The sequence below is a fragment of the Plasmodium inui genome, assembly GCF_000524495.1.
Source record: "Plasmodium inui San Antonio 1 unplaced genomic scaffold supercont1.36, whole genome shotgun sequence".
Classification (NCBI taxonomy): Eukaryota; Apicomplexa; class Aconoidasida; order Haemosporida; family Plasmodiidae; genus Plasmodium; species Plasmodium inui.
Window position 1 is genome coordinate 9,682 of NW_008481870.1, and position 71,037 is coordinate 80,718.

Here is a 71,037-nt window from a genome sequence, read left to right on the forward strand (position 1 = left end):
GAGAATGAATAAAAGCAATAAGCCGCCCTTTTACTCATGTAATGTGTGGATAAGTTGCACCAGAGTGTTATATATAAATCCACGGTTCATGACATAAGAATCCCGCGTAAACCATCCTGTTAGAGAAAAATATGCCCCGAGGAGGAAATTATATATGGATTTAAGAAGCACGGGTTTAACTCAAAATGGAAAAAGGGGAAAGTAACGGTTATTCGTAAATAGAATGAAACCTAGGGAAGAATATAAGGAACAAGAAACGGGCAGAATGTAGAGGAAAAATATAAAGGTGGGGAGCCTACCCATAAGCCTTGAGCGCCCCCATACACGAATACCCGAAGAAACAAGTGCATCTTCAGACGTGAGACTACATTTAGAAGAGGTGCGAAGATTGGAATGTGAGCTGAACATATGTTTTTTTAAGGAATTATTCAAAACTGAAATTCGTATTTCACTAAATTTAATCAAGAATCCAAACTATCATACTTTAAATTGAGAGTTTTCATCAAAGGCAACTAAGCGTACTCTACAGTATATGTTGACAGCCTCCAAGCTGCGTATCAACCCGAATGTATTGTTCCCTTCCGGCAAAGTAGAATTATTCTGAAGCCACAGAATATGGAATTAGTCAGATCCGCGAAAAGTTCGAAAGTTAAGGATCATAGGTGAGTTGACAAGACTTTAATATTCGCGGGCTTTATTAAGAGCAATACTGAACACCTTCTCTGGTACCATTTATGACTTGTAACAAGTCTTATTCCCGAACAATCCTGTAAGAAATATTTAAAACTCCCGCCCATAGCATAGCAAGAGCTAGGTTGGAATAGTATGAACTGCTATACTCTATATATCTAATAGCCTACACCGGCAGACTGATTTAGTTGTGAACTGGAAGATGTGGAAAATTATCCCCACCTCACTTTATCAAAATTACTATAAACAACAAACTTGATCACTACAAATCCTTACGATTCCGTCACTGTCTCCCAAGAATAATCCCTCCAGAGTGTAATTAATGTGATAGGAATATTCTTCTCTATCACTAAAGTAATAGTCCTAAGAAATATATCATCTCCTTAAGGAATAACATATCTATGGATTAAGCTAAAAGATAACTCTGGGCATGTTACGAGGGTATGGAATTTTTTTATTTATTTTTTACACGTATTAAAAGAGGGTTCATTTCCTATTTAATCTCAGCTTCCCATCTTGTTCTTTCATTTTAACTTTAAAAAATCAGCAAAAGAGTATATTACCTACAAGATCCCTTATTCTTTAGGATTGATTAACAGGAAAAAACTAATATAACAGAAATCCAGGAAGATTTTATCGGAATAGTGAATGATTGGATTTATTCCGATTATTTTTTTATTCCTTTCTCTCGTTCGGCTAATATTTAAGCACGAAGAATAAGGAGAAGGAAGATCTACAATTATACGTCCTTTTCTAGTCCAGGAAATAAGAATCTCGTGATATATTTCCTATGATGCCCACCGTATTAAATAATGAAATCATTATAAGAGGTATAATTAGTTCTTTATCAGAGGATATAATGGTATATCCCTCATATTATGAAATCACCAATCTATAATAACGAGATTAAAAATATTAAAGTAAAAGAAAAAAGACTGGTATAACCAGAGCCCCAGCAAATTCATGTCTCTACGACCCCATAAGTATTATATGATATAAATGTACATTAATAATTAGTAAGATTCTAAACTTAATAGATAGACCAGAAAAATTGCCTAAAGTTCTATCCTAATCTGGATTAGCTTTCCAATAGTGCCTAGAGGCCGGCCCGAAATCACAGCGGCCAAAACCATGTAATTAGGTTACTAAAATAATAAATGTGGAATGATTGTCAAGATCAACCGAGAACTGGGCATGATTAGTTCCTACCCAAGCAATTATAGATTATAGAAAAAAATATAGAAGGAATATTTAGTCATTAACCCTCTTTTTCCCCTCGTAAACACCTCCACTATATAAGGAGTCGTCTATATGAGTTCCTCAAGTAAATCTGATAATCACCTGCCCTTAGCAAATTACTTAAAATCTCTTTTGAAGGAAGAACAACAGGCAAGCCAAACGTCGGACCGCCTTATGTGGTACCCCACCCCATCCTGAAAAGATATTAATCTGTCCTATACCCTATATGAAGAGATGAAAAAACTGTTTAGTTTATATAGGAAGAGGCGAAGTAATAAGGGAATAAATATATAAGCTAAATGAAAGGTAAAAAGAAGACTCAAAAGAACCAACAATTTGAGTGGTTTCGCCAACAACAAGCCAACCACAGCCAAATCAATATAAACAGCTTAAAGCAGTTCAGCAACAACAGACCTAATAAGCAGGAGCCATAATAGATAAGAATATAATGTAAGTATTACAGACGCCCTCAAAGACAAAATTATACCGCTATTTCAGCCGGGGGAAACTAAAGGTCCATTGCAATATATAGAGACAGAAGATGACCACTAGGAAAATAGGGAAAACTCCCTTCAGAAGATACAAAAATAGAGCAGACACTTTATCCCCAGATCCTGTGAATCAGATTAGCCCTTATGTTACTTCCTGCCCCCCCCCCCCCCAAATCCTACTATTATAATCATAGAAGAGCAGAATCCGATAAACACAGACCAAGAATTCACTTCCCGATGAGGCCGAGCAAGAGAAACCTAAGGAACAAATCTAATTCATAAAAGCCAAGAAGTCAAAACGAAAGTTACAGATCCTATCCTATTAACTGAACTCTCATGAATGATGTGAACAAAATATCTCCCCTAATAATTTCGTCTTAATTGTCCAAACTCACATGAGGCATATGAAAAACCACCAACAACAAAGCAAGTTAAAGGACTAACCTCCGGCAAGCCAAGTACGAACAACCAAGAAAAGTACAGCTCCCTATCTTCAAATCAAAAACAACAATTAAGCCCCGATGACTATCTTCCTATAAGCTCCAGACAAATCAAGAATAACAGGTTGAGATTCATTGAAGTTCCACTAACCCACAAGCCTCTAACTAAGGGACATCAGGATAAGGAACAGGAAACCCCCGATCCGGAGAAGCTGGAGTATCAAAAAACACTCTGAAAAGGAGAAATATCCACAAAACAGCGAAGGAACAGTCAGACCAACAAGAAACAGAACCGCTGTCTCAAGTCCAAAAACAGCTACCATCCAACTTATTCCAAAACAGGTGAGAAATATAGGTTTAACAAAAGAGTACATCCAAAAGGAAAAAAAGAAAAGTAGCCATATGTGGAATGCAATACTTCATATACCTCAAAAGTCATTAACAAGACAAGATTGACCCTGGACGCAAGACAACAACAGCTGATGAAAGGAAGTAGGGTTACCCCAAACAACATGGAAAGTCGGCTAATCCAAATAAGGCTTCACAGCCCGGACGTCCCACCGAGGCAAATTCCGTTCCTGTAGATTCGTAGGATCCCAAAGAACGTCATACTTCTCCCTACGCCTACCGGACCCAAACTGCATTTAAACAACAAATCAACCCCAAGGAAGTGACGCAACAGCATCAAACAGCAGAAGAATGATCTCGCCCCCAAAGAGACAGAAAGCCAGAAAGTAATAGTCACTAAGGGTCTGCAAAAGGAGACACCCCCTGAACCTCAGGACAACAGGAACAACCGCGACTTAGGAATGAGGGTACGTCAACCACCCCGTCACCCGTAACCCATGATCATCCAAAACGGCTCGTATCCAAAACGCGTCAGGAGAAGACGATAACGGGGCGCGGACAACTAGAAGGACGACCACCATTGAAAAGTTCTTCACTTAAGGACCATTCGCAGAGCAAAATATCTCCATAGGGAAACGAGCGGCTCAGATCCGTCGAGACCTCCCTCATGTCATATAAATGATCGAAAAGAGAACGAAGTTCTAAGTTCTGAGAAAAGCACGAAGAAGTCTACCACTGGGCCCAAAGGAAAATGAAGACAAAATGCTTCCAAGCACAAGCATAAAATTAGAAGGAATGTTCAAACCTCAAGCCCCCAGAGAAGGATCCAGCAGATTAAGCCCACCCTCTCCAAGTTATCTAAAAGTCCCCTCCTTACATCCAACGGACCTCGCCCCCAAGGACAACTTATATAGGTTCCTAGGTAAAAGAAGCATCCGCTAGCGATATAATCCTCCGTAGGTTAATTCCCCAATAACCCATAGCTCCCCAGAGGAGCCGAGGCTCATGCAGTAGTGTCTGGACTAGCTGAAAGAGGGAGTAACCACAGGAAACTCAACAGGGCTGCCCAACGAAGTTAAGGATAAGGATTTGAAAGGAACAGGCATCAGCCGAGATCCAGGAGCTCAGGAACTCATTATGAAGAACCAATCAGTCAAACTGGATCTGAGCCCCCCCGTCTAAGCTTCGCCTCCAACAAAGTAGAAGTGCGAGTTACCATACGAGAATTATAGCCTGGATGGATAGGAGCAATTTAACCAGAAAAAGAATCCAATCCCCAACAGGTAGGGACCTCAGTGACAGCAACCGACAGCAGGAGATATCGTAAGAATCCGGATGCTTAAGTCAAGGAATCACAGGATGTTCCCGGGGAGCATAGAGTATATATACGAGAGCCTTAAACTAAGAGAAAGAAACAAGCAAATAATAATTGATTCCTTTAGCAGATGGGGAAAGCCCAAATAAGTTTCGAGATACAACGGATATCGAAAAAACAGCATCGGGGCCAGCCGAAAGGAAGATTAGATCCCAGCGAGCAATCTAAGCATGACTCAAGCACGCCAAGCTACCAGGAGGGTATATCTAGGACTACATAAGTCTCTGAGATAGGGATCAGTTACCTTGTGCGTAAGGGCAGTAACAAGTCCAGGCCGCCAACGAGAAAGAAGGTGACTGGGGATCCCCTCAAACAGAACACCGAGGGGGATATCTGATGAGAGGGGGCAATGGCGGATTCTAATCTCTTAATGCAAATGAGGAGCCAGACAAATCGTAAAATGGGCTGAAGATCTGATTGGAACCTAAGGCGCGACCTTACGGACAGCTGAGCATCCTCTGAAGGGTCTTCGAAGGATTAATCGACGGAGGGACTGGTTAAGGAGGAACCTGAGAGATATCAGATCCAACAACTCGGGCCAAACTACCGTGGGACAGGTTTGGAGAAGGAGAGGAGTGCACTCCAGAGTAAAATGGCGTCGAAATATGAACACCAGAGCCACAGCTGAAAAAAAGCTATCAAGGAGAGGAAAAGATTAAAGGAATCTGGTGAGAAGGGAAGTGAAGAGGAGGCTCAGTATGGAGCAAGGGCGCTAAGGGGCAGAAGAGAGGGAGTCAAGAAGGAGGGCAACTTCCTGGAGTAGTAGATACTGGAAGAGTCATGAGCTGTCTTTTAGTATGGAGTGGAGGAGCATCAAGAATATTACAAGATGTATCCAGGCCGGACGAAGGCGAAATGACTCCGGAGGACAAGAGAAGGGAGCAGTAACTGCCAAAACGTTCGGTCCCAAAGATATTTAACCTCAGACAAGAGGACTGCAACACTCCAGGGAAGCAACCGCAGATATAGACAACAGAAGGGGGAATCAGTCCAGCAGGAATCGGCTACCATCACTCCAGTGAAGGGGGCTAGGAAGAAGGAACAGAATCACGAAGATAACAAAGAGATCCCATAAATCATGATTTATGAAGCCCCGAATAAAAGACTGACGATGAAATAGTAGCCCTCAGGACTATCTCCCCGCAGTAGTACTCTAGAGAGTCCTAAAGATACCTAGGGCAAGGGAAAAGCGGCACAGCTCAGAAGAGTTGTCCCATCACAGCAGCTTCGTCAGAGGAAGGATAAACTGCCTTCTTAAGGAGAAGGAGTCTCGAGTCAGAGAACAAATAGAGCGTCCGGAGTATATCAGCGGAGAAGCCCAAGTAAACGATCGACGAGCTGAGAAATATGGGAGCCAGGATGAGAAAGAAGTTATGATAAGGAGGAGGGGCAGGACAGTAGGTAAGCGGGTGCGAAGAGGAGGAGAGACGGGACTGAAGGCGAAGAAGTGACAGATGAGGCATCGAATTGATGTAGCAGATAGGGGGCACTCCCACACGGAGGCACAAGTATGGGGGATATTTCGCAGGACGAATAGAGCCTTCAGGCGGCTCTTCAGGATATCGTCAGGCAGGAATCCAGGGGGGTTTAGAGGGCTCGGAGAGGAAGGATAAGGACAAGGTTGAGCTCAGCTTGGTGGGATCAGGACTTGGATCCTCAAAGGGGGGGGAGAACGGACGGTCAACCTGGCCCAGCAAAAGGTAGCTGCGGGGAGGGGACCCATTATCGCGATAGGGGGAGGAGACAAATCTATTCACACTGAAGCGGCCGCGCCAAGTAGAGTTGGGGGGCAGGGGGAGAGTCACTAGAAATAGAAAATCTGACTTCAGGCAAGGAGAGACCTGAGTAATCTGATAACATGTAGGCGCTGGTTAAGGAGAGATAAGATTCGGGTATTGCATCTCTTGCAGAGGAAAGTAAATCCCTAAGCGTCCACTCCCTCAAAAGAGATGACGCCGTGAAGGTATATGAGGGGAAGGGAGTCTCATTGACCCATGTGCTGTTCATAAGTCGGAGACAAGAAGGGACCAATAAAGTATCAGACAAAGAGGACCACCTGATTGTACAACACCAGTAATCAGAGGAGGCGACCCAGTGGTTTTTAACCACATGGGCAAGCGGCCGCTAGCAGCGGGCGAAATCATAGAGATTAGGAATTGGAAGGGGCTAAAATCCAGAGCCAGGAACCTAGGACATCTCGTCCAGAGGTATCTAGGCCAGCCCCCCACTAGTTCGGAGGCGTACTCACTCGAAGTATCGAAGGGACTCACTAACCCCCAGACAGTGCAGGTCGAGGTTCCGGTAGTGGCCAGAAACTACACGAAGAGGTGGGAGTCAAGCAACAGTTAAGCCACCCGTGAAAACTATGGGAAAAATAAACCTGAAGCAGGAGAAACAATTCTGGGAAGGAACCGGAGGAGGAGGTACCGGAAATAATTGCTCAGTAGGACACAGTAGATATTGTATAGGTTCGTACGGGGGAGAGGAGGAAGCTTATGAAGGATTCATAGGAAAATGGAAGAAGGGGATAGGCTCCGCAACACGAGAAATGGATTGGAACCGCCAGACGGGGAGGCAGAGCCTCCTGGCAAGGGAGATTCTGGGGGGACAAGTGGATGAATATAAATGGAAGGGCATTTTATCATGTGTAATGTATGAAGCCCTGAACGGGAGGAGTCTAAAAGTCATGATTAACCAGAAACAACATATCCTCTGGGACAACAGACATTGGAACAGGATTTTATCTCGAGGAGTCAACAATTATTGGGCCGATAACAGTCATGGGCAAGCGATGTTGCTAGGATTAGCGTGTCTAATAAGGGCATTACTAGGATGGGACATAGACCAAATGGCAACCCGTCAGGCAACAAGGGCTCTATGTGGACCTGTCTGGGATCTCGTAGGGATAAGATTAGAAAATCCAGTGACTGGGGAAGGATCCTTAAGCGTCAAGTCACAGGATCAATTTCTGACTCTCCTAAAGGGCGAGACTGGGGGGACGGATGACCAGCTAACCAAGCTAGGCTTTCTGTCAAGTATATATTATGGGTTGACGAGCTGTTGTGATACTGCACGTCATTATGACTTGACCCCACTGATAAGAGTGAGTGGATATCAAATGCAACAGATGGGTCCGTGCACAATAGAGGGAGATTCACTACAGTGCGGAATCCACAGCAAAAGCGGGGGCTCCGGGTCGCTGAACATTTGGCGAACAGGTATCGGCACCGTCCTTCCCGAAAAATCCCTCGACACTAGTATTGGGGAAGGACCTAAGCTGAAAGTAGATCCCTCCGAAGAAGACGAAGTCAAGAGAATCCAGAGGGATTCTCTTCAAGGATCGCAACTCGTCCAAGCCTGGGTAGCTGCACAGGCACAATGCCAAGGGGGGAAAAGGGGGGGTGAAGATCGGTGTTCCAGGCAGGTCCAGGAAGCCGTAGAACAAGCGAAGAAGAAGAAGGACATGCCTACTGGGGAGCTAGAGCGTGACCGAATCAAAGCGGATAAACCCCCCAAGCCGGAGCAGGGCGCCCGCGCCCTAAGGCTCCCTGAGCAACAAGGAGGGGAAACAGCCCAGGAACTTAACAGCCAGGAACACCAAGATCTCAAAGGTCCAGCAGCCCCCAACAGGGTAGTAGCGGAGGGTTCCATACAGAAGTCTGAACCAGAGGGAAAAATCCAGGGACGAGATCTTGGCGATGATGTAGGTGACTCTAGGGAAGATGACGGAAACTCACAAATGAAGAAAGTGCAAACGACAGCATCGTCCTCCGTAGGATCAGGCCCGATAATAGGGGGGATAATGGGATTAATTTTGGCCGTAGCCAGTGTTTATGGTCTATATAGAATCTTCAGGAGGCGGGGGCGGAGCCGTGTAGAACCACCGATGCAGCTAAGTGCAGGTATCACACGAAGAGTAGCATATAGGTAGAACAGGAGACTCATGGGATCTGGAAAACACTTCCATGAAAAATGCAAGTAGGCTTCCACAGGGGGGGGGCTAGGGTCAACCCAACAACTATGTCTTTAGCTCAGGTTCAGGTGAGCGAGTGGACGATCTCTCTAGGGGGGGTCTGACCAGACGGCGGGGAATGGACGGATTACTTCAACAATCAAACCGTTGGTGCCGACGCCACTTCATTAGAAGGGAATATTAGGGGGTAGTTGGGGAGGAGACGTGACGTTCTGGGAGGAGGGGTTGGACCAATCAGGGATTAAGCCAACATTTGGAGCCCTAAGGGAAGGATAGCGGTGTGATGAGTCTGTTGAGGGGCACTGGGGTTAAACGGCGCAGCTGGCGTTTGGGCTTTAACCACTAAGTCCCCGAAGATGAGCGTCAGGTATTGGGTTCGGAGTTAAAAATCTGGGATTCCTGACTCCCCATGCGGAGTTAGGGGTTTTTGGGTTCGTGATTCGAGGGTGAGGTTCAGTTTCAGGCCTCGCGGTTCGGGGGTTAGGTTTCGGGGTTTAGGGGTTTAGGGTTAGGTTTAAGGTTCACCGTTCGGGTTTAGGGTTCAGGGTTCGGGGTTCAGCGTTAAAGCTTCAGGGTTCAAGCTTCAGGGTTCAAGCTTCAAGGGTTCAGGGTTTAGGGTTCAGGGTCTAGGGTTTAGGGTTCAGGGTTTAGGTTTAGGGTTGGGGGTTCAGGGTTTAGGGTTAGGGTTGAGGGTTCAGGCTTTAGGATTCGGGGTTCAGGGTCTGGGTTCAGGGTTCATTCCCTAATCTTCATCTCAGTTTTTTTTGTTGCGTGATCTTCGCCTTTTAGGCTTAGGTTGTCCTTGATTTCCGCTTAGGACTTATATGGGGTTTCTCACTTATCCTTTCCATTTTCTCTCTTGGCAAAAGCTTCTTTTGGTTGAGCTCAACGTCGAAGGCCGGGGTCGCCTGGGGGTTTCCCTGTCTAATCTTTATCTTTGTGAGCTCAAGCATCTAGGTCTAGGGACTACATGCAGGGGGGGACTTCCAGTTGTCAGAGTTCTGTTGTCAGGGATCTAGATTTTATAGACCCTCGGTTAAGGTGTTGTTGTTCCCTGCTATTGATTATTTTTTCCTCCTTATCGGTCATTCGTTTCGATTTGCAGGTTTGGTGTTTATTTGCTGCTGCTCAGAGGGGCGTTTGGTCGGATTGAGGGTGTAGGAGGGGGGTTGTCGCTTCAGTTGTCTGAGTTAGGTTTTATTTCCTATTTGTCCGCTTCAGGTTGAGGTCTCTTATGATTCCTATGTATTGATCAGGGAGCTGCGGCTTGGGGGTTAGATCTTGTTTTGGCGTTATTTCTTAGGTCCTATTTCTTAGTCATCTCCTTAACGGCTCCACTCTTTAGGGATGACTCTTTTGCATTTAGTGTCCAGTGTTCAGGGAGGAGGTTGTAGTCTCCGGCAGTTAGTGTTCAGGGACTTGGTTTCTGTCTTTATTCTTTCAGAGTTGTCTTTGGTGATGAGATTTCATAGGCCGCTTGGCTTTCCTTCTATTGGGGATTGTTTAAAGCTTGTGACCTGCAGTTTAGAGCTGTCCCTCTATTATTTACCTGTTAGGGTTCAGCTCCTGGATCTATTTTGTAGTTGTTACGCTCATTTTCTTTTATTGGTTCTTTCATGTTGCGAATGTACTTTTCTTTCCTTAATATTTACGCGTCACCATTTAGTATACACGTGGTAATCCTTAGTGTCCATACTTTGCTTCCCAGGGTCCCTTTCGTTGGTCGATTTCTTCTGCTCTCGCCTCCTATTAGTCGTTGTCATACCTCTTCGGCTTAAGGCTTCGGTGCTCACTCGGATCTTCTACCTCTAGGCTTGAGCCCCTACGGTTTCATTATTTGCCTTAAGGCCTTAATTTGCTTCTTCTTGTTGTCTTATAACCTGTTTGGTGTAGTTTTGTTTAGCTTCCTCATCTGACTCACTCTTTTGGGTAGCGTGTATATGTAACCCCTCTTATTTCTCAGTCTTTAGCCGTCAGACCCTATCCCTTAGTGGTTATGGCTCTGTTTCATATTTAGCCTGTCTTAGGTCATTTTTTGTTGGTTCTCATCCAAGACGGACTCCTGGGGGTGGTTCTTAATTTTATTATTGCCGAGATATGCTCGCTGGCTCTGATCCGTAATTTTCCTGTTTCAATGGCTACTCCTCCGTTTTTACTTCTTGAATGTGATCCTGACGACTGAATTGATCCTGGATAATGCCTCTGGTTTTGTCTCCGACAGATTTCTTCAAGCCTTTTTTTTCTGTACGCCCCATGAGGATGGATCCTCGGGTTACTGTTTATTGGTTGGGGAGGATCCTTTAGGGAGGTGTCAGAACCGTTCTTACGTATCAAAATTAATCTGCCTGTATAATTCCCTGATTTTAGTTTCTACTAAAAAATAACTATCAATACAGTAAGTGAGGTAGCCTGTATATCTACATATGTATGCATTTCTGGAGGAATTAGAAATAATTTCTCTATTTTTTAATGAGATTACAGCTACTGATTCCTAATAAGCCACATAATATCTCTAATATCTTAAAAAAACAAAATAAAATAAAAGGAGCACATAAGCTAATTCGAATTCGTCAATAGTAGCCCTTGAAATAATCATGGAGGATTGTTGTCATCACTGGAAAACAATCATATATATGTCGTTCCCGTAAAGGGTTTTGTATCATGTACTGAATCCTACTAGACATTTCCTTTATCATGTTTTCGATTGGATTTTGATTTGGAGCTGTTCTTGTATTTAACATGACTATTGTTTGAATGCTTTCGTGCTATTAAGACTGGGTCACTTTTAATTAAATATTATCTACAAATATAATAATATGTCTTCTGTAGTCATCGATTTAGTGGTCCCTTCCTCCCCCTTGATTTGTGTATGGCCTGTTTATGAAATTAAACCCATTTCTCCCTATCAATCGAGGTCATATGATAATGTATACATAATGGGAAAAGGAATATGCATCAAGATTATTTCATATATACAGGAAGGTTAAAGTTGTTTCCGGGTAAAGAGGGTAAAAACGCATCTGGGGTGCAGAGAAATGAATAATGGAATTCTTCTGTCTCTATCTATTTCGCCCTTAGACCCCTATAGATATTATATATATTTATATATATACGGATCGTCCACTGTTCTTAAGGCTGCTTCTTGGAGAGGAAGTCATCTGTGTCATGTCTTGTCCTTAGAAGGCTGTCATCACATGGCTGTCTGTCGAACCTCTCCGCACTGATTTCGCCGATAGCTAGGTGGACTCCTCTTGCTTATATTGGTCAGTTACTGAATTAACCTATTAAATCCTCCATATAAGATAAAGGCGAGATGGGTGATATCACGAAACTTTTATTCACATCATAATATTAAGTGTCTCCAACAGAACAAATCCAGAAGCGAAAGAGAAATAATTCGTTTAGATAAAAATACACTATGACTTGATATGTCTGATCTCCGCCGTCCTGCAAAGGAAAGAAAAAAACATATACGGCTTAGATATGCGTCATTAACATATAAATAGTTATTTACTGCAGTAATTAATGTATAATTAAGGAAGACACAAAAGGAACAAGTTTTCGGTGGTCAAGATTTTCTCATACAATGAACGGGCAAGGAATGATGCGCCTGAAGGGATTATATAGTGAGAAGTACAGTTGAATACACGATATGCATAGTGGCACATTGGCAGTACAGTATGTGACACTCAACTTCGGAATATCTAGAAACAGGTATCCGCAAATTGTCGGCCTTTTGTGTTCTATTATCCTTTGGCGCGCCCTATTCAGAAATAGGAGTTCCCCTTCAGCTCAGAGAATTTCCCCTGTTTTCTTCTTCAACCTAAGTTGAGGACCGTTCTCATAAATTATTCACCTAATTTCATTTCATCAAACCCAGATAAAACGCCATCATTAGATTCAGAATGGGTGGAACTTACATTCTTATTTGAGTCTTCTCCTCTCAGACATCCATCTTCAGTTAACTCCGAGAAGATGCTGTCCTTTATTAGGGGCATTATCTTCTTCTCCAGGGGGTTATTTCCTGCGACAAATTTTTTAAAAAAGTCTGGAAGGACAGATGGTGTACACATTAGTCATATGTATCTTATTTATATTTCATATGTATAGACTGCTTTCTCCATATAAACATCCAAAAAAAAGGTACATTTGATCCAGGGTAAGAACAAAATAAGAAATTTGGAGAGGCTTCGTATTATTTCTTCAAGAAATCTCTACTCCATATAGCTTCCTATTAGCAACATATAAGTGTCGACAACGAGAAGTTAAACTGAGCAGGAGCTAAAAAAGGATCTTCGGAAGTTAAGGCCATGTGGGGTCCCCTCCCCGGCTTCTGGGGTGGGAGAACGTGTTCCGGTCCTCCTTTTATTCCTAGGGGAGCATTCATCAGCCAAAGCGGAAGTGGATTCGCTGAGAAAAGCCATAGTAGTTTAATTTAATTCCTGTGGTTCATATAAGTATACATAAAAAAGTGTTATTACGTGCGCGAATATTGTCTTAAATATATAACTGAGTTGGGTCTTGTTATTTTATCATAAACTGCGTTAAAATACGTTGAAAGATTTTAACCTACCTTCAAATACGGTGTAGTAGGTTCTAAACTGTTAAAATATGTAGTAAAGAGTACTTCTTAAATAAGGTTGACAAATCCGAAATTTTTAACAAAAGCAGAAGCTTTTACATAAATAAATTAAGACATTATAGAATATATCTTTACCCAATAATAAAAAAAAAAAAAAAGAAACGACATCATAGAAAATGTATAAAATTTATTTCTTCGATCACAGTGCACACCGTTCGAGATATTTATGAGACAAAACAGTGTGTATGTCTTGTTTTTAAGCAAAATGACATGTTCACCAATTATATAAAGGCGCCTTCCTTCCTACAATATATTTCTGCGGCCAATTCTGTTTGCTAAAATCTGCAAAATAGGGCATATAAACGAGTCAGCAAATATTCTTTCGTACATTTGAGGCTAGAAGCCTCTGAAAAATAACGTCTTTACAAAGGCGGCATCTATATTATAGCACCACCTATTCCTTTGGTCAGGCTTACATTTGATACCTATACAAATGGAAGTACTATTTATGCATTCCAATTAAGAAAGAATGAGACCCTTCTTGTATTAGGCATGGTAAAATACCAAAGAAGCGAAGCTATCTTCTTATGTGATCCTCCTGCTGTTGAACGATAGTGAACAGGATGCAGATGACCTCTAATTTAAATCTGGAAGATTTAAAAGAAGGTATTAAATATATGTATTATTCAGAGGTGTTACTGCAGAGCAGGACCAGCGACCGTTTAGATCGAACTTTACTATCATGGACAGTCTTCATTTTTTTTTTCCTTCTTTTTTGGGAAAATCCTATCACGTTTGGCTCGTCTAATCTCAGCCCTCTACAAGCATTAAGGTGAAGTGAAGATTGAAAGCCTTGTTGCAGTGCTTCGGTAATTGAAACTGCCAAGTGTGCAAGACGGAAGCGGAAACACACGTAGCGCCATCGGGGGGATTTTGTTTACAAGGAGCCCTTTGTGACTGAATGGAGAAGTCATGAGAAACCTGTCGGAGGCTTCTTTCTGCCTCACGCGTGTGTTATCACTCGCAGAAATAGACAGCTATGAGCATAAATAATTATTATTGCTGCAGGAGAGTGCGGCATTCAGTGAAATAAGCGACATAATGCGAACTAATGTGGGCCTTAATGATTACCACACCTGTATCTCCAGTGGCGAAGTGTCCGCTGATGTAGAGAGAAATTCCAGGGGGGATTCATTCTCACACACCAGGAGAAGAGGAGACTACCATAAGTACCAACACCACTAGGACGATCACTCTAAAAAAAACACAAGAACACTTGTCCATGTCGTTAAAATAGTAATTGGTTCCTAAATTACACAAACTGCTGTTCTTGTTGTGACTTCTCCCATAAAACAAATTATGAAATCTTGTTCTTCATGAAACTACTTCTCTGTAAATAGGTAGCTAAAACGAAAACAGTGGAAAACTAAAATGGAGCCCCCCGGGGAACCATTGTTTAGGTAAGGATGGCCAAAATTCTACGCAGACAGGCAGGAAAAAAAAGAGAAAAAAATCATGAGTCTGGAGCTATTATCGCAAGGTGATCCATTAAAGCGAGAGAGTGCAGCTTATGGTTATAATATATATATAGAAAAAGATACAAAAAAGGAAGCTACATCCATGCGTGCCTTTATTTATTTATTTTCCAATTTCTTCATGACAAGAGAATATCGATAATACGATTAAGTCATGGGAAACACTATGCTTCCGGGGTTTATTAACCATTTATGACCAAAAAATGTGGCAGTCCTATGGCGTGAGAGGGAAAATATTTTAACGCAAAAAAGGAAGCAAAACGTGAAGCACAAAGAAATTTTTCTGATAGCCCAAGTGCGATGAAAACGCTCTGGAATTGTAATTATGTCAAAAAGCAGAGTAGTATACTAATGCACAGGTAGGGAATGTGTTAAAGTGTTTTAATTAGTACTAACAGGAAAGCGTCATTAAGTGGATTACCGGTTAAGCACTTGGGCCACCTAACCCCCACAAGAAGCCGATGTGGAATCAACAGTCTCTGAGCGTGAACGACATAAGCGGTCACTTTTACATTCTTAGTGGTTCCGTCCTGTTTTTCCATGCGGTGGAGGTTCCGATGGGTAAAAAATTCCGCGCAGTAGCATCGGTCCTTTGTATTGTTTTCCTATCTCTGTGTACTCCCTCGAAGTTTGCTCACCCCTCCTCTAGCTCTCGGCGTATGCCTGTCAACTTGGAGGTGTCTACTTCACGAAATTATTCCCATTCTGCTAATAAATAGAGATGATAAATTTTTTTCTCATTTAGAAATCTTTTGCTTCCGTCCAGTTCTTCAGAAGAAAAAGAGGAAGAATCATCTATATAAGTTGAGTGATCATCTCTGTGCATATTGTCCATTATTTGGAGTGACCACATGCAAATAATCCCTGGGAAATTTTGCATAACCCCATTGTCGTTATAAAATTCGGACCTTCCTCTAGTCTGCATCTATCTGTCTATGTATCGACTGCTCTCACCTGTTCCTAATCTTCTAGTTATAAATTTGATCAATCTATCTGTCGGGTATTTTCTAAAATTGGGTTTACCAAAATTGAGGACATAGTATTGAATTATCCCATTAAATCTGTGCAGCACCCAAATGTTATTTACACATATGTACACGATATTATGAAGAAAGAGCATATAGATTCTCATAAAGTGAAGAAGGAATCCAGTTCCTAGGATTCCAATAACCACTGTTGTGAAAGTCTCCTTCACAATTCATTTCACTTTTTGGTTCTTTTCTTAAATGAAGGGACATATCCCTTTGGGCATATGATCTCCTCTTTATTTTGTTCCTAATTTTTTTTTAAGAAACTCTCAAGGAATATACATCTCTAGTTTTAACCGACAGGTTGGAAGTTATGGAAGCGGCTAGGAGTCTCATGGGTTTTCCGACTTATGCGCAGTGTAGCTTATCTTAAATAAATTGAAACTCATTTGGCTTCCTAATGACAGGGACAAATCTTCTGGAGGAATAGGTCAAATTGATGCCTATGTATTTTCTGTTAAGGTGCGTAATCTCTCTGACAGCTGATTAATAGTTAGAGATCGTTCTCGCTTTTATCGCTTTTACCGCTTTATCGTTTTTATCCTTCGATGCTCATATATCATATATAAATTGTTTAGCTTCAATAAAGAAGAAATTTCGAAACATAACAGGATCATATTTTCGAAGATGAACCTTTTTCTATATTCCATCTGTGTTATCGTCCTCTCTTTGGTATAGGGGGGTATGAAGCTATTCTTTATGGGGTGTAGAATAATGTCATAATAGGCATATGCTGCGTTGCAAAATTCCCTTTGTTGCATTACTAAGCTAATCATTTCTACAGAGCCATATTCTTCTTTTATCCAGGACATCCGAATCGTTTCTGATCTGCACGGTAAACATCGTCTTGTCCAAATTTTTCGAAGAGAAGGAGTTCTTTATTGCTTCCTCCCGTTGCATTTTGCTTATTTTGGAGTAATTGTCTTGTACGTTGAAGAGGAAGATGTTTTCCTGACCATGCACATGGGGGAGAAGGGGAAAGACACCAAAAGGAAAATGGTGAAGTATTGAGGTGTGTCTATAATTTCACGTAGCAGACTGCAGAAGTGGCCAGATTTGACAAAGGGTAAATACACTGATCCGGTGAGACCGATCATTTTTCTATATTTTTTCCTCTAGGCTCATGGTCTAAATGATCCCCTCCCCCTTCCCAAAAACAAGTGAACATATAAGCATATATGTGTACACCTGTGCACCCCTACGGAAAGGCCTCCTTAACCATTACGTAGTTCTTCTTCTTGGTGTTAGAGCTTCTTTCAATTTTCTTGAAGAGGAGATACAATGACTGCAAAAAAGTGATGTTTGTGAAGACGTTTTTGTTGACCTCATATTTGGGGAAGAGCCCGTCCGCAATCTCCTTAAAATATCTGTCATTCATCATGGATCCATAGATAACGCCATTCCTGTAAAAGTTCAAAGCATTCTTCGCAAAAAGGAGTGCACATAGTTCGGGCGTCCCATCAGGGATGGATTTCATATTTAGAGTAAACGCGAGGTATTTCTTAATGTTGAAAATGTTTTCAAGAAATATGATGCTCCTGTAATTCTTGGAGTGCATTCCGTAGTAGTCTCTTATTAGCACTATTCTTCTATTTACGTTATAGAGACAAAAATTGTTAAATAAAATTTTTACTTATTTATTCTCAAAATACGATCTGTCTGATTTCATAATGTATCTCTTTTTGAAGCACATTTAATTTTTCATACTTCTGGAGTGAGGACTTCCCCTTTTGATATTTTTCCTCATTCGATCTCTTGCAAATTCGTCGTTGTGATTTAAAAAATACGGAATCTTGTAGTTGAACTTCTTTCGGGGGGGGGGGCTTCTCAGGTAATTGAAAAAGTCTAGCTGCAGGTAGGTGAATTCAGATGGATCCACGGATAATGAGCTCCTTTTCACATTCTCGACATTCTTTCTCCTGAGTAAGTTTTCGAACTTTGAAGGGGAAGAGAAACGAGATAAGGCAGTTTTCTTTGCGCAAGGGGTAAAATCAAGCCGTTCTGATTTTTGCGTTGCCGTCATCATCACCACAACGCGACAAACGAACATAAGGAATAGACGAATGGTTTCGCACCCTACTTTTTATTAATCTGATGGGGAACTCCCTCCTGACATATAATGCGTACTCGATTTTCAAGGAAGAGGGGAAACGAATAACTGGTGGTGATTGTGCTGTAGAAGATGTTTTCCTTCTTCTGGCTCCACTACATGGTTTTCGCTATGTTCTTCTTGGCAATGCTTATACGATAAGCTGGTGCAGGCAAAAACAGGATGATTCGCGGATGAGTTCGTTGCCCTCTATTTTGGTGAAGAAACAAGGTGGCTTCACATTCTGGTGAGAGGGGGGTAGGATCGTGACTCAAGCGTCGACATGTGGAAAAAGGAGAAAAATAAAGGATAGTGTGCCGTGTTAAATATGCACCACTGCAGAAGTGGAATGCTACACCTTCACAACCTAGACGTACAAAAACATAATCACCCAATTTACAGACGCCAGAATCCTAACATCTATCATATGGAAGCCAACCTAATTCTACATTAAAATTCCGTAGCTCCTGGATATTTTATCGAATTTGTCCATAAAGCAAATCTCATCGTTGCGGGGGAAAGGAAAGATAAATCATTGTGAATGGTGTACATCAGAGGTGAAGTAACATAATATGCCAGATGTGTACTACGTGGCCTATGGATCCACTCCTTCTAAATTCATTAATGCGCTGTATGATTTGCTCAATATGTTTCTCATTATATTTGCTTGAAAGGTGTCCTTAAAATTTGTCCTCATTGTGAAATATTGCATTTATTTGCATGAGGGATTTTTTTAAATCTTATATTTATTTATGCAAAATGATTGTGGTTAAAATAATTATTATTATTCTTAGCGCCTGTAGGATTATAATTACGATTATGATTTTTTCTTTTACTAATTCTGAATTTTCCAGAGTGCCAAATTTGATAAGTAGCTCCTTTGCGATATGCTGATATTTAATTAAGTCGTCCACATTGACGTTGGAGTTCGACATGAAGTATTTATCTTTACTCTTGTTCGCTCCTTCTCATGTGTCACTACTCTTTGAGTGTACCTTCACAATTTTGAAATTACAAATAGATTCCAAGTGGGACATATTTTCTTGTGTTAAAATGGACACTTTTAATTGGTCAACATGGAAGGAGGATATATTATTTTTATCTTCAACACCTTTAAATTGAGATATAATTCTTTGTGATCAGGCATGTATATTAATCATTCTATGTTTATTCTTTTGTTGCGAAAACAGATTAAATGTTCTATAAGAATTAATATCACTCATTTGACGTGCAGTTACATACTCAGTTGTGATACCTTTTTTTTTTTTCTTCTTTTTCTTCATAATGCCGTGACGAACACTTGCACATTTCGCCGACATCAAAAAATGTGTATTTAATACACTTTCGATAAACACACAGGAAAGCATTTTTCATAATAGTTAATTTTTTTCCTTTTAAATTCAGTTTTTAAATTTTTGATAACAAAAAAGAATGAGCACATACATGTGTAAGTATGTATATACACCAAGTACAATTTGCATGTTCATCTTTGCATCCACATCCTGATGCAAACTAGGGGGACATTGAACTAAGTTAATTCTATGATTGACAATTTTGAGGGGAATTAAGTAAAAACCATACGCATACAAAATACGATAAATGAAGCTAACGCAGATATATCTACAGTGGAGGGGAAATATATTTTATAATCTCCAAATATATGGAATTTCGAAAGATTTCCTTTTTTTTATTTTCAATGCGTTCGGAATAGGGATGTGGATATGGGGGTTTACCTTCCATCGAGAGTATACACGCACACGGTGTGTATAACCCCTATACGCATACATATGTGAACATGTTACATTTTCATATAAGCTTATATTGGAAACATTATTAACATTATCACTAGTAAGTTCTGGTACTTCAGATTTCACAGTGGCTGTTTTTGCTGACAGCAGGAACTACCTTTATTGGGGGATGCACACATTTTTTTACACTTATTGGGGCGAAATCGATAGGAAAAAATTATGTACATAAAGAGGCGCCTGTTATGTATGCGTGGGTTACAAGTGGTTCCCTGGAGTCCAAGCCGCTTGTGCGTGTTTCAAGTGATGTCGCAGGGTACCGAGGCGTCCGTGAAGAAGCTGCTCGAAATCGATGAATTCTTAGGGAGTAACAAGATCTAGGGGGGTTGGCTGCGAGTTCGCCTAAACGTGCCCCTAAAAGGAGAACGACCCCGAAGACTTTGACTACCATTTCGCAAGAGGTAACCTGGGAAGTACACGTAACAGGATGAATACTTACCAAGGGTTAGGAATAGTTATTTACAAAACGGCATACACCGCTGGACGTTAATGGAGTGATAGGAAAATCTTGGGAAAAAATAATAAGGGGAGGAGAATCACAACAATGGTTACTACGGTGCTTAGCAGTAAGGCATCCTTAGTTTGCTCCAGCATCTGCCACAATAATGGGTAAGGAATATTTATCGCTTTCCTGGAAAATACACATTGAACAAATTGTACACTGCACATATTGCACACTGTAGATTGTCCGTGAACCTGGCTATCCCTTCTTTAGGAAAAGGCACAGAACGGCTTCTTGTTGATGACTTTGCAATTTATTTCATTGCCCCCGTCCTCCTCCTGGCTATGAGAAAGAACCTGAATTTCATTATTTCGCCCATGTACGGGTGCGTCGCGTCTCAATAGTTGTTTCTCGTCTTGGTCCGTCATGGCAAATTTGCCCTCATCTTGGCCCGTGCTATTATAATTCATCACGACACTGCTTAATATCTTGGACGAAGTGCTATTCTCCTCTATTTGGGTTGATTTGCTTCTTTCATTTTCATCAAAACTGGGGATACTCGAGGTCGCAAGTTGGTGTCTTAATTTTGCCTTTTCATTAGGTATAGCAACTTTAAGGAAGTTTCTCGGTTTTACGGGGATTAATACTTCTTTTCGTCTTGTCTGTTCTTCAATTTCCATTTTTCCTGATTGTTTTTTCCCGGTAAAGAGGGAAGAGAAGTCCTTCCCCTCTTCATAATATACTTGGCTTTCTTGACAGAAATTATGTTCATCGCTGTAGTTTTCGTAGTTACTATTGTCAACACTTCTGTCATGGTTATTGCGACTTTTGTTTGGCTTCTGATTCTGGGGGTGATATACGGCTTCACGGTGTTCTCCTTCCCTTTCGTATTTTTCCTCGTTTGTTAGGTCATCCTGCTCCTGCTCCTGATTTTGGTTGTCCTCGTCTTCCTCATCTTCCATTTGGTCCTGTTCCACTTCTTCCCTCTCGTCGTATTTATACTTCCCTGGGTGCTCACAGTACTGATGATAATCTCCATTCTCTTCTGAGTTCACGACTTCGTCGTTGAATCCATGGCTACACATTTTGTCATAATTTTTCATTTCGAGCATTTGGTACTGTGGCGCATTTTTCATGAAGTTCTTACTATTTGCATTATTGTATGTAATGTGGGGAATGTTCTCATTGTGGAGGATATAACGCTCGGTGTTGGTGGACGAATCAGGGATGTTCCCCGGGTTTATCTTCTTAGATTTCGATTTTCCCTGTAACGAATTTCTTCCTTGATACAGATTGGCGTATTTGAGTTTGGTTGCCTCTCGCTCCATTCCGTTATGGGTTTGATTATTTTTGTAGGTAGAACCATACTCAGGTTCGCTATTGTAGTGTCCTTCTTCGTCGTCCCCCTCTTGTTCATCCTCATCTTCTTCGTCCTCTTCGTCTTCGTCTTCCCACTCTTCTTCATCCTCCCCCTCTTCGTCGTCCTCTGCGTCTTCGTCTTCTTCATTGTATTGGTGTTCCTCCTCCTCGTCTTCTTCCGCCTCGCTTTTGCATAACTCTTCGTCGAATTGCCCCATTAGCGCATCGTTGTGCTGGCTTTTTAAATTGTCCTGCGCGCTGTTGTGCTTGCTGGACGAATTTATGGTTCTCTCTGTGTGCTGATTCGCGCCGCTATAATTTTCGTTGTGATAATTAGCCTTACTGTACTCATGGCCCTCATGATTGGCGTTGTCTCTGAACCTGATGCTGTTGAAGGAGTAGGATCTATCCTTGACGTGCATTTCTTCCTCTTCTAGTCCTACCATATTGAGCCAAGGGTGCTGAAGCATAGTGTAGGCCGAGGGTCTCTTCTGAGGATCCAGGGCAAGCATAGGCAGTAAAAAGCTACACAACGGATTAATTTCCTTCTCTGGTATGTTGTACTTGTATTTAAATATTCTGTACAATCCGTACCTCTTAATATTTTTTATATTCCTCAGTTTATACGTATTTTTATTAAAATATTTATGAGAATTGAACCCTGTGTCGATCATATATTTTGGAATGTTCCCCAACACTTCGATCATAAAACTTAAGTGTTCCTCATTTTTATCATATCTATCTGATTTTTGCGGATTAAATAGGAAGTCTCCAGTTACTAGTTCGAATATCATACATGCAAACGACCATATGTCGGCAGTTTCATTAAAACCGCTTTTTAGGATAACCTCTGGGGATCTATATTGCCTTGTTTGTATTTCTGCATACCTTGATTCATCAACCCAGAGACTATTTCCTAAATCACAGATTTTGTAACATGACTTTTCATGGTAGTAAACAGTTGGATCGTAGGGTCTAATACGATAGTCCCCCTCCTGTGTTTTGATGTAAACAACTTTATGGCCGCTTCTGTTATTCTCCTGGGTGTCATCCTTACATGCTTTTCCATATTTTCCTTTTTTTTTCTCCTTATACTTGTCGTGTATTTTCATGGCTTCTGGATGCATTAGCTGACTGAACATCTCGCAGTAGATGGGGATTCTGTTAAAATCCTTTGCTAGGAATGCTACGGATTTCCCGCCGTCACTCCCATCGCTTTTTTGCGTCTGTTTTTCCTGGTGGTTTTCATCATGTTGGCTGTCTCGCTCGTCCTCAAAGTCCTTATCCCGGTCACTATCCTCCAAAGGGTTTTTCCTCAAATAGTCGCTGGGCAAGCGATGAAAAAATAGGGAACACTTGTCATCTCCGTACTTTTCCGGATTATACAAGAAATAATTGTTATAATGGTAGGGCCTCCTCATTAGCGACTCCTGGAGGGCATGTATGTTTTTGTAACTTGTGAGCAGGGACGGATCGGAGTTGGACGGCCTAAGTCTATGTCTAACATATGGAGGTACATTAGTCGTTTTTTTTTTATTTAATTTTGGCCTCCCCACATTGGGTGCATTATCCTTCCGGTCATCGCCGACGTTGACGTCCGCTGTCCAAGCTGGGTCATTTGCATCTGACATCTGTGGGTTGGAACTGCAACAGTCTTTATTGTTCTTCCTGTCAAGGGCTAATTGCTTCCTTACATTATTCTGTTCACCATTTTTATCATTATCTCTTGGTGTGCACCTGCTATTTCGGGTTAGTACTTCCCCTGAGGCGGTAGCCTTGATGGAGCTATTGCTTTTCATGCCACTGATGGGGAAGTTTGGGTTTACTATTGTATTACTATCGACATTGTTGTGATTGCCCCTGTTCAATTCTTCATCTTTTGACACATGTTCCGCGTTTATCTGGAATGCACTGTTGGAATGTTCGTTATCTTCCTTCTTAAAATGGCTGTTGTCCTCTGATGTTCCACTAGCCCCTGTTAATGTCGCAACTTGCGTCTGGGCGTCTCCCTGTTTGTCGCGATTTCCATTTTGGTGTAAATTGCCTACAGTCACCTGATCAACGGCTTGCTTCTCCTTCTTTTGCGCTTCCACTTTTAATCGTTCCTTTTTTAAGAATTTTTTTTTTTTTTTTCTTAATTTCCTCTTTTCCTGTTTGGTTAATTTGTTAAAGTCTACATTGTCCCATTCGTGTTTATCTTTCACCTCGCTCAGGCACGATGACTGGTCTTCTTCCCCGTCGTCATTATTGTCAGTACCTTCAGAATGGCCACCCGGCCCCTGGTTTGCTACTTCGTTTTCTCCTTTTTTAACAAGTTCATTTTGCTGATCATCAACTTTGCTATAGTCCCTTGGTCTCGGAATATTCGACAGGGGAGATACTAAAACGTTTTCCGGCTTTATATCGCTATGTATAATTTTACAAACATCGTGTAAATACTGTAGCCCTATTAGGACATGTGTGGCAATTTTCCGAACTAAGTTTAATGGTATCCCCTTATAATCATAGTGTTTAATCAGGGATAATAAATTTGGTCCCATAAATTCAAACACCATGCAGACATGGATACCATTTGGCCCCTTATGCTCAAAGCTATCAATAAAGGAAACAACTCCCTTTGTCATATTATAATGAAAGAGCCTTTCTCTTTGATGTTCTTTTAATTCTACCCAAGAAGAATCAAAAGAATTTGCCTTAACCGTTTTTAAATAATTGATTTCACATTTAGCTGACTCTGCAAATGATTCGGACCCTTTCTGAATTTTGATGGCAACAAATTTTAATGGTTTACTTTTTAAGTCTGTAGCAACCCAAACAGTTGAGAAATGACCCCATCCTAATTTCCCTTCTATTCTATACCGGTTGTTATATACTTCATTAATCTTCACAGGGTGGTATCCACCCTTGCAATATTCGTCACTTCCCTCATCGTCACTTTCTGTGTATTGTAGTTTTCCCGACGTTGCATCCTGACTACTGCTGTTGTTTGATTGGGACCCTGAATCGCTGTAACTCATTTTTTCGCATCTATCTGGATGAGTACCTGATTTCCGTAGGTCCTCTTTCTTCCTCCGTTCCCTTTCCTTTGTTTGAACACATGCAAACCAATATGCAATTATGCAGGTGTATATTACGTATACACCAGTGTGTAAACGTATGATAGAAAAAGGATAACTAAAAGGTGGGTGGGGGTTACAGTTTGGACCTCTTTGATCCACGTGGCACTACAATTCTACAAATTAAATGTAGAGAAGATTTTAACCTATTTCTACAGACGAATTGTTATTCGTTCGTAGGGGAGGTGGAGTCACGAAAAGAGGGTAGAAAAAAAAGAAGGAAAAAATATAATTTTTTGTGCCTTCTCCTTAAATTTTCCTTTGAAATTATGTGCACAGATCTAGCAGCATAAAATATAATTAGTGCTACGCACAGATATATGCGGTGAAGGTATGGAATACATGCACGAAGGTATTATCGCATGTATATACATTCTTACGCGTAGGTTTCTGTCATATACTCCGGACACACTTTCAAAAGTAGAAAAGAACGTCCATTTTTCCGTGAACACAACGATTGTACCATGATGATATTAACGAATAGATAAAGGGAAAAATGATATAAGACAAGTGCGACTTAAATCATTCTGGCAGAGTACTGCAACAAATGAGTAGGACATAACGAAATTGGCTTCCCCATTCGGGGGGTATACATAAGAGTATATGTACAAATACGTATGTACAAGTTCATATGTACATATACATTTACGTACGTACATGCTTATATGTATCTATATACGTACGCACAGATTTATATGCATATATACGCATATGCATACAGTCTATCACTAAATCCTGAATGGAAAAAATGTATTACGTAGTCTCTTCATTATTGAGGCGTCCGAAGTAACGAATATGGGCGGGGAGCACTTGGCCACAAAAATATGGGCACGTGGTCATTCAACGATAATATAACGCTTTAAGAGATGTAAAAAAAGGGGCTAATGAAAATGCATAAGAAGTCTTGCGCAGTTATTCCTCATTCGTCCACAATAAAATGTAAAATAAAACGCTATTGTGGGGGGAAAAATGGAGAAAATGAAAAATTGTGCCTAATGGGTCAGCACATGGGAAATAAGGCATTTCATTGACACTTTGTATATACATATAAACATATATATGTATATATATACATATATACTTAAGTACACTATGCCTCTGGTATTGTACAAATGCATATTTCATCAAAATGAGAAATTAAACCATGAGATAAAAGCAACGACAGTCATGCAAGCAGACTGAATGCATATAAATTGTTAAGAAAAAAAATCTTTTCTTCTGATATTTTAAAAATACGATTGGAATATCTCATGGTTTGCATAAAACTGGTAGGCTCATTTCTGTGTTCGGAAGGTAACCAATTAAATGACGAGATCATTAATCGTTTGTCTTCTTAATTCGTGCTGATTAATTAAAATGGAGGATGTAACCACATTTATTCATGATTTTTTTTAATTCTCAAATTTGACAAATGAAATGAATTTTTTTTTTTTCCGCAATCCATGGGTAAGATTTTATCTACTTTTATTTATTATTTCTATTCACGAGAATTATCATTACCCTCTGTACGCAAATATAAGTAGAATATGTTATATATGTCATTAGCATATCTTATATATATTGGGGGAATTGGCTTTATGATAATTTAACACGGGGTTACATTCTCCCTGAAATTTTTTCGCGCTGATTTCCATTTGGCGAAAAGAAATTAAAAAGGCATTTTTGTAAATTCCCTATGCATTATGTTAACTATAATGTTTACCGCGTTGGTAAAAATGTGATTTAATGTATATGGCTGGTTAAAACTTTCTCATTTTTGCTGACTTAATTTTTATATTATTGCTGAAATGAAACAAGTAAAAAAAGAAAAAAGGGCTCTTAATTCTTGAGCTTATTTTATGTACAAGGAAGCCGAAATGATATTACAAATACGTCCTTTACGTTTTGCGCAATTGCCGAAACATTTTAAGATGGGCTATCAAATGGATATATATGAAAAGAACTCATAAGATGTCATCTCCTGTATTTTTAATGATAAACATAAATTATGTGTTTTTTCAAGGCAAATTCCATTCGCACGTATGAAATAAAAACAGGAAGGAAAAGGAAAAAAAGGTATATATTGTGAAGAAAGAAATAACGACGAGTTAAATGAAAACTGCGAATGAATGAAAAGGAAAAAAAAAATGGAAAGCGATCTTATAGGTATATAAATTGTATTATCCCAGTTACCTAGAAAAGAAGCGTACAATCAAGTAAATTCAAAATAATATTTTTTAATTGTTACAGAAAAGATTTCAGCAGGGAAAAAAGAGTTTTATACATTAACGTATGTATATAGTACATGTATATGTAGCAACAGAAAATCCCCATAAGAATTATTGGGTTCCAGCAGTAATTCCACACATACAATTTGGTGCTTCCCACGTCATAAGTATATTGCTCAAATGTTCGCCCCATATTCATTTAAGCCCTGTTTTCCTCTGTTTCTTTAATTACCATTCACAGGGCGTCCGTTCCGTGGCACATGGGCAGAATTGCATTATTCGCGAAACTGAAAACTTTCACCTCTTCTACTGTTCATGAGGATGCGTCAGCACTTGCATGTGTATTTATGCTGTGTAGTCATATGCACAAATTTTTCCGTAAAGACTGTCTTTAAGGAAGATGTGGCATACGGATGCTCATATTGGAACAATTAGCTTATATGTTTATCCTTACTGGCCAAGGAATGGCTCTCAAAAATATGAGGAGAGGTTGCCTTACTTAAAAATCAGCAGAAAATGTACTAGTATTTAATTCACAAAATGGTCGAACGCCCTTTTAACTGGCTACGAGTGTATCCCAATCGAATTTCGCCACATCGTGTACGCGGATGTATCTTCTCCCGGCCTGGAAGCGCTCGTGAAAGAATTGTAAAATTACATTTACGAGTAAGATAAGAACAAAAGGACGTGTGCACGTGTATGCATATGAATAGAAATCAAAATGTAAGTTCAATTAGGAATATGTGTATGTAAAGGAGAATTCGTAAACATACTTGTATCTGATTTGTGCCCTCCTCTGGCTCATCTGACGAAGCTACATGAGTGAGATTTAGACTCTCCTTTGTGCTTTTTACATTATGCAAATCGGACGAAATTGTCCATAGTTGGAACCAAAAGAATTAGTGGGAAAGGGAGAAGAGGATAAAATTGTGTGAAATCCTATGTATTCATTTTAAGATGCCCTGTAGGCCCCAACAAACATACATAAATATTTATTTATGTATATATAACATAAGCAGAGCACACGTTTCCTATAAGTGTCTGCTGAATTGTGACTAAGGAAATGTTGCAGGTTTAGTTGAGAATTTCCGCGGTTGCACCTGCTTTTACAGGTGAAAAGTCTACTTACGCCTGTTATATTCTATTATAAACACAGATTAAACATTTTCAAGACTTCTTCTTGTTTCCTTTTTTTTGGATTACCACAGAAGGACGTTTTTAGCTATTTAGAGAAATGGAGAAATTTCCTGATTTTAAATTACAATGTAACACGTTTTTACGTGTTCGTTCCGCGTAATTGGCCGTAGCACAAATACTGCCTCGTTTATTTTATCTATTTAGGAGTAATTGCCCACAATTTTTGCAAATGTACAGAGTGTGAAACTAGTTTTTTTTTTTATGTACTATATAAAAAAACTTTCACCTTCCCATTAGTCCTTCCCATTTTCCCCTTCAGTAAAGTGATTTTAAAAATTAAGTTAAAAATTTTACTGTTGTCAGTGTCAACCGCTTCGCAAAAGAGTGGTACCTTCCTTTGTAGTTCCTTTTTCAGTAGAGAACATCACGCGGTGTTGATTTGTATAATCAAATATTTTACACAATCACGTAAATTTTGTGGGGATTCCACTTGTAAAGCTACATAATTATGCTATTGTAGCATAAGAGAGGATTTTTTTTCTTCTATACTTTTCGTATCACGCGTTTTCTTCATTATCTTTGGATATTTTTACAATTCTTAAAAGGTAACCTGAGGTTAATTTCGAAAGATGGAAAAATAATTACAAATTAATCTTAAAGGTTTCTCTTTCTCGGAAAGGAAAAACATTTTTGTTCATATGAATTGAGGGCACTTTTTTTTTTACGTTTCGCATTTGGCCTTTTCTTAATTCTCACTTTTAATATACACCGTTCACCTGGCGTTTCTGCATTTCGGTGCCTCCCGTTGTTCCACTGGAAGAGGGGAAAGCATCAATGAGAACAAGAAGGGGATGCCACACGTGCCATGTCCACGTGCTCCTTTTTTATTATCAATTGATGTACTTTAAGATTCCACATATTTTGGAGAAAGAAAAAAACAGAAAAAAAATAAAGGCGCTGAATTTTCTTAATATATGTTATTCCTTTACATTTACGTCAGTTGCTTCATTATATGGCGTACTATATACGTGAGGTTATTCTCTGTTAAAACTGCTTTGCGCCTTTGACCTCAGCTCCACTCAATTCGACGTTATGCTTAATGTGAAGTTTTACCCTTGACAGGACTCCTCACATTGTAATATTGAATGGCAGTGAGAAGTAAATGACCCGCATTCGTTTTCTCTGATAGTAAGAGGAAGGTAAATATTACTAGATCTTGTTACCATTCCCATTCATAGCAGCATCATTAATTTGTGATGCGTTGGAACGAAGTCGTTTTTCACCCTGAGAAATAATAAAATTTATTTTAATAGGTAGAAATGAAAAATGCTTCCATAGACGCAGAACAGAGGACAGGTGACAATGGTAGTGGCGACAACAACGAAAATGACAATGTTAGCGAGAACGAAAGGGAAGCGAACATCCTAAAAAAAAGCTTATGCTTGTCTAAAAACATGTTCGTGGGAAATGACATACTAACGCCTTTTAATTATAGCCTCCTTGCATATGACACTAACATAAATGACAGAATTGTTAAGATCCAGCAGAATGAGGATAAGAGAATAAAGGATTTAAAAGAAATATCCACCTTGGCAATTGCAAATGGGAACACCACAGAGAGTCACGAAGAAATGTACAAGGAGAATGAACTGAATTCAAGAAAACAACACTTGAGAGAAAATGTTATAAAGAAATTAACGTCCATAAAAGTGAATATAAACATGAAGGAAATGGATGAATATTCTTCTGTTAAAAAATTGTACTTAAAAAAAATCGAAAAGGATGACTCACAGAAGGGAAAGGAAAGAAGAAAAAAGAAAAAAAGATCTTCCATCATAAGTAGTATTATAAATGATGACACAGTTACGCATGACGATATAGGACATGATTTAAACTACATGAACGCAGGCCTCATAACCAATCAGATGGAAAAATTGGGGAAAAATAATAATGAAGAGAATAGGATTTTACCTTTCGTAAATCAAACAAGAGACGAAGTACACAGTGGACCCATTATAAAAAAGTCGGACGACAGTGTACTAAGTAGTGATGCCCTAAAAAACATAAAGACGCTGGATATTTATAAAAAAATTAAAAAACCCAAGTGGCACTTCCCATACACATTGTACAGAGTAATCCTAGGTCATTCAGGGTGGGTAAACTGTGTTGACGTGGATATAAGCAACGAATGGTTTGCTACCGGTGCAAATGACAGATTAATTAAAATCTGGGATTTAGCGACGTGTAAATTGAAATTAACCTTAACTGGTCATATAAATAGTATACGTGATATAAAAATTTCGAAGAAAAATCCTTACCTATTCAGTTGTGGTGAAGATAACAGAGTAAAATGTTGGGATTTAGAATACAATAAAGTGATAAGAGATTATCATGGGCATCTGTCAGGGGTGTACTGCTTATCGTTACATCCATCGTTAGACATACTCATGAGTGGGGGGCGTGATTCCGTAGTGAGAGTTTGGGACATTAGAACAAAAAGCTCCATCTTTGTTTTATCAGGTCACACGGGGACTATTATGTCTCTGTGTTCGCAATCTGTTGAGCCACAGGTTGTGTCGGGGTCTCAAGATAAAATGATAAGATTGTGGGATTTAAATAATGGGAAGTGCAGAATAGCATTAACACATCATAAAAAAAGTATTCGGTCACTATCTATTCATCCTTTTGAATATAGTTTTTGTAGTTGTGGGACGGATAACGTGAAAGTGTGGTGTGGAGCGGATGCTGAATTTGATAGAAACATTACAGGCTTTAATTCGATAATTAATTGCAGTTTAATTAAGCAGGACTCTTATTTTAGTGACTCGTCTATCTTAATCCTGGGAAGTAACAATGGCCAGCTGCACTTTTACGATTGGTCCAGCGGTTATAAATATGACACATTATCAAACAAAGTGGTCCCCGGCACGGTTGAGTGTGAAGATTCCACCTTAGCCATGGCCTTCGACAAAAGTGAAAGTCGGTTGATAACCACCCACGGGGATAAGTCCATTAAGGTAGAGCAAAAAAAGGGGAGATAACCCTAAAACATACGCGAAAGGGTTGTATGTACAGGTATTCATGTACAGTACATGATTTGTTTGCCTTATTTCTACTTATTGTGTTCCAATTTGATGTGAGAAAAGAAGAGAGAACATTTTTACGTTTGCGAAACCTGCCTGTTAACGTTTCCTTTTCTGTTTTTTTTTCTTTTTTTTCTTATCCCCGAGCAGATTTGGAGAGAAAATGAAGACGCAACGCCCGAAAATTTCCCCATCAGGTGGAATCCCTACGAAAGCTTCAAATTCTGACGAGGGCTATGGCGCCATTTCACCGCGAATGAGTTTGGCCCGTTGTTTTGCGCATGTGTGCCTGATCATGCATGGATGTAGATACACATACGCGGCTGCGAACCAGTATTTCCCTTTTTCTTTTTCTTTCTTTTTTTGTTATGTCTAGCAAATTTGCACCATTACAGAAAAGAAAAGAAGCTTTCACTGATGTAATTATCACGACAGTGTTGTTGGTGTGTTCTGTAGAAATTCGCGCATTTGGACTTATTCGTACTTAAAAGTCACATTAATGCGTTGCAACGCCGTAACGCCTTTTTTTTTAAAATGTGCCCTCTAACATTGGCACAACGCGTGTCGCGAAAAAAGTATAGCTTTAAATAAAAATGTTGCCATAGACAAATGGCAAATGGGGTATCTATTGCATTGCTATGTCACATATTTTTTAGAGCATGAAATGTGTTTTATCTGACCGTAACATGGAATTCTTCTCCTTGGACGTGCAGAATTTATTTTTTTGAAACTACGCAAATATTCCCTTAGGAAGATTTTTTTTTTTTTTTTCTGTATAAAGTATTCCCATCCATATATAAAATAAAGATGATTTTCGAAGGATGACAGTTAGTTTTTTTGTAATGACTGCAAAAATTGGGAGAGAATGCGTTGACATACGAATATAACAACGGGCGTGTAAGCATACCCTGCTTTCGTGTACTTTCCCATTTTTAAGTTCTTCTTTACAATAAGGCCGTTTGACTGCTTTAAGTGAAAAACGAAATCGCCACATTGTAGGAGGAGAAGGAGCAAAATAAGAAAGAGGAAAACGTTGAGAAATAACATGGGGGGTAGAGTGGACGAACAAAATCATTTGAGAATAAAATGCAGGAGGGAGGAAAATAGAAGAGATGCCATTGTTCGGAAAACCATTTTATGAAGAGGTGTACCATTAGCCGCTTAACTTTATGTGCAAATTTTGAAAGAAAAAGTTCAACAAAGAAATAATTTTTCCAGATGCGTTCTTTTTTGAGTTCTTCAAATTTTTGATAAATATGACAGCGTAAAAGATTAAAACGGCATCATTTCTTGTTAACAAGAAAAAAGAAAGAAAAAAGAGACATGATTCAAGCGCCACGTTCAAAGAAGAAACCGCTCTGAAGAAAATGATAAAAATTGCGAAGAGGCAAATATACTACTCATGTGAAAAAAAAAAATACTACACAAACAGATTATATAAGAAGGTGTGCAGCAACTGCACAAGTTTGAACATAAATAATGTAACAAGGTGTGTGTACTGTGACAGCTTACTAAGCGACAATGATATAAGATTAATAAAGAACACCATTTTTACAGATATCATTAATGTTCGAAAGGAGTGGAAGCCTCTTGACAGAAAACCTATAAGAAGTAACAACTTTTCCACACCGCTATTGAATAATGTCGAAATTGACGATAAATATGTTCGTCTTAAGAAGGGGCTGACAAACAATTGTGATAAATTGTACGTCTATTACAACTGTTATGATTATATTATATTAAATAATCCTCATAGCAATTCCTGTCTCAATCTTATGGTTTTATTTAAAGGCATTATGTATGATGTTAAGAATTTAAAGAGGAAGGACATAAATTGCTTATTGCATTTGTACAACTATGTGTACTTTGTCATTGATATATTTTTATACTTTCTTCTAATTAGCAGAGGGAAATTAATTCACTACAAATACATGTATAATGTGTCCACAGAGGTCGACGCGGATTACAATGAAGAGCTTGTAGATATCTTATTCGAACTGAACAGAATCATTAAGGAGAAAAAAAAAAACATTGTTTTGAAAAATGGAAGTAATGAGAAGGGGAGTCATCTGGAAAATGTAAACCAAAATAACATTATTGAGAAGCTGAATGAGAATTATGAAGATATATATAAAGACGTCTTCAAAAATGTTAAAAACAAATCGCCGTTGTGTAAATTTCTTAAGGAACTAGATGATGTGAATGTTAGAAATAAAATAAGAAGTCTGAAAAGATATCTATACGTCGGTTGTTCCTATCCTTCGCCAATAAATCACTTTTCCCTTCAAATATTATTCCCGCCATTTTCAAATTATAACTTTTTTGCCTTCCCTTTCTATTTTCCCATACGGAAAATATTGCACGATTTGTACGTATATGGCCATGTCAAGAATTATAGCCACTCGGAGATAATTAGGAACATAAACAGCGACAAGTTTATAAAAGAATTGAAGGAAAGTGATTTAACTTCGAGAAGAATTCTGCAGTTTTGAGCGTCTTTGCGTTGAAGAGCTCTAGAAGAAGGAAGCGAAATGTGGGTGTGTCCACGTACGTACGCCATGTTGTGAAATAGAAAAGGGTGCTCGTTTTTTCTCCACATAATTCTTTACGCCAAAAGGAGGCAGCCATCTAGGTGACATTAGCGAACAGCTGGTTGTTCTAATCTGTAGGATGAGGCTCAGTTGTAGGTAAATCTTAAAGGCGATATTCGAAACAACTCAGATTAGGGCACTTGGGGAAAATACTAACGCTTAATTCAAATGGAAAAGATAATAGGCGTATATTGCTCACCGTAGGAGGAATTGTGTTATTTGTATTTGCCCGTATAGTGCCGTTCGAAATCGTCCTTTTTGTGTGCCAGCCCTGTTGGAAGTAATTCACTCTTATAATAGTGGCTTTGGGGGGCATTTATAATTTCCTTATGCATGTCGAAGGGGATAAAATTCTTTTCTGTTCGCTTTGTTTTTTTCTTTTTTTCTTCTTTTCTTTTTTTTTTTTTTCTTTTTGTCTCATGCAGCTCTACCTATGCACTCTACTTATCATTACGTAGGTTAATGCCAACTTTGAATAAGAAGTGTACTAAAATGGATCAGGCGCAGTATGTTTTTTTGAATTAATGTATAGCAGTGTAGTCATTGTATTTACGAATAGCTGCCTTAACTGATAGAAGGTTGGCTTCTAAGTGGATGTACGCGTGCCGTGTTTTGGTGGGGAGATGCGAATACATAGGAACATTTCTGTCCACTCACACAAGTACATTTATATTCATATTAACTCCATTTGGAGGGAAGAGCTGTCTCAGTTTAGCAGTTCCTATTTGAGCAGTCTATTGCGCTTTCATTTCTGCCATTATTTTATTCTATATTTTTTCTTTTTTAATGTGAATGTAACGTTTGGGAATTTTCCATCCATCTGCTTAATTTTTTGGGTATAGAAAAGGGCTCAGATAAGTGGAATGCATTAGGTGCAGAAACAAAATTGCTGGCGCAACAAACTGCGCAGAAGTGAAACGTTAGACTGCATTAAAATTACGACCAATAGTGGAGGAGAACTTCGGTCAAATATGCAGTATGCACATTTGTGAATGTATCAATCGTCGCTTAAAAGAGGAGTTGAATTTAAAATTAAATATAAGCGGATGGGTGAATAATATGATGGAGGAACCAGTGAAAAATGTCTTGTAAGCTTTTCCTAATTATGCGGTGTAACCTCTTAATAAGGACAGACGTGGGGAGGAACCATCGCGGGTGAACTGCACATGCACCATGATGATTTTATCCACTTACTGCGGGCGTATAACTAGAGACATACTAATACAATTACACCATTTGATGAAGGTAAGGAAAAATGCGAACATTCCATTTTAAGTATATCATGAATGTACCATTGAAAGGTGTTTAAATGGATTTAATTCTGCCGTGCTGAAGAAAATTATATGCTTCTTTTAAAGGGAAAATATAAGGGTAAAGCGAAAGAAGAACTCAAGAGGAAAGTTTTGAGAGAAACAGCTCTTTTTTCCCTTATTTTTTTTCGCGTCATACTCTTCATAGACATTTTGTATGTTTAAGAATACGCAGAAGAATGAATATTACTGGTTAAGTCTAATTAGTGCGCATAAATAATTCGAATATTCATAATGCACACACAATACGTGAAACAGGAAGAGAAAGAAGAAACAAAGTAATCTTTTAAAACCGAGGGCATTTAACTCTACGTTGACGTGCCGCAAAGCAGCTTAATTTTTTAATTATGCTTTACTTAGTATGTTTTACGTCCTCGTAGCCATACGCCCTAAGAAGAAATGAACAAATAGAATTAGTTGAAACTTCATTTAAGCATGAGCAGTGCACACCTATATTTGCTCTACTTATTATGCGGTGCCCACGGGAGTTTCATCAGATATGTTACTTATAAAGTGAATGGCCAGGATAAATGATTCATCTGTGTAGTAGTGGTTAGAGTGTACTAAGGAAGCCATTTATTGAGCTGTCGGCAACTTTCTATATCAACTAGGAACATCCTTATTGGGGGTTGCTCCATGCACATGAAGTGTTTTCCATTTTTTTGTTGTACATCATATGGGTTAGTTTAACACATTTAAATCAGGCCTAAATCTGTCTGGTACCAGATGTATCGGTACATATGAGCATATTAAACAGGGTTTGTCTAAACATTTGCACAACCTGAGCTTCGTGTCATAGAGGTGGCCCCCTTACAATTTAAATGAATATAAAGAGCCTTCGATATTGAGGTTGTTCAGCTGGAATGGTATCTTATCCAGGTGTTACATTTTTCTCTCAGAGGCTTACACCATTCCATATTCTTTTCCATCTTCATTCTTACTATATCCTTCCAGTAATCTTCTACATCGGCATCCCAGTCCTTAATTAATTTGTTCAGAGCTTTATGTTTCAGTTTCTTGATGATCTTATCTAAAATTTCGTTATCGTGTTGATTTTCATTTACACGTTTCCTTCCAATTATTTGGCACATATCTGACCATGTTTCAAATATGCGTATCCTGTTGGATGACCTGTTCATCATTAAAGATGCTACTAACCAGATTCCAAGCAGGATTTGAAACCATGAATTATGTTCTTGATATTCTATATATTCCCATTTTTTTCGCATCCTGTCCTCAAGATCGGCCCATTTTTCTATGATCATTTGAAATTCAAAGTAGTCTGATGTGCTTGTTGAAGGGCGACACCTGGGACCTCTTTCCATTTTTCTCATTGCCAAGCTCCTGGCATGGTTGTTTAGTTGACTTTCGGGAATAGGGCTCTTTTCTTGGGTAAGCGCGCTGTGTGTGGGGATTTACACGTATGCATGTAGAACAATTGTAAGAAAGGGTAAGCTTATGCAGAAAAATGTGCACAGATGAAAAAGAGAAAGTAAAGAGAACCAATTATATACACATATGTGTAGAGTAAGGAGGAGCTTCACGAATATAAAATTAATGGCTGATTATAGAGTGATCATTTGCTCTTTTCACTTACGGCAATAGGCATAAAAGGACCAAAACACACGCCACTAAATGTTTACAAGATGAACTAGTCCTGCTTCCATTTAGGGGTAACCACCTGAACTTCTGCTTCGCTAAGTCGCCATTTAGAGATGATTTCCTTGCGAAGGCATTGTACAAATTTGTGTTGCTGCAAATGGTTAACTAGTATACCTGTAAACTCGAGAAATCCGTTATTTTAGATATCAGACTGTTCTTAAATTGGGTTTGCGATATCAAGTTTTTAATATTAGGAACATCCGCAACGCGGGTGAGAACTAGGTGTTTGGTTATTTTATTGCTTTATTATTTCTGTGGTCTCTCGCTTTTGCTATTGTTTGCTGAGTTTTATTAAACTTTGCTAATTATTATAATTTTTTTCTCTAGAAGTGGTAGTACTCTTTCACGTTAATGAAGGAATAAATCGTATAACATTAGTAGATTTCGCGTAAAAAGGGTTCACAGTTAATCTTATTAACCAACTTTTATACACTATACGGCTATGTGTTTTTTTCTTTTTTTTCTTCTTTTTTTTTTCTTTTTTTTTTTTTCTTTTTTTTTTTTCTTCTTTTTTCTTTTCCTTTTTCTCTTCTTTTCTTCGCTTTTTATAAATACAGCTTACAAATTGGTATTATTTTTATATATCAAATTTCACTTAAGCGAACATTTGAATTGATAATATTACCGCACGTAGTAGCTTTACATTTTGCCTGTAGAACAAAATAGTTGTAAAAATAAAAAGGAGATATAATCGTGGTAATTAAGAAGCGTGCATCCTTAAATATAGATCATTCGTTTTATATATTTCGATAAGGCATTACATTAAGTATTTTTATTTTATGGTATTAATTACATAAGGAAAGGGGAAAAAATAGAATAGAATAAAGTGAATAAGATGTCGGAGACGGTGCGACGCTTGCAAGAACCTTTTTTTATTATTGTTGTTGGTTACCAAGATGGTGTTAAGCAGAGATAAATAGAAATACGCAATTTCAATTGTTCAAAGGCAAAAGATATCTTGTATAAGAATGGGTACTCTAAGAAATCACTCCATTTTTTTGCAACTTTTAGATGTTCATAAAGTACATGTATACAAATGACTAAAGAGGTAGCAGTAGCAAAAGGACTGCTTCAAAATTCTGTCTTTCTGAAAGAGAAATTCCCAATAATGCATCAATGTAGTGCGAAAAATTAATAAAAGCAGTCATAACCCTCAGGGCCATCTTCCCCTTGCGCAACACTTAATTGCGGCAGATGTAGCATTACTCTACTGGTAAAGTTGAAGATAATATTTCCGTTTTGAGTTTTATTCTTCCCTTTCTACATTTGACGATTAATTTGTGTAGAACAGTATATTTTTTTTGTGCACATAGTGCAATATACTCCAGAATTATATGCTGTGTGACTGGTAAAGGAAAAAAAGAAAAGAGACTAAGTCCTCTATTAACACAATTTCGAGAGGTACAAATGAGATTCGCATAATTCCCAAGTGTGTGTTGTATCTATTTGGAAAAGAAACATCTAGACCTGTATTAATCTGTTGGGTGAATTACCCTAGCAGTTTATTGCCCCCCTTTGGAGGAGAGCGTTATAAGAAGATAACAGAAAAGATGCAATTCGATTAAATTGTTATGATTTTATTCGAAGGAAGAAAAAACAGAACGGGGTTTTCCGTCAAAGTGGTGTATCCATTAACTGCTACTAGGTGTACATTTCAGAAGGGGCCACTAAGTTGTGCGATTGGTTCTACCAGTGTGCCTGTATTTCTGTCTAGACTGGTACCCAATCCTCAGTTGTAACAGTTTCACACGATAAATTTGGGCGATGCGTATATAACGTATGAAATCCTCTATCTTACCTGATGCAGCAGGATAAATGGAGAAGCTATTTGAACCAATAACATTCGAATAAAAATTAACCCTAAATTGTTCATCTCTGTATTGAAAGATGGTGTATATACTAACATGCAATAATTTTACATTATCGTACTTCATAAGTATAATAATTAATTATGACTCTTTTGAGGGAGGTGAAACTGACAGGTTTACCAGTTGGAGGATCTCGGTCTTCTTCTACTAATTGTTACATTAAATATTCAGGAAGGTTAGGAGTACACTCATATCAGGGACAAAATTATTCTATTTGGTAGGAAGGATGGATTTACAAGAGAGGAGTCCCATCCTAGCAGTGGGACTCGTTGTACATGTGATATATCATACATATGAGGACATCTACTATGACTTGTTCCAAGTCTCAAGTATCGCCCTCATTTTCTGCTAATTTATGGAGATGATCTGACTGATAGATGGGTTAATAGTTGAATTGAGACTAATGCGGCTGTGTAAGAGGTAGTTCCATAACGAGGAAAAATAAAATACCCTTTTAACGGTTAACCGTCCTGTGTACATTTAGATGTGCACAACCTTGTTTTGAAACCAAACTCCTCTTTACTGAATGCAAGTGCTGCACTACAACGTGTGGATAACTTTTTTATTTCTGACAATTTTAGCAGACTGCTGATCGTTCTTTCTTTCTTTTTTTTGGGGGCAGAAGAAGCAACATAAAAATGATCATATTGTGTGTATACACAATGGTTCGCACAGAATAGATTTATTTTTTGCCCATAATTATTAACCGTCATTTAAGAAATGATGTGCACTTTTTCTTGCTTTATACCTTTAGCCCAATTTAATGAATGAATAGACAGGAGAAAAAAAGAAGGGTTATCAACGTGGTCAGGGATTATTAATTCCACCCGCTGGCCATTATATCATACCTCTGTTGATCATATAGATAAAAGCTAGAAATGTTTCTCTTTAAATCCGTGCTAATCTTATCCCCGGTGTTAAAAGGTGTTTATGTATAACATACATCAGCGTGCTAATAATAACATAAAGAGTTCGTATGAAAAATAATTACCTATGAATAGGAGTCTGCAATAGAAGTGGTAAAGCAAGGATATCTTTGTGCATATTTTTTACGGCTCTACATGACTCATCCCTGATGATTCCACAAAATAGCTGTTACCCTTTTGTAATAATAATGTAATGATACACAAGTGAAGTCATCTAAATAATGCGTTTTTATAAATTAGTAAAAAAATTGAAAGATTCAAAGAGTTATTAGAATGACAGGACAGTTTTTATACTAAGTATAATATGATAATTGATTGTTCTATCTATTTTGCATTCTTATAACTTAGTATTTATTGGTTTTTTTTTTTTTACTCCTTTTCTAAATAGATGTCAGAATTTTGTGGCATAGTATTCTATGAGAAAATAATACCTACCAATTTATTGATGTCTTTAAGGGGTCTCAATTTAAAGAAAAAGCATAAAGCGCGTTTACAATACCTTAGGAGAAAAATCACACGCGCGGTAGAACAGATGGACATGGTTGGAAAGTTATTTCAACTACAGTATCTTCTATTCGTACGATTTGATACCCCTCCACAATTATATATTATGTATGGTATGTATATATATATGTGAAAAAATTATGCTATGGGTACCGATTCAGTGACTTCATTACATTTTTTTCCATTGCCTAAAAAAGAAATGAAGGGTAGTATTTGGTTACTGCGGGAAAGAATAAAAATAAAATCTATACATAGTTTTATTTTTTACATTTGTAACTGAAAAAATTAAAAATAGGGGATATTGCCTTTTTTACCATCGATCTGTACATAAATATTACCATTTCACCTGAAGTTGGTATGGCTGTATTTATGGATGGAGGATGATTCAAAATTGCAAAAAGAAAAAAAAAAAAAAAAAAGGAAAAGGAAAAGAAGAAGGAAATATTATGCATATGATAAAATTTAGAATATATTTATAGTGCAGTAGTATTTTATTTATTGTTATTGCTTTATTAATTTAATAAAATTTTTTTTCCCCTCCGAGGATGTTTTAACGAACCTGAAAATCGCGAAGCGGCAATATTATTTTAAGAAGAATTGGAATAATAACTCAATGGAGGATAGGTAAGAAGTTTTACTGGTCTAAAAGGCATTTTGTTAATCAGGCACATGTAATTTTAATAGGAGAAAGAAATATATATATTACTATATACTTTATATGAAAATTTACCGTTTCATTTTTCATTTACTAGATTATGAACAGGAATATATTATTGCATCTTTGTGTTATATTTTTATTTCTAAAGGAAAAAAGAAAATATACATATGATACATATCTGTATATTTTTCCAATTTTTTTAAAAATCTATTTCATGAGGCATAACATTAATAATTAACAATTTTGTGAATTATTATACTTATCTCTATAGAGAGAAAATAAGAATTTAGTATTAAATATATATGTAGATAATCATATTTAGCCCAATATTCTTCCCAGATTTTATTGTGATTTCATATGACATTTAATAAATGAAAAAAGAAATATTTATTCAACTATATATAAATATTTACATTTAAAATATTTTGTATAAGAAAGATCTAGGTATAATTCATGTAATGTTCTTAACCTCATTATTTTTACGTAAGTGTATACTTACATATAATATTCCCCCGTCATAGTGAGCACTGTACTAAATAGTAGAAATATTAAGAAACAAAAATATTTTTACTGCAGTTTGAATGGATCAATAAATAAAATAAACCCCAAGGTAAAAGGCAAAGAGAAGAACATATATCTCGAGTATTAACAGATTTAATGTGACTGTATAATAATACCAGAAGGAATCTACCAGGGAAACGAAATAGAAAAAGAAAAGTAGGAGGGTTATTTCGACCATGGCAACGGTGAAGGAATATATTAGCAGAGGAAGGAAGAAGAAAATCCCTATTTTCGTGAATATTTATGTAGTTACCTTTCTGATTTGGGCATTACAATGTTTTAATAATAATGTAAGATTTGTAAGAATGGAATAACCTGAAGGGAGAGGTGGAAAAGAAAAAAAGATTTCTTTAGACATACTTGCATAGCATTAATTGTAATTGCTAAGGGAAGAATTTGCAGGCACATGTTTCTAATATGTGAAAGAGAGAAATGTGTTTCTTTAATATATTTACCTTCCATTTTTTATTTCTTCCTCCTCCCACGCACTCTTCTTAGTGTTTTACGAATAACTCATGTGAAGATAATGGCAGATACTGCAATACAGAAGGGACATTGCCTAAAGGAGTTAAGAGAAGATCTTTAGGACAAAGGGGAAGCTTATTTGGCCCAGAAATGGAGATACTAGGAGACACAGTTGTAAATTATCTGTTACGTGATATCAAAGGAAATAGGAATGATAATAAAAATGAAAGAAAACCAGAAGTGGTGGAACCAGAATACGACCCCCCTCATCGAGAAAACCCTCATAGAAATCATTATGACAATAATAATGAGAAATCTAATTGTGAGACTCCCGAAGTAATGTCCTATTACATACCAGGGGGAACCTCAGATAGGAACCAGATGATGCAACGTACATATTATCCCCCTCCAGGGGTACCTCGAGGAATGGGTTATAGTGTTCCTAGGGATAAATCCATGATAGGTTATTTAAGACGGTTCCTACTACAGCAAGAATTATTTGCTTCCCCCCTATTGAATAAGATGGCCCCAATAATTCTTCTAATGTTTCTTTACTATGTAATACAAGCTACCATAGGCAGTTTCCGTCATCTTATAGCAATTTATTTCGTGGCCAAGGTCCTAAGGATGCTGTATAATAACAGTGATAGTAGTTAATTGGGGAAGAAAACAGGAGAGGGAACGACAAGTGCGGGGGGACAGCAGAGGTATATAATTTTTAAATAAGATTCTGTTCCCTTAAGAAGTAGACCTATAGATGGCCCGAGGACATTTTAGAGAGTGAGGGTTTATGTGATCCCTTTGCAGAACTTTAAATGGAAAGAGAAGTATGAATCCTTAGGGAAAATAATAGAATTGGTATATAGTAGTTAAGGCTGTGCTAACATTTTCTCTTATTCGCCAGTATTGTATAAAATATTGATATACCTATGGAGTGAGACTATGTAATGATATTTTTATCGTATAATTTTGTGTGTATTAAGGTGTCATTTCCCCATTGTAAAGCTAGGAAATGTAAAATCGTGGTATTATAATAAGCCAGGGAATGAAATTATCAATAGGTGTCTATTGTGTGAATCGGTATGTGTGATTTCTCTTCCACATCAGCGTTATATGTGCGTATATATATACTAAGATGTACATCTTCAATGTACCTGAGGGAATACATATATATATATAGATACCTAGGGTTATGCGTAAATCTGCGCCTATGAAACTATAGGCGTGTCTATCTGTATATATGAATGAATTCTTTTCATGTCGTGTTATTCACTCTTTAGACAGAAGAAGTGCCTGAGTATTAGACGGCGTTTAATTTTTTTAAGGAAGCAGTTTTTAATTTATGTATTGTATTTGTATAGGAGGAGGTATGCAAATATATATGGATAAATCCTATTTATGTAAATCCGAACAATAAATATCCCATTGTGCATATTTAAGTATTAAGATTAGTTTTCCATATCATGGGTTATGCAAATCTAGTTACATTTGATTAATGAATTAATTTCTATATCTCCTATTTACTTTGTATGCACGCTCTTATATTTTGTAGTTGACTCTATATTTTAACGTAATATTTTATGTGTTGGAACTTTTTTTTTTCCGGAATTGAAACATTTAAAATAATAAAATGGCTAGGGAGAAGAGCCAGACTGACACATCTGGGCATGTTTGTTGATTTATCATAGGATGTGTAGCGGAGTCTATCACTAAATCAGGTTCATTGTGCAATAGGATGCTATTATATCCTTAGTACATTTTGCGCATGCCATTGCGGATGGGGGAGGATTTAAAGTGGTTACACCTAATGAATGACAATGTTATTTTTTATTTTTATTTTCTTTCTGATTACGATGTTTATGCAATTATCAGGGAATCACAGGAATTGGGAAATTCCTGTCATTACCAAGTATAAGATAGGAAAATTAGTTAATCCTCCATTAGAATCTCTCCAGATGAAACTTACCCTGATAGATGACTGTCGTAAAACACGCCGGAAGACACCACAGGAAAGAGTAATTATTTATTGGAAGGAAAACCCACCCCAAACCATTTTGCTAACAGGAGAAGGACTTACAGGGGTAGCAGCAATGATTAAGGATTCCTTTCCGTCCTCAGAAAGGATTAATATAAGAAAATAATTAAGTCAGAAGGTTATGGTATATTAAAAGCACAACCAGTGAAAAGGATTATATCGATAAGGAGCTGAAGCCGCCCCCTATGTATTACTTTAGATCATACCACAGCTGCTGTATTAAGATGTCCCTAAGCGTTTCAAACATTCTTATTATTGAAAATTTCAAGAGTAGAGGAATGAAATAGTGCACAGGGGGCTGACAGCCAATATCGTTATCGAAGTGGGAGGAGGAATTTAAGCGTGACTACAGAGGAGGGACATAAGGATTTCAGACTGCGGGGGACGATGTTGTAGTACACCCCATATTGATAATATTTAACTCTATAGGGTGAAAAGACGCCAGGACTCCAAATAATGAATATTAACCGATCTAATTGGAGTAGGGGGAATTTTCACTGTATCTATAACGTATATTAATAGAGGCCGAACTACAAACAGCAGTAGTACTCCGGCTGTGGACGAAATATTCCACTTATGGGGGAGATTCCGATATAGAAGAATCTCCAGGGGTAGTGTGAGGGTCCCTTTTAGTTATTAGTGTCTTATATTAGGCCTCCTGAGGGTGATGAATCAACAACACAAGGAAACCCCCAAAAATGAACAGGCCGGAGGCAGATGGGGAGGGGAATGAAATAACAACTGGAGATATAAGAAGAGAAGACAGAATATGATTACGTTCATACCAGTCGCTAATTTCAAAAAGGTGATTCCCTAATTCCAAAAGGGAAGAAGAACCAGGTACTCACTTCCTAGGATTACCCAACCCCCCAAAAAAGTTATAGCTTCATTTCATTCTTTCGTACATTTAAAAACCCAAGTGAGGGTTCATCGCAAAATCAAATTAGGAATTAGCTGATCTAAGTTAAAAAAGTCTATATATCACCTGCCAAGTATAATATCTAAGACAAGGGTCAGAGCCAGTAATTTCACAATGGTACCTGAACCTATAAGGGATTAAGTATATAATATCCGGAAAGCGAACTAGTCAGCATGTGTGTGATATTAGGAGAATAAATTAAGATAGACAATCGCAAAACAGAAATCAACACTTCCAAGTATCCTCTTCCCTTAGGACCCACCGCTTTGCAAACTAGTAAGCAATTCACGAAAAGCAAAAATAAGGCAGACAAGTGCACGAACAAAGAAGAGAAAGACAACACTAACAAAACAGAGAAAGATGTTACCAGCAAACTAACGAAGGCATAAATACGGACACAATACTACGAGGTTAGCAATTAAGAGTAAGAAGTGAAGGTGAAAGCTTATAACTCCTACCGATGCATACTGCACCCCATAAAAGAAGTATGAGTAAATGGATACACAAAAGAGGTTAGGAAAGTGCAGTATAGAATCTAAGCCCCCCCAAGGATGTAACCTCCAGTCAAAGAGGACCCAGGGAACCAAACCTTTAAGAAATAAGAGAACCATGCCAATTATATGAAAAGAAGGGGCTAATAGGGGGCGAGGGATAATAGTCTGTCCCCTTAAGAATCCCAAGAATTAAGAAATTATCAATAGATGAAGCCAACAGGGGGATAACCTGCCTAAGGTGGAACATAAGGTATAGGAAGACATCGGAAAATTCCTGACACCAGAACAAGCAGCGGAGACTAAAGATAATGGGACCCCACAGGAACCCCCCAGAGATGTAGAGCAAGGTCAGGAGCAGATTAAACAGAAAAAGGGAGTAACATCTAGCGAGCATCAGGAATGACAAAAGGGGTAATGCGTTCCAGAGAAATTAAATAGTTTTCTTACAAGAAGCACCGAAAACGCACCAAGATCAGAAGCAGTAATCAAAAACAACAATCCAACGAGACTAATAGTGTCCTGTATCAGAGAACCCGAGTGAAATTCCTAATGGAAGCAGTAACTCAGAAAGGGAACCCCTATTAAGAGACAGGAGAAGATTAAATTAAAGGAGGTTCAGAAAGGAAAGGGGGACAAGTCCTAGTATATGGGAAGCACGACAAAGTGGCTAAGTGTGCAATATGTCCAAGAAACAATAGCAGAAGAAGCCGAAGATGAAACAAAGGAAGAAAACGTAGTCATTGAATGCTAAGGGTCACAGGGAGTTAAACAAAACAAGTTATTCAAAGTCCCGACCCACTACAGAAAGGACGAAACCTAGCCAGAGAATACCCCATGGAAACTATCAATTACACCGAAGAGCAGTGAGCCCCCAGTAATTAGGCTGAGTCACAGATGGGATTTTGTATTAGAAGGAAAAGAGCAGAGTGTTAAGCTGACAAGGGAGAAATAGGAGCCACTCTCAGGAAACCGGACCAGAGTATGAATCCCAAAGAAGAATTGTGACAGGAACAATACTTCCTGTTCATGAAAGTAGCATTGACCTGACTAGTGGAGCAGGGAAACTCCCTTAGAACACTATACAATACAGGTCCTCAATGAAGAGGAATCGAACAGATGGTCTAAGTACTAAAAATATTTCTCAGAAGAAGAATAAGGGCAGAGGGAGGGAAGCCAAGTAGGGAACCACACAAGAATACAAAGGGGAGAAGGCGGAGAAGAGAATAAAAGAGAAGAGGCGTATAGAGGACTCATGAGGAGCCGGAGGCTCTAGAGTCCAACAAGGAATAAATCCAGGAGACTGAACGGAAGAAGAGGAGGAATAGGGAAGGCTACCCTAACATAGGGTCCAAGAAGTAAGAGGACAATAAGTTATTAAGCTTTTTCCCTAGGACAAGCCAGATGGAGAAACCAGAGCAACCAGAGCCCCAGAGGACACGGGGGTATGAAGGAACACAACTTAATGAAGGAGAAGATTCAAATAAGAGCAAGAAAGTATAGAGAGAATTGAACCAAAGCAGGACAGATACCCCTAAGGACCCCAACGATTATACAGGAGGGGATTAACCCCCTGTCCAAGTCTGGAACACCTCAAGGAGAGACAGGAGATTCTTTCTGGATATAGCCGAAGCGAGAATGCATGGGAATAGGCAAAGATTAGAGGCAGAAGAAAGGCTCTAGGGTGCAAAGGATTCGGTAGCAAAGGGAGAAATTAGAAAAGGTTACTATCAAGGTAGAAGGGAGTAGGCAGCAGTATACAAGAGGAGGTGATTCAGCCTAGGGCCGAACAGGACCGATAATTAAGATGCATCACTATCATTTCAGGAATTAGCAGTAAATAGTTGTGTGGAGGATCCCGCGAAGAGAAACAGAAGTTATAAAAGATTCAAGATGGTGAAGGATGTACCAACTACAGACGGAGAGAAACAAATCTCAACAAAAGGGAAATGGGGCCATACCGAAGAATCTGAACTGAAGAAGAAAGGGCTAGCCACCAGGAAGAGAAGACGTAAGTAACAGCAGAAGTTTATGTAAAGTACCCGCTAAGATGGAAGTGAAGATTAGCAAAAGTCAAACAAGGAAGGATTGAGTTGACAGAGGACATTATACCCAATAACCCCCTAACCTGACTCAGGGGAGATATAGGCTAAACTGATCCAATAGCATACCCCCAGATAAGAAGAAGATGTCGAACAATAAAACAAGGAAGAAGAAAAATGATCCCACAATAGAGGAAGCCACCAGATAACAACAAGCCTGAAGCGTAGTTTCAATACCAGAGTATAGAAGCAGGGCAAACCTGCAGCGGATGAGGCAGCTAGGAAGAAGCATAGGGGACGAGTGAATAAATTAAGTAAGAAATGGCCCCTCTTTTCTAGGAGAATCCTGATTACCCTGAAGAGCAGAAATCGAAAGCGGGTAAAGCGGGGGATAGGGCAGAATGACCTAAGGCGAAAGGAATAGTAGAAGAGTCTCCCCTTGAGAGCAAAATCCAAGCATGAGGCAGCGGAGGAGTACCCATGAGGAGGAGTAGTTGACGCCTCGAGTCAAGGAATGATTAGGAGTACCTTTCAATTTATCCGGAATGCAATAAAAGGTAGATGCTTCTAGAAGTATAGGGGTCACCAGAGCAACAAACTACAACAAAAATCCTTGACTCCAATAAAAATAAGTTTCTATATCAACCGAGTGACCAAAAAATATTTAAGTCAGAGGCGTTCCTAACTGGAAAGTCGATAACGGGATGACAGGAATAATTGCAAATAGGAGAATAGTGTGCAATAACAGAATAATTTTTCCTATAACAGGTAGCAGCACGAAATAAGCGACAAGTACCCTTGAGCCCCCTTGTATGTGGAGGGACTAGCTGAAAAGTGAGTATATTCGTAATTTAACTAGAAAAAGCTTATATGAAACAACAATATTTGCAATCCACCAAGCTCCTATTTAACAAATACGCCAACTGAACCCAGCGGAGAAAATATCAGGCCATATGACACTCCATCTCTCCTGCTAGAGGGACTGCATATAAAATTATAAGGGAGAAGCCTAAAAGAAGATACGACTGAAGAACTCGTTACCGGGAACTGAGCCGTAGTGAGTCGCTAATCAGATTAAGATTCCTAATATCCACGCCGAATATGCGAAAGAAGATGCTCAACAACAAAAACTTTCAGCGACAGCAAGATTGTGAGGGTAAGCGGGGATCGGTAGTGTGAAGCAACACAAATATTGAAGTTCACAGGAGCCAAATAAAACTCGTTCCAGATTAAACGTGGTTAAGCGTTCTCATGAGTCAGTGTTTTATAGGACCTGAGGAAGCCGCTTACAATACAGGGATCAGCATCGGGTGAGGCGTATGACGAAATGGGAAACGAGGGAGCTCAAATTGAAAAGTCTAGGAAAAAGCATCAGCAGTAATTCAGGAGAACAGAAACAGCGCTTGCATATAACCCCCTCCCAGAAATCCAAATCTGAACAGCTACATGAAAGGGCCACAAGTGACCGAACAGGGACCAACCCGATCAATTTACGTGCGTGTAAGTTTAGATCCTTCACTGAGGAGGATAGAAGTCGACTATGCAGGAATCATTCCCCGTGATACCTTAAGGAGGGACGAGGATCAAATGAGCAAGGAAGTCAAAAGAGTCACCTGGATCCAGAAGCATTGAGACTGGATGCCTAACAACGGACCAGACGAGAGAACGAAAACTAGTAAAGATTGGTCCCCAGTGATGATTCCCCATCTAATGGCCTACGAGATGAAGAAAGTGGAGAAAAATGACAGAAACCTTATTCCATCACGCAAAGAAAACGAGAAAAAACAACAAACAGAAAAAGAACCCCAGGGTCTATCCCACAGGGACCATGCCATCAGGGAAAGTATAACACCGTAATAGAAGTTAAGCAACCGAGGCCGGTAAAGTTTGGCTAATCGGTGATGAAGTTTAGGCTCGGCACTCCTCAAGAAGGAGTAGTTGATAATAGGACTCCAGGACCTATTGACATCATAGCCCATACGAGAGTTACGCCATGTTGACGTAATAGCATAACTAAGAATTCAAGCGGCATATACCGTCTCCAGCAAACATAAGCTGTTTCCACCGTGAGGAAAGTACGAATCGCATCGAAGTCTTTCCACACCCCAAAATCTATAGGAGCAGTTAAGACATACCTAGGGGGTATCTTAAGCGAACCACCTCAAGCAACCACGAGCAGAGACTGAGGAACAGGGGGGAAGGCAACAGCTAACGGAGAGGGAGGGAGAAAAACTGGGAGACTATAGCAGTGAATGAGCCAAGGGGAGAAAGTCTATACACCACAGCTGCGAGGAGTACAGTGAGCAGTTCCCGGAACTAGCCAGTTACAGCAAAAGGGCGAGTTATCAGGAAAATCCGGGACTATATGTTGAGAGAGTATGAGTAAAGATGCAGGACCTGGAACAAAAGAATGCATAAAGAATAAGCCCAACATCTAAGCAAAGATACCTAGTGCCAAATTAAGAAAACCACGCCCAAAACCATTTAGGGCGTGTTAACTAATTGCAGGGAAAAGACGGAAGGGGGTCAGTAGGACCCCAGTAGCTGAAATCGGGAAGGATTGTCTGCACCAAATAAGGGGCGACGGTTATAGCACACCCCCCACAGCAACTTGGAGTGAAGGGATGGCCGATGCTGTAAATTCAACATGGGAATTAAGTCATTGGGAGCAGAAATCCCTGAAGAACGGATATCTTCCCAAGGAGGACCCCGAATGTAAGGGGAGCAGCAGCAGCAAATATTGTTATTCAAACTTACTAAAGAAAGGCGAGTCCTCCTGGGGACAGTTGAGTGGATGGATGAACAGCAAATTGTTAACCTCAAATTCTGATCTATGGGGGAATAAGTTTAATCCTGGAGCAGGGACAAAACTGAAGGCTGCTGATGGGAAGTCATGGGATTGGGGAGGAATTGTGCATAAAGTCATGCAGAAGATACAGGATAATCTCCTAGTAAGAAACGAAGACCCAAAAGGTAGCAGATTATGGGGCAAACAGGACTGGTATGAAGTATTAGGGACGGAACACAATCAAAATAGCAGGTGGGATAAGAGTCAAAGGGCCAGACAAGTTTTAATGGTGATAGTCTGCATAATCACAGGGTTAACACATTCAGATACCACTGCAGGATTAAGATACCCAAGGCGGGAAGAATTGTGTGAACGAGTCGATAGAGGTCTGATGGTTAGAGAAGAACATTGGGACCGATGGAAAAGTTCAGGGGGGAAAGTGAGCGAGGGAAGGAAGTGTGAGAGTAAGGGGGAGGGGCATTATGAGAATTGTGAAGATGCAAGTTTGAGTTTAATAGCCACAGTATATGATGGTCTATCACAATTATGTACGGATTGTGGACCCTACAGTATGAACCAATGGATTGAACTATCAAAGGATCCTCCCCGTAGAGGAGGTCGGAGGTATTGTAAACTGACGCAAGGGATATTAGAGTGTGAGAAGGAACGGAAGGAGGGGGTGAGTGAACCTGTCTTATGGATAGACCCCTTAGGAGCATTAGCCGAAGGCGCAAAGATAAAAGCAGATGTCGGGCGGGAACGAGCCCAACTGGATAGTCGTAGTGAAGACTCAAGCGTTAAGCAAGGGGCACCGATGTTAGATGGAAAGTGTACCAACAACCACTTATTAGGGTGTAAACCATCTGACAACGGGCACGCGAGTTCTAAGGCACAGAAGTATACGAGTCATCGCTCAACAGACAATGAAGGGTCTAGAGGTCAAGTATCCGTAGAGCCAAAATCAAGCCCAAACGGCGCCGCAAAAGGGGCAACTCAGAGCGAGAGGGTTCCTTCTGCAGATCTTTCTGGGAGACAGACCAAGGCCGTATCAGTAGAATTATCAAGAAAGAAGGATGGATCCAGGGAAAGTGCAACCTCCAACAAGGATACCCACTTGACCATATCGAATCCCGCCTCTGACCTGAGTCCCCAGGCCGAGGAACGTGGCCTTACCATTCCAGGAGGTCTGGGAACCCTTATAGGAGGTATATTGAGCATTCTATTACTTGGGGGAGCTGCGGCATATGGCATATTCAGGATTTGGGGCAGACCAAGGCGTAAGGACAAGAGAAAAGAGGCCTTCGGAAGGAAGGACAAAGTGTGTTATGGTATGGGCGGCGCCGCAGGGGAAGGAAGGATCAATATCTCAGTCATTCCTTTTCCGGCCTAGAATAGCAAGTGGAGCAGCATTGAGCGACTATGAGTCTAGGTCTGGTTGAGGGTTTAGGGTTTAGGATAGGAAAATAACCCAGACTATTACAAGCTCCTCCCTAAAACAACATGATACCCTCATCTAAAACCTTGAACCAGACCCACAGTGTGCAACTGGGTTCACTAAGGGGTTATGTCGCCCCCAGGATGACCTTCTTTCCATATGTTCATTATCCCCCAAAGACTATTTTATGTGTTCTAATGAGTCCAGATAATGTCTACATTGTGTTAATATGTGTATCTTCTTCGGTTTTATTAGTCTGTTTGTCTGTTAATTATTAGTCAAGTATCGACTGTATCGTTGTTAGAAGACTTAGATTTTCCCAAGTGAGATAGTGGATGAACCCATTCTCTGCCCATAATTATATGTGAGGAGGCGTCTTTGTCAAGAAACGATTGATTCATGAGTCAGTATATCAGATCAAACTCCTATGACGTCGTCTGTGTAGGGATTTCCCTAAATTATGCCTGTGTGAGAATAACTTCTTAGCTCCGTGTGTTGATATTCCCATAGTACCGTCAAGTAGATACTCCATCTGTGTGGGAAGTATTGATATGCCAACAATAAAATTGTGAGGATGAGTACTACTGTGGCCGAAGTAATCTAATTTAAATAGTACTGACATGCGGGGGGTATCATTAATTCTACAGTGTACTTGTATCTCAAGAATACTATTATATGAACGACACCATTGAATGAAGTTCACACATATACGTCCTGTAGTATTATATAAAACAAAGGACTATTTAGGATGCTAGAGCATAAAGCAAGTGTCCATGTTTGTGCAGTATAAAGCTGTACCACCAGGTATTATTATATGAGCATTCAGGGATTATACAAGTACTTCACAAAGAGCTAAATCTTTTGAACCCTGCAAACCGCCTGGAACACATCTACTCAAGGACGAGCAATATACCAGTGGTGATTCCATGTGAAAAGCGTGAAAATATGGAGAGTGCCATTCTGTTGAGTCCACCAAGATTCTGAATGCAGTACTATGTGAAATGTAATGATATTCTAGAGGAGTGTTATCTGAAAGGTTCCATTGCGCCTGCCATGCCGTCTTCTGAAGGACACATCTTTGTAAGGGGTAGGGATATCCTCCAGTGTCACCTTATATAAAGGGTATCCACGTGTTTGTAATATTTCTATGTCGAGAGTAGTAAAACCCTTATTCTATTGGTATTTGAACACAGGATATACACTTGGGGTACCATTACTTGTACAATACTGGTGTGGATTTTCCTTGGTAGTGATGCGCGGGGTTATACGTGTACTATTATTATGTCAGGAGTACAGTCGTCCATGTACTAGTGTTGGATTTTCCTTGGTAGTGATGCGCGGGGTTATACGTGTACTATTATTATGTCAGGAGTACAGTCGTCCATGTACTAGTGTATGTGAAGGATTCAAGGTTTATGCCTTCACTATATGAATAGGAGTGTTGTGTGAACTGCATGGATATTCCAGTATAACTATTGTCTGGAAACTGTGGATGTCTCTGGATCATCGATGCTGAGGAGTCTGGAGATCCGCATACTACTATTCTATAAAGGTACGAGTAGTGGAGCTATATGGATCACCTGGAGTGCTATTATACAGACGGAAGCATGATGTGCCAAATGTTTTGCCTTTATGAGTAGGATTATCCTTGAAGTACGATTCTTTCATAGAGTACGTTAATACAGAAAGTAGCGTCCTGTTTACAGTACTGTTGTGTGGATAATACTTCCATTTGAACAGGATATTCGCTGAAGGAGTATTCATGACTTGGAGTACTGTTATGAGGACACTACAGAGGTATGTATAGTATTCATATCTGCAAAGTGCACATCTGCCTGGTACGATGCTATTTGATGAGTGCCAAAGTTAAGCCGGTATTATTAAGTAAAGTAAAGAGAGGTGCAGAATTGATGATTTAGTTTTATGCCGTATGAGGAGGTGCCACCGTTACGCAACGTGTGAAAGTTGCCGTAGTAACTCCGTATGGGGGGTACACTTCAGTGGGACACATGGATGTGTGAATTGAACGATTACTTGAAGGACACTGATGTTATTTACAGAATAGTTTGTCCTGATGAGTACAACTGTCCTTGGAATAGCATTATTTGAAGGGTTTTCATGTTGGTTTAATGGCTGGATCATATGACTTGGGCGATTCTGCAGATCCCAGAGGTGGCTTCGAAACCTATTGTCTAAACAGTAGAGCTATGCCAGGGGCACTATAATGTTAACCGTATTATAGTGTCAAGAATACTGATTTTCGAGGGGTGTCATTATTCGTAGGGTAATATTCTATGAAGTGCATGAATATTCTACAAGGGTAGATGAAAAGGAAGTATACATGTGTCCCCATTTCCCATGGTGACGAATGCGGAAATTCTCGTAGTACTGTTATATCAATGAATTAATGGCTGATCTATACTGATATCTGCAAAGTACTGTCCATTTAGGGGCATAATTGCATAAAATGTACGGATGATCTGCGGCGCAGTCTTGTGAGTGTACTCACATCTCCCTAGTGTGATGTCTTGGAGTGCACACTTGTGGTGGGATTCTGGATACCCCCCATGCACAATTATTAAAAGAGGTGGAATATCATGGCCTACTGTTTAGGCTTCTATTAGAGGCAAAGCACCATATTCCGGAATTCATAGCACTCCCTGGAGTGTTATTATATTAACAGCCGTATAATGTGTGGAACTGCATGATTGGGGGAGTATCGCTCAAGCAAGTGTACACATGTGCGTGAAGGAGTATTGTCTAAGAATTACTTATTCGCTCCAAATAGTAACGTCCCCAAAGTACTATTATGTGAACCATGAGGATATTTGTGGAGTATTCAAATATTAAGCACAGCATTGTAAAATGCATACTACTTTACAGGGAGTACTATGATTTAAAGTGTATGAACATGCATGCCGTATCATTATATTTATCCGTCGTCCATGCCTACAATGATATTGTATGGATGACCCCATTGTATGAAGTGAACAGATATATGTGGTGTATTATTATATAAACAGTAAAATCATATAGACTGGACAAATGTGTCTAAAGTGTCGATGCTGGTAAAGAATACAACTGTATCAAGAATATTATTGTATGGGGTTACCGGTTATGGTGTTATTTTAAGGAAGGGAAAATATTTTACAGCTAACGGAGAGCTTGTAGCACATTCATTTGAGAGAAATTATTGTCCCTGCACTCATATGATATCTAGAAAGCAGGGAAAATAAGAAGTGGCCTTCTGTGGAGTGCAATGATATTCAAAATACAGTATTGTATCACGGATACCGATATTCTCAAAGACCGTCCTTTGAAAGATAGGGATTTTCCTACAATACGCCCATCGAAAATGCAAAAGTGTGTGAATTGCGGGCTATGTGTTCCAAATTTCGGTTCCTATTCTTTGGGCAACACCAGTCATTGATTAGTATAGATCTCTATGAGATAGTATTATGTGAAGAATTGAGGGCTACATTCTAAGGAAGAGAGCAAACCATTAATTACGCGCAGGTGCAGGCGCTATAGCTGTGTCGAATGTATTATTACCGGAGTAATACAATAGAGGCAGAAATACTTGCATATGGACAATGCAAGGATTCTAGCGAAAATGTTCTTTGTAATGTAGAGTGTCGCAGGAATGCTTCTATGTGAAGGCCTAATAACATAGCGTTTTAGATACGAATAATTGGAGAACGTGACTAATTGAGGAATAATGATCTATGTGTAGTATTATTTAAAAAATATCACTCCCCCCAGGACTACGGGCCTGTAGAATGTACGCTTAGCATACAGCCCTATTATATGAACCATGCGTCTATACCTCCAGTATTATTTTGTGTACTGTATACATGTCTCCTGAATATTATTCTGCACCAGGTTCATATTTTACAGTTCTTTTATTTGGAGATTATTATTGGCTGAAGATAACACATCTCGATGGGGAACCATGATATCAGGAAAATAATCGTGCGGGTTTTATGACTGGAATACATCTATATGGAAAAGTTAGGCCAACGGGTGCTATTATTTGAAGAATAGAATGACGCGAAGGATATACACTTGCTTTGAAAACTAATATATAAGGAATACATTTTTCGCGACCATTATTAAGTATGTGAGGAGGAGACATTTCTCAAGAGTATCACTGCATAAACAGTAGGAAAATCCGGAGACTCGCTATTGTGGAGTCGTCAAGATTTAAAGCAGGAGGCACCATAATTTAAAAAGAGATATTTAGTAAGAGATAATAGAGTGGATTCAGCGGTATTCTTGGAGGGGTTCCAATCACTGAGCGTTACACATATATACAGAATACGAGATGCCTCCGGTATATTTGTATTAACTCTAAGAATCGGCCTTACAACAGCTGTTTAGAGGATAAGCTTCTGTCATGGGTAATATTCTATGTAAAACAGTGCTCTGTGAGGAGGAAAATTGTTTAAGATAATACAAAGGTTTAGGGAGTCGAATTCCTTGAGGAGGACGGCAGTTGTAAAAATGATACCATTTCACCAATACATTGGCTTCTAAAATAATTCACTTCCAGGAATACTCATATACCAATCCTAAGGCTATTCATGATATATAAGAGACTGAGGGATACTATCACTGAGAAGGGTTTCAACATACCAAGGGTGTTTATATATAGGAAGAACTTTTTATAGGCGAAGTAACATTGTAAGTACAGTAATACGTCGTGAATTGTGATTATTCCTTCTCAATATTATTGTAATATAGATTCAATAATTATCCGGGTACTATTAAGAGACAATGATTACGGAAGATTTGCACACCTGGTTTAATCTGTAGTATTTTCCTCTTAACAGGACTCGAGATCGATGCCATACTATTAAAATATAACAGTTATGTAAAATGAAGGATTAAACTTCTTATACCCTAGAGAAGAATAGGAAATTATAAAAGGAATAGTACTATATAGAACGGGCTATTTCTCATGCAGAGTTAGGAATAATAATAACCTAGAACGGTGAAGGGGATAAAATGAGCATAAGAATAAGAATACACATAAGATATTAAAGAATCATTAATCTAAAAGGGGGGGAGCGACAATATAGAAGCGGATGACTATAATAGAATGTATATACGAATACAAGTGACATATTTGAGAAAATTAACTAATTCAGAGGGGGAAATATATGTAAGACCATATAAATAAACCACAAGCCAGTGGGGATATCAACATAAAGGTCAAAGTGGAAATGCCTAAAAGGAAAGGTACATAATTAATACATCCAGAACACCCAAAACAACAACAGAGGATACAGGGAAACATGCTGAGGGGATGAAGATTAGACACGATACCCAAAGAATAGAACCAAGAGACACAGTAGGGGTGAGACATAAGGAATAATGTGAGCAGCAGATCTTTCCCTCTGACAAAATAGATATATGAAATCGAGGGTTTCATGTTTTCTAAGATATAAACAAAGGAATAAGGACAGATAATATCTTGAATCTGTGCTGAGTTCATGGAGTATAAGTTGTACAATAACTTCATTTTTGTCTGTATCTAACACTATAGAGGATGCTATAAAGGGCGTCACCTTGTTCAAAACAGAAGGATGTAGAATGTTAAGTGGTATTCGTAACCCCTTTTATGCCTAAGGGAATATAAGCATATACAGTGAATACATTCCCCTATTGACATAAAGACATGTCCTATAAAGGAGTCTTACACCACCATGGAGTTATGAAGTTCTTCTGAAAAATGAGAGGAAGTGAATAAATACATGATCATTTTGGCAGTGATATGGTTTTTATATCAGTTTTAATTGTAATGCTATATGGGCATATAAGCGATAATAGAAAAGTTCCCTCCCTTAATAATGAGTTAAATAGTTTTATAAAGATATTGTGTGTTATTCCACGTGATTAATTAACCCGAATTTTCGAAATTATTGGTGAGTTGTTGTGGGGATCATCTGAATAAAAAACGGACAGTTTATGTTTCAGTACCATATCATAATATACATTTACCCACCAGGTGGCAGAAGAATAACTGTTTAAATAGAAGGATACAGAATGTTGTAGCTTATAGGATATTTTATTGGCTATATAAGATATCATGAGGGATGATATGGGAACTAATGTCGTGACCTGATAAGGACTAGATAGACAAAGGGATATAAGATAGGGGGGGAAAATCATATAATGGTTAAGGACTTACTGCTACAGCTTAATGTATATTATAAAAAAAGGACAAGGAAATAACCGAACAACAAGGGAAGAACAAAAAGGCAAAGAAAGCAATATGAAAATTGCCCCCTAATAAGACAAATTAAGAGGTACGCGCCCATAGATGACACAATAAAATGTAAAAAGGGGCAAAAAGTGAAAAATCAGGAACGAAGAAAGGAGGAAGGGTACCAGTCACAAGGACGAGGCGACACTATAAGGGGTGAAACAGGTTTAATAAGCCATATGAAACAACAGGACGTATAAGAATGAACATCAAAAGAGTATATTTAGAATAATCCGTATACGGTATTTACTAGAAAAACAGGGGCCAGCTAATATGGCGGCGTACGACCCCAAGGAGGGGAAGCAATGGAAAAAACAGAAAGGGGAACAGATGAAAATTTGCCCAGAAACCTGGCTCTAGACCAAAAGGGAATATGATGAATACGCAATCAAATATTATAAAGTAGGGGAAGAGTGAAAAAAACAACAAAGTACCTAACGAGGGCAAGGACCCCCTAAGAGGAACAGGAACAAGTTGGTCCTGACAGATCAACAGTGGGAGAAAATGCAGGTATCGATAAAGGGAAGGGTCGAAACGGGAGAAAAGCTCATACCCTAGTTAGCATTCTATATTATTAAAGAATTATCCACGACCGAACATCCGCGAAGAGTACGGGTACAAATGCCGTAAGAATAATAGTAATCTATATGAAAAGCGAAGATAAGGGAGGATGCACAGCAGGTGTAGGATGACTAGACATAGGTACTTCTGGATCACCCTATAAGCAGAAATTCCCTAAGGCATCTATAGAATAAATTTAGAGTATAAGATTAATAGAGTCAACTCCCCGAAAGTAACGGGAGCAAGATTAATAAGCAAGAGCGAGCCAGGCCAACACCTGACCATTATGAAGTGATGTAAAAATATATGTATATAAGAGATCCGTAGTCAAAGGACCAGCTGCGGTGATTCTTTGAGGAACACGCCAAACAATCATAAAGAGCATCTATCCAAGGCCACCAAAGAGGAGAGCGCCTCCCTAAAAGGAGAAGCAAAAAGTGTGGCCACCACCTACAACAGGAGGGAGGATAGATATAGAGAAAAGACAACAAAAAAGGAGGAACACCCAGGGAGAAAAAAACACAGGAGAATCGTAACGAGTAACCGTATTATTAAGGAGAAGTGCAGGACAAGACCGTGTCAGGGCAGCTCAAAAGCAGGACACCCTCCAACTAGCAGGAGACAGAGTGGGGGGAAAACGGATACCTACACACAAAGAGCCTGAAACCTAACGAGTAGCAGAATAAGATAGAGCAGGAGTCCAAGTGGGGGTACCTCGAGCAGTAGGAAATAGCATAAAAGCAGGAATAAGTGAGAGGATGAGCTACGGATACAGAGAAGGGGCGTAGATGATAAAACCAAGATTAAAAGAGAAAACAGACAAGACAAGGAAGAGGTAGCGAATAAGGAAGCAGCGTAATTTCAGAGTGAGAAAATATGAACAGGCAAAATATCCTATGAGGGAGGTTAACAGGTTTAATCAACGGAAGAAGCAAGGAAACCGGCGAAACCCTAGGAGGGAGATAAGAAGGGGAACAACAAAGAATATATGGAGCAGGCAGGCAAAAATGAGAAGAACCTTAGAAGAGAAAACAACGGAACCCCCAAATATCTGGGAGGGTTGAGAAAGACGGCCCCAATTGAGTGGGCGTTTAAGAACGGGGAAACCTGAAATAGGAGGAGTAGCGGGGCAGGCCTAAAAAGAGGGGGATAAAACAGCAGATTCACTACAGGAATTCGCATCCAATATTATAGGCAAGATAATTAGACTAAAGAGCAGGATATGAATCAGAGCGTGTATAGGAGGCCAATAGCCTGACCAGGAACGCCGGAGAAGACAATTAACAACGAGAAACTACTTCAGGATAGACAACCCAGGATGTAGTAGCAAACGGCATAATGAAATAAGGAGATTTCACCAAAAACAGCATTCAATAAGGGCAACGGACTCTGGGCAGAGCAACGTACCGATTGCAGCAACTCAGTTGGGAATAAATGGGAGGAGAACAGCCGTAAGAGCAGAAGAGACAGTAACAGTCAAGCCCCCTATCTCCAGGAGTATGCTTAAAAGATGAATCTCCCCCAAAAACATAACTCCGACAATAAAGGCATTACCCCCCCAACGTGAAATATCGGTGCAGTATGGGCGCAACCCCCAGGAAAGTACGAAGAGGCCAATAAAAGGGCATTATAGAGAATCCATAGATCCGGAGGAAAGGAAGAATGAGAAAGTGCCGTACTCCAGGGGTTGGTATAGCTTAAATAGAAAAACAGTATATTAACGAAATTGAGGGGGAGACAAATCGAAGAGGTATATTCAAACCCCAAACCAAGAATGAATAAAGAGTTCCAGAACGTGGAGGGAACCGGGGGAGAATGATCGTGCCTAAGCAGAAGGATGCCAAAAGGAAAACCAAGGAACTTGTTAATCAATCCTCTGTACGAATATTCCGCCGCCCCCTAAATGAAAAAACCCTAAGCAAATGTCAAAAATGAAGGGAATGGTGTCCAACACGAAATAACGACCAGCCAACTGCAAGAATAAAGATACGAGGAACGCACACCGGAATGCACCGGAACCCCAGAAGTAGCATCGGAAAAGCCTGGGGAGGGTAAGGAAAATGCTAGAAGTGAAAACAAAGCTAAGGCCACAGCGAGTAGTTGACAATGAAGTTCTATGAAATGAGGAGAGACTGAATATTCCTGACTCCGAGAGTCTTACGTGAAGGAATATTGACCAGCTGGGAAAGTCTACGTAAACTGAAATAACAACACATCAGGAGTCCGAATAGAGCCCTAAGCATGAGGGGGCAAATAGGAACCAGGCCTCGAGACACATCAGTACAGATAAGGAGTCTCAAGAAAATAAACAACAGGAGGAGCAATTTCCTTTTAAATAGAAATGGATAGAAGCTCATGAAATCAGAGCCACAGAAATTAAAACAAAGGGAACCCTCAAAAGGAGCATGAGGAGATATTTTTTATAAGAAAACCCCTACTACCCTAACACTATTCCCTTTAACAGCTTCCTACGACTATAGTCTCACAGGAGAACCCACAAAACCAATACAGTAAGGTAGGAAAGCACAAGAAACAGCAAGAATGAGTACCCAATCACAAATATGCGAAGACTTAACCGATAAGGATGTTGAATTATGGATAAAAGGGTGAAATCCCCTATCATAAGGCGATAACATAGACTCTGAAGAAAAGAGGAGAATGCATTAGAATCTAAAAAGGAAGGAGGGAAAAGTCAGGTAAAACTCTATAGAGAATCTATATTTTAAACCCCTGATATAATCTATTATAAAAGACCTTATGAAGGAGACAACATAGAAGGGCAGCCGTACCAAATACCACAGCTCAAAATCCAAAAGAAAAAAGGACGACGAAAATAGAATCCAGATATAAAATGAGTAAAATATCCCGAAATTTAGGACTCAAGCCAAGAGTAAAGGAACCCAGAAAAGTAACACACCTAAGGACGAGTGGTTTACCAGACAAGAAAATTAAGAGCAGAGAAACCTGAGGCCCCACCAAGATCTAGCACTAAACTAGAAATAGATTATTCCTCCAGGCCCACGCACACGACTCAGATAATCTGAGTGGACTGATACAGGGAGCTACATGGGGGAATCTAACAACACAAGAGCAGACGGGCTCAGATCAGTGCTGATCACAAGGAGAAAGCAGGAAACCTATGGAAGGAGAAACAAGGGTCGGTCCCTAAGGGACGAACAAATACCAGGAGGCAAAGGAAGGCTAACCACTTTCCCTCACTGCAGAAGAGAACAATGCGAAACCAACAAAACAAACCAAAAGTCAAAAAGAAATCAATAGGGAAGAAGATATACCCCGAAAATGAAAGAACATGTATCTGCCCTGGAATCCTCCTACCCCCGGGAAAATAAATAACTCTAAAAAATAATGGCCTTTAGCAAGAAATTTATCGAAGCCACTATAAGAATAAGATACCAGCCGGAGATTATAATAGTTGAATGTATAAAATAAAGGAAATTCAAAAATCACAAAGGTCAAAGCATAAGATTATCACAACCACTCCAGGCCTCAAAGGCCACGATCCTAAATAGCTGTATAACAAGGCGGAAAAATAGAAACAAATATCCCCGAATGAAGAGGGAGTTGTCCCCTCCCCAAGAAAAACGGCAGGAATCCCAAAGCATTAAATAAAACCATTAGTTCCGAGAGAATGCCCGAACGGATCTGAAATCGAATGAAACCGCCAAACCTAATGGATAAGTCTATTACCCATTATAGAGAAAAAATCATGAAAACAAAAGATTAGGAGAAAATTAAAAGGGAATGCTTGGACACATCGAAAAAATCAAAGTAGATGGATTACCACGAGTGAAACAGGAGTCTAGGAGGATATCCCCCGTGAAAGGGCGAATCTCTAGAGTACGAGAGAAGTCTATGAGTATGCACCGGATACGCCACTAACAATATATCCCCCACTGACCGTCTCTGGAATGTATGTATTAGAAATAGAATAAGAATCTCAACAAAATAGAAAAGGACCAGAGGGAACAAGTAGTATCCTTAAAAAGGGAAACAGGCAAGATTGACTTCAATAACTAAGAATTATAATAAAGACAAAAGGAATGAAAATTCAGAAGAGCCTTTCCGAGGAGTGGAGCCAATGAGCCAAGACAAGACAACAATTAAGAAGAAACTTCCCCGATGCCAGTATCAAAACATGCTTAACCAGCAACAGGTATATAAATGAATTCTAGACCGCCGAGTCTGGACTGAGGGTGGAGCAAACATAGGAAGAGATAAAGAATTAAGTAGTACTACTAACTAAAAATTGACTTTAGACAAGCCAGGAACCAACCCACCCCCTAAGAAGTAGACTTTTGTGATGAAGGGATTTGTGTATTAAACCGGAACAACTCCTAAATGGGGGCTGAGGTGTTGAGTACAGAAAAAGCCGGTCGATTTCCGAACACCACCCCTCCCTTCAATCTCTAAATTAAAATGTCGGAGAGCGATCATTTTCACTACCCCCCCCCCTCCAAAGTGGTAGTATAACAGGCACTCAGGAATTAAGTAAAACGTAAAAAAAAGAGAAAAAAGCACTAAGAAAAGTCTGAATCGCCAAGAAGGAGTAGACCTTGAAGAGAAAAGCCCCAGTCCTGAAATGGCCTACTGACAGACCAGAAAGTTACAATAAACTCAAGAAGCAGGTGAACCAGACTCAGGCGTCAAAATACGTCACGACAGCAGTTTTATACGCATATAACTAAGGAGAAGGGGGGATTTCGCCTAAGTAGAAGTGCGAAGAAATAGTATTAGAAAATAAGGACACAAGGTGCGGCATCCTATGCAAGGATAAGGAGAAAGCTTTAAATAGTCAGGAGGATACCCTTGCCTGAGCCAACCAAGGTAACGAGAATTAATCAGGAATCCCTTCAAGAAAGAGAAGTGACAGAAAATTGCTGTCTCAATGGTTTTCATCCACTAAGTAAGGGACAACCAGCAGAATCTCCCACATGGAACAAGGGGAAAAAAAAGAGAGGTAGCCGCAGCAGGGGAATATATAAGGATGAAATATAAAAGCAACAAGAGAGAAAGATAGCCGAATTGCCCGAAAATATCAGAGTGCCCAGGCCGAGGAAACACCAGATGGGGGCAAGGGGCCGAATTGAGTAAGTGAGTATCAACTGACCCACCACAGAAACGCTTAGAGGCCACACCTCGACGGGCAGGTTGATTATTGACTAAGGCAGTAATTAAAGCAGCGATTAACAGAAGCGAGATCAGTCTAAAATAATAAATAGAGGGCAACAAATTGGTAAACACAGACAACAAACCAGAAAGTAATCGTCACTCTGGAAAATATCCTCAGTAGAAAGAAGAGTATCTTCAAATATATAAATCCAAGAAAGGAAACCATAGTAACCGGATAACCATTGATATATATAAGGCGGCAGGTCAGGAAACAGCAACTAAATTCAACCTTAGAAGCCCAAAAATGAGGATCAAAGAGGAAATCGTCAGCCAAAGTTAAGCGACGCCAGTCCAAGGGGCAACAGAACCCATAAGTCCAAGGAAAAAGAAGGATCAAAACAAAGGAAATAGTAATAAGAAGTCTATTAACCGTGGGGGTATGATCTCGTAGTATATAAAAAGAGACACGCAGGAGCAATGTAAGCCCTAGGAATAATCCTACCGAAACAGCACGAAGGAATGTAAATACATTGAAGAGATCTCTCAAATCCCACAACAGATTCAGACCGCACGTGATGGCCGAGGGTGAGTATGACTTTGCCTCCAAAATATATGGAATGAGGACGGCACTCTAAGATAATAAGACTACTAGTGTTACTCAAGAAGGGCAAAATCTATATTATCATCTAAACGACAATAATACCGAAGGAGCCAACTCAAAGCAAAGCACCGGAAGGAAGAAGTGAAGCAAAGTCAGAGAAGGGCGCCAGCTCAGGATAAACGAAAAGGGAAATCCTAGCAAATGGCTGTGATCTTTTCAAATTTGAGCTTAGAGCACGTGTAGGAGGATATTGCAGGTATCATTATTAATGCAGCAAGATAGTGAACACGTATAATAGATCAGAACAGAGTATTTAGGGGGATTATGGAACAAGGGGAACAGGAAAAGGAAAGGGTTAGAGGAGTTTTTCAGGAGGGCCCCAGCTGGGAGGATTCCCCCCCCAAAGTATCTTTTTGTAGTGTTCGGTGGGTCAGGAATAGGAGTTGCGTGAGGATTCCCCATGAGGGCGTAGTATTGATAAATAAGAACTAAGAGAGAAAATGGAGTCTACCAGGGACTCTCTAAAAATTGAGTAACTCCCACAGCAATATTTCCCCCCCCTCCACTTCTGTACCTCCGAATTGTAGGGGAGCTCTCCAATGGTAATAGAGGATAGAGAAACAGCAGGGCCAGTAGTAGACTTTAGCCTAGGAATCCAGGTGAAAGTTTTGCCGAAACAGCTACAAGCATCAGTGGATTGGAGCACCCATTGCCAGGGACTAGTTAATATTTGGTAAGCCGCGGAAGGATTCCTGAGAACCCCTAGAGGAAGCAGAATCAAGGAAAGCAACAGAATGAGGTAGGTCAGGGGGGATAAAGTGAGTCAGAAACGCAGGAGCTTAGTGGGACGAGGGGAAGAGGCCTAAGACGACCGAGAAGAAATCTAAGGGTCTCAAACTGGAGGCAATAGCAGTCAGTGGAGAGCATGGATATCATGAATCCCCAACTATAAGGAACGACGCGACAGTAGCATAGAAGAGATTACCGAAGGAAGAATAAGAAAAGGGGGAGCCAAGTTGAGTATAAAGATTCGGATTATATAAGAATGATCGCAGACGTAAGGCAAGATAAAGTAACATTAAGGCGGCCCTTTTACCTTTAAGGCTATAATACTACTAAGCATATGAGTCACCCTCTTAATATATCCAGAGAAGGAAGACAAGAATGGGTTCCTGGTTTATAAACTACTTCAAGGACCTCGTATCGGAATCTAACTTGAGAAGAATCTGTGAGGGAAGAGAAGCATCGGCTAATGGTATATGTAGATTAAGAAGCAGCTTAAAGAACAGGGAAGCTGTATGGGAATGGGCCTATGAAGGGGAGATTAAGGCTAGGGGGAAGAAGCCAATAGCAGGTCTGTATAGCTTCTCTAGAGGTATATGTCTGAGTATTGAAGAATGGTTAAGTCTATTACCAGTACCGAAGACTACGGAAGGAATCTCAACATTTCAAGGCTGTCAGTATGACAAATACGTCGAAGCCAAAAGTCAGAGTAGTCCGGACCAACAATGTAGGGTAAAGGGGGAGCAGCTGATCTGGAATACTCTGAAGGGAGTGAATACAATGGACATGTGGCAAGAGAGTCAAAGATCACTACAGGCATGCATGGATATTGTAAGAATAATTATGGTAATATTGGGTATCAAGATGAGTGGACAGACTGTGAACTCAAAGGACACCAGAGATAAACATATATGTCAGGAGATCTATGAAGAATTATGCCACTGGGGAGGGAAGAAGATAGCACGAGAAATAATGATGAACTGGTTCCAAATCGAAGACGAAAGCGGTAAAGTTATAAGCGCATGGCAATTACCTGGGGCCGACTTGTATGAAGTGATAACACACGAGATCGCAGGCTTAGGGAAGGGCGATAAGGGAACTGTGTGTAGGGTAAAGATATCCGGAGATTCCACTCACGGACAGCCTCCTGAGCAGTACGAAACCCACGGGAGTGAGTGGGATAACTTGAAACAAGAAAGAGAGGAAGAAGTAAAACAGCTATGGCAGGGGAGGTTAGAGCACGAAGAAAAGGGTAAGCAGAGGAGTTAGAGGAGGGTGACAGGATTATAACAGTGTAGAAACCCTGTGCCCCCGAACACCAGGCACAGCAGTCCTTCACGGGGGGGCAAAGGAGAGCATAGTAATAGGGGAAGGGATCAGGCTTATTGAGAGTAAAAGTAATGCTTCCCCTTTTTGAAAGCTCAGGAACAACTTAGGACGGTTGATGAAGATTCTTCTTCTAACATAAATGTGGGTCAGACGATAGGATTGGTGCTGGGAGTAGTCTTAGGGGTGCTCGCCGGCTTTGGAGTATATAGGATAATAGGGCGCAGCCGGAGCAAGAATAGACGGACGAAGCAGGCGAGGGGACTCAGTTGGCACGATGTGGGGATCGAACACGTTGGGCCAGGAGTGAGTGCCGTAGCTCGTGTGACTCAGTAGGGAAAACATCCTGGGGGGGGGAGCAGCTGAGAACTATGACCAAAATTGGGAGCTATTCGCGGGGGGAAAGCAGGGAGGCGGGGCATTGGGGGGGTGGGGTTCAGGGATTACGGTTTAGTCCTTATTTAGTGTTTACGGGTAGGTCTTAGTTTTCGGATTCACGGGTTAGGGTTTAGGGTCTACCGCTTATGGTTTTGGGTTCATGGTTCAAGATTTAGCGGTTATGTCTAGGATCCATGCATCGGCGTTTAGGTTTCAGGTGTACATTTGAGGAATTAGCCTTTAGATTTGCGGATTTAGGTTTTAGGATTTGACACCTTGCCTTTAGATTTCAGGGTTTACCTTTCAGGATTGAAGGTTTAGTCTTATTGTTCAGGTTTTATGGTTCACGGTTTACGGTGGACGGTTCTGGGTTTAGATTTCAGGGTTTAGGTCTCTCCTGTTAGTTGTTATGCCTCAGGTATTAGGGTTCAGGTTCTATTTATCAACGTCCCAGATTCAGGGTTTAGTGTCCAGTTCTTAGCTCCTAAGGTTTAGGGTCTAGTTTTAGGGTTCAGCTTCCAGAGTGGTTGCTTTAGGGTTTAGGATTTAGGGTTGGAGCCCCTTTGTTCAGTTTCCAGACAGTCGGCTGTCAGCTATTAGGTTTTATGGTTGATTTTTTAGGGTTTGCGGTTCAAGATTTAGACGTTGTTGAGTTGGGGTTTCGTGATGTAGGTTGTAGATTTAGCGCTTACAATTTAGGGTTCAACTTATAGGATTTATTTTTTCGGCCTGCTGATGTGGAGATTAGGATTTCGGTTTTACCAGGCATCATTTAGGACTTCTCGTTTAGGGGTTCACGTTTAAGATTACGTGCAGATTCAGTGTTAGACCTTCGATTTAGCCATCTGGGGCTAAGCTTGAGGGATTATTTTCCACGTTTAGTGTACTAAGGTTTACGTTTCTGAGGTTTTGTGTTAGTACTCAGTGCTTCCTGTTTAGCGTTTAGGGGTCAATTTTTATGTCAAAGTTTAGGGTTTATGGTGGAATCTTTAGGTTTCTCAGGGGTCAGGAATTAGGGATGAAGGTATAAAGTTTAGCCTCACGGTTTATGTTTTAAGATTTAGGTCTCAATCCCTAGACGTGTTGTGTTGGCTTCAGGGCGTGGTTCTCAAGGGGTGTGGTTCAGGCCTCAGGTTTCGCGATCCACTGCTCGTCTTCTAGGCGTTAACGTTTATATTCTTAGGTTCAGGCGTCAGGGTTTACGCTTTATATATTAGGGTTCAGTTTTCAGTTGTCAGATGTTCGTCTCATGTATTAATCATAGTCATCAGGATTTAGGTTCCACGGTTTAGCGTTCAAGGTTTAGGATTCACTGGAGGGTGTGTAGGTTATTGGGTGTAGGGCTGAGGATGGCACTTTCATGGTGTTATACTTCTTAGGATTTAGTGCTGAGGCTCTTGGCGTTTGGTAGTTTAGGGTTCAGTCTCTACTTCTTAGGAGTTTCGATTTATGGTTTAGGCATCATGATTGGGGGTCTAGGGTCCATTTCTTACATTTCAGACTTCTGGAGTATGCATTATGGGCTTATGCTTTAGGGAGTTTATTCTCCTTGTGGGTACGCTTCGGAAGCTTCGGGGGGGTTTGTTTTACGCTTCATTTTTTACTTGTAACCTTCTCTCTTCTTTGGCCAGCGTTTACGGTCTACTGTTTGAGCAAGCAAGGTTAGGATGTATTTTTCAGGGAGATTTTGTTAGTTTGGTTGGTATACTTCTTTGCATTTCACTTCCTGCCTGAGGATGGCAGTTTGGTTAGGGGGGGGGAGGGTTCCTACTACTTTGTTTGGTGGGGTTAAGATTTGGGGATTACTCTATAGGATCTATATTCTACGGGTATGCCTTTATTGCCGTCGCTGCGCTCACTTGTTGCTGAGGGTTTACCATCCAGCCGGTTTTCCTCCTTGATAGGCTTGTTTTGCTAAGTGTCTGTCCTCCGAGCTTATTCCTTTGTTTTAATTCTTCATGATCCACCGTTTCTCTTTAGGGGTTTATTCCTTACGAATCAGATGGTTCTGTTCAGGACCTAAAATTGTTGTGTAGGGTACGAGTCCCTTTTTGAGCTCTTAGGGTGTAATGATAAGGGGGCAGCCTCTGTCATGTTGCACTATATTTTCGCGACAGCATTCATGGCTCGTGGCTTCTTAGTCTCTGGATTCCGAGTCAATCCCTACTTCCTGCTTGGAATAACTTGGGTGCCGTTTTGGGCCTCCTCTTGTGCTGTTTGATTGTTGTTTCTTCACTTGTGTGCCCCTGGCGTCGCGTGGGACAAACTCTTATGAGGTATACTCCAGAGTTTCCCCCGGTGGCGGTTATTGGACATTTAGGTTCCTTTCCTTGTGGGTCTTTTATTCCATTAGATAGAGGATTGATTCTGCTGCACGGGTTTAGACGCGTCGGTTCCGACTATATGTTCTCCGGTCGATTTTGGGGTGATAGTCTCCAGCCACTTTTATTATGCAGATTTGGTCAGTTGCTAGGAGTTGTTTCCTAACTTGTAGATTTATGTCTTATCGTTTAGGGTGCATGGGGGGGGATGGCGGTGATAATTGTTTGATTCCAGGGGTTTAGGCCGTCTGTTTCAGTCTATAGGCAGTAGTTATTTGCTTCTAATACTTGGGTGTTAGCCCCCAAGGTTCCGTCCACAAGCGTGATGTTCCATTAATTAGGTGCTAGTGTTATCTGTGGTATCTGTTAAGTTCCGGGTGTATGAAGGAAGGATTTTTTTAATATCTAGGGCCCGTGGTCTTAACCAGCGTTTTAGGTACCCCCTAGGTTTCCTGAATTCGGGATCAGTACTCCTTCCTTGGCCTCCACCCCTTGTGCACACAGTTGGAGGGATATCTTCTTTATTTTATTAGGCAGGTTTCTGTACCCTAGGGCATACAGACGAGAGGTTTCCTCCTGAGTTTCGCCCTCTGTTTTGAGGAGTTAAGGGTGTCTGCTTCTTGTGGGGGTGCGGTTTAATTTCCTACTCTTATTGCTTATGTTTAGATTTCATACTGTAGGATCTAAGGCTGCGAACTTAGCTCTACTCTTTTATGCTTGGTCTCTAGACATGAAATTTCAGGGTGACTGTTGAGAATTCAGGGAGTCAAGTGGGCACTTGTATCTTATAGGGTTGGTGATTGAGGTCTGGGGGGGGCCGGTTGTCTGTAGACTGCTTCGCTCAGGTGCATAGTCTTCGAGTCGAGTCTCAGGTTTTAGGGGCTATTCTTAGCTGTAGCCTTGGGAGCTAGCCCCCATTGTTCGTGGTTCCGGAATGACCCTTCGCTTGCTATTGTCTCTTCCTGAGGGTGTCGTTCCCTTGTTTTACGGGTTAGGCTTAATTTATAACTCTTGCTGCTTCGTGTTCTGGGCTGCTCGGTTTCAGGGTCATAACTTCGAGGCTTCGCTTTTCCCCTACGATTCAATTTCTTAGTTCTCTGCGCTTAGGCTTTACGCGTAGTTTTCACATTGAGGTTCTATGTCCATGGAGAAAGACTATTGCGCTAAGTTTAGAGTTTATCTGTTAGGACGTTACGGTTTCCGCTTCGAGGGGTATAGCTGCTGCCTATTGCCACTTCAGATATCGGTAACTCCTTAGCTCCCATCCTTCAGGGAGTATGCCTTAACCCAGAATGATTAAGTTCCTGATTTTAGATGTAGCCGCTGGGGGGTGAGTGCTCCTGTTCTTGTTGTATTTCCTCGGTTTTAACCTTTATGGGGCTCCTGGTATGGCCTTTTGTTCAGGTGCAAGGAAGTAGTTTGCATGCTACAGGCACTGGGGGACACAGGCAAAGCTTAGGCGTATTGATTGGAAATGTACATCTCAGAAGTAGGCTTTTACTTGTTTCCTCTTTTCTTTATTATATGGTCTCTATTTCGTACTGTTTAAGCTGTTATTTGGCCCTCCTGCCTGAGACTTTCTCCTGTTCCTTTCTTTGCTTAGGCCTGTTGTCCCCCTGTTATGTTCCCCTCTGGCTCAGATCCCTGTAATTTTGAGGGCTGAAATTTTATGGAGTCGTCTTAAAGAGTACACTTCTGTTTATATTTCTTATTTGTACTTTCTGGTTCTTAGGCTTCAATTGTACCGGGTTACGTTTCAGGACGTAATCACCCGTCTCATCCTGGTGCTACTCACGGCATTGCGCTATTGCTTTATGGTTGTCTGCCGTTGTGTGAAGTCTTCTTGTTCACTCTTTACTCTTCAATATTTAGGATTAATGCTTGATTTCTTATCCCCCTATTTCCACTCTTGAGTGTAGTGGCCAGGCTCTATTTCCTAGTTTCATGCCCTTAGGTTCCGGTGTATTGACAGGGGGTTCCTCCTACCCCTTAGCGCTTAGTAGTATTGTTGGACAATTTATTTTAGGCGGTTAAGACTCACTGATTATGCACCTTTGGTACTGTGACCATTCTTAGGTTCTTATGATCTATGGTGTAGTTTCTGGGTTGTGGCTCTTGGGTCTTAGTCTGTGTATCTCATGGCTTAGTTTCTACGGATTATCACTGAGGCGCGTTCCTTAGCCTGTACTCGCACCCTCTATCCTTTATTTCTAGGGTTAATTCCTTACATATGTTCCCCTATTTCTGTTGGCCGTTTTTATTTCCTATCTCCTTAGGGTTAGGATCTTCTGCCATATCTTGACGGTGTACGATTCAGATTCCTTGGTTGCGGATTCAACTTCACTGTTTAGGACTTATGGGATACCTTTATTGCTTATCTTTGTTTGATGAAGTGTACGGTGGTTTCTGCCTGCCCTAGGTTTATGGTCTATACTTCTTGGGTACTGTGCACTGTTCAGGTGTATTTGATATGAT

General features: G+C 39.8%; 14 protein-coding genes across 14 annotated transcripts; 8 read left to right on the top strand and 6 right to left on the bottom strand.

Moving 5' to 3' along the window:
* Window positions 1-3,970: 3,970 nt before the first annotated feature.
* C922_05057 (hypothetical protein) lies at window positions 3,971-4,150 on the top strand (the record flags this gene model as incomplete). Its single annotated transcript, XM_008820630.1, has 1 exon — window positions 3,971-4,150. One exon carries the CDS (start codon window positions 3,971-3,973, stop codon window positions 4,148-4,150), a length of 180 nt encoding a protein of 59 aa, XP_008818852.1.
* Window positions 4,151-6,948: 2,798 nt separating this feature from the next.
* C922_05058 (hypothetical protein) lies at window positions 6,949-8,514 on the top strand (the record flags this gene model as incomplete). The annotated part of the gene is made up of 1 exon (XM_008820631.1): window positions 6,949-8,514. The coding sequence occupies one exon, from the start codon at window positions 6,949-6,951 to the stop codon at window positions 8,512-8,514; it is 1,566 nt and encodes a 521-aa protein (XP_008818853.1).
* Window positions 8,515-15,367: 6,853 nt separating this feature from the next.
* On the bottom strand, window positions 15,368-15,805 carry C922_05059 (hypothetical protein; the record flags this gene model as incomplete). The annotated part of the gene is made up of 2 exons (XM_008820632.1): window positions 15,368-15,441; window positions 15,628-15,805. 2 exons carry the CDS (start codon window positions 15,803-15,805, stop codon window positions 15,368-15,370), a joined length of 252 nt encoding a protein of 83 aa, XP_008818854.1.
* Window positions 15,806-16,222: 417 nt separating this feature from the next.
* Window positions 16,223-16,462, bottom strand: C922_05060 (hypothetical protein; the record flags this gene model as incomplete). The annotated part of the gene is made up of 1 exon (XM_008820633.1): window positions 16,223-16,462. The coding sequence occupies one exon, from the start codon at window positions 16,460-16,462 to the stop codon at window positions 16,223-16,225; it is 240 nt and encodes a 79-aa protein (XP_008818855.1).
* Window positions 16,463-16,469: 7 nt separating this feature from the next.
* On the bottom strand, window positions 16,470-18,502 carry C922_05061 (hypothetical protein; the record flags this gene model as incomplete). Its single annotated transcript, XM_008820634.1, has 5 exons — window positions 16,470-16,652; window positions 16,927-17,333; window positions 17,409-17,637; window positions 17,948-18,034; window positions 18,398-18,502. The coding sequence occupies 5 exons, from the start codon at window positions 18,500-18,502 to the stop codon at window positions 16,470-16,472; spliced, it is 1,011 nt and encodes a 336-aa protein (XP_008818856.1).
* Window positions 18,503-18,536: 34 nt separating this feature from the next.
* On the bottom strand, window positions 18,537-18,725 carry C922_05062 (hypothetical protein; the record flags this gene model as incomplete). The annotated part of the gene is made up of 1 exon (XM_008820635.1): window positions 18,537-18,725. One exon carries the CDS (start codon window positions 18,723-18,725, stop codon window positions 18,537-18,539), a length of 189 nt encoding a protein of 62 aa, XP_008818857.1.
* Window positions 18,726-20,306: 1,581 nt separating this feature from the next.
* Window positions 20,307-24,413, bottom strand: C922_05063 (CMGC/SRPK protein kinase; the record flags this gene model as incomplete). Its single annotated transcript, XM_008820636.1, has 1 exon — window positions 20,307-24,413. One exon carries the CDS (start codon window positions 24,411-24,413, stop codon window positions 20,307-20,309), a length of 4,107 nt encoding a protein of 1,368 aa, XP_008818858.1.
* Window positions 24,414-29,175: 4,762 nt separating this feature from the next.
* On the top strand, window positions 29,176-31,167 carry C922_05064 (hypothetical protein; the record flags this gene model as incomplete). The annotated part of the gene is made up of 2 exons (XM_008820637.1): window positions 29,176-30,873; window positions 31,090-31,167. The coding sequence occupies 2 exons, from the start codon at window positions 29,176-29,178 to the stop codon at window positions 31,165-31,167; spliced, it is 1,776 nt and encodes a 591-aa protein (XP_008818859.1).
* A 1,139-nt stretch (window positions 31,168-32,306) lies between these two features.
* On the top strand, window positions 32,307-33,431 carry C922_05065 (hypothetical protein; the record flags this gene model as incomplete). The annotated part of the gene is made up of 1 exon (XM_008820638.1): window positions 32,307-33,431. The coding sequence occupies one exon, from the start codon at window positions 32,307-32,309 to the stop codon at window positions 33,429-33,431; it is 1,125 nt and encodes a 374-aa protein (XP_008818860.1).
* Window positions 33,432-35,694: 2,263 nt separating this feature from the next.
* On the bottom strand, window positions 35,695-36,165 carry C922_05066 (hypothetical protein; the record flags this gene model as incomplete). Its single annotated transcript, XM_008820639.1, has 1 exon — window positions 35,695-36,165. One exon carries the CDS (start codon window positions 36,163-36,165, stop codon window positions 35,695-35,697), a length of 471 nt encoding a protein of 156 aa, XP_008818861.1.
* Window positions 36,166-41,195: 5,030 nt separating this feature from the next.
* On the top strand, window positions 41,196-42,141 carry C922_05067 (hypothetical protein; the record flags this gene model as incomplete). The annotated part of the gene is made up of 2 exons (XM_008820640.1): window positions 41,196-41,318; window positions 41,518-42,141. The coding sequence occupies 2 exons, from the start codon at window positions 41,196-41,198 to the stop codon at window positions 42,139-42,141; spliced, it is 747 nt and encodes a 248-aa protein (XP_008818862.1).
* A 6,081-nt stretch (window positions 42,142-48,222) lies between these two features.
* On the top strand, window positions 48,223-48,603 carry C922_05068 (hypothetical protein; the record flags this gene model as incomplete). Its single annotated transcript, XM_008820641.1, has 2 exons — window positions 48,223-48,281; window positions 48,396-48,603. The coding sequence occupies 2 exons, from the start codon at window positions 48,223-48,225 to the stop codon at window positions 48,601-48,603; spliced, it is 267 nt and encodes an 88-aa protein (XP_008818863.1).
* A 992-nt stretch (window positions 48,604-49,595) lies between these two features.
* On the top strand, window positions 49,596-51,149 carry C922_05069 (hypothetical protein; the record flags this gene model as incomplete). Its single annotated transcript, XM_008820642.1, has 1 exon — window positions 49,596-51,149. One exon carries the CDS (start codon window positions 49,596-49,598, stop codon window positions 51,147-51,149), a length of 1,554 nt encoding a protein of 517 aa, XP_008818864.1.
* Window positions 51,150-64,918: 13,769 nt separating this feature from the next.
* Window positions 64,919-65,806, top strand: C922_05070 (hypothetical protein; the record flags this gene model as incomplete). Its single annotated transcript, XM_008820643.1, has 1 exon — window positions 64,919-65,806. The coding sequence occupies one exon, from the start codon at window positions 64,919-64,921 to the stop codon at window positions 65,804-65,806; it is 888 nt and encodes a 295-aa protein (XP_008818865.1).
* Window positions 65,807-71,037: the final 5,231 nt, after the last annotated feature.